This window comes from Cetorhinus maximus, chromosome 11, assembly GCF_964194155.1.
Source record: "Cetorhinus maximus chromosome 11, sCetMax3.hap1.1, whole genome shotgun sequence".
Classification (NCBI taxonomy): domain Eukaryota; kingdom Metazoa; phylum Chordata; class Chondrichthyes; order Lamniformes; family Cetorhinidae; genus Cetorhinus; species Cetorhinus maximus.
In genome coordinates, this window is record NC_135889.1 from 26,476,628 (window position 1) to 26,548,716 (window position 72,089).

The 72,089-nt window shown below is 47.0% G+C and overlaps 1 protein-coding gene across 4 annotated transcripts; it reads left to right on the forward strand.

Moving 5' to 3' along the window:
• Positions 1 to 22,716: 22,716 nt before the first annotated feature.
• Positions 22,717 to 46,343, forward strand: LOC144686446 (atypical chemokine receptor 3-like). 4 transcript variants are annotated; one of them, XR_013577932.1, is made up of 2 exons: positions 22,717 to 22,848; positions 46,264 to 46,343. XR_013577932.1 is itself a non-coding variant. In XM_078551670.1 (2 exons), exon 2 carries the CDS (start codon positions 40,190 to 40,192, stop codon positions 41,285 to 41,287), a length of 1,098 nt encoding a protein of 365 aa, XP_078407796.1. In that variant the 5' UTR covers positions 22,725 to 22,848; positions 40,164 to 40,189; the 3' UTR covers positions 41,288 to 44,411. The 4 variants fall into 4 exon arrangements, 3 of the variants coding, with proteins under 3 accessions (XP_078407796.1, XP_078407799.1, XP_078407798.1); XM_078551670.1 differs by lacking the exon at positions 46,264 to 46,343 and adding an exon at positions 40,164 to 44,411 and having other exon boundaries at positions 22,725 to 22,848; XM_078551673.1 differs by lacking the exons at positions 22,717 to 22,848; positions 46,264 to 46,343 and adding exons at positions 33,821 to 34,888; positions 40,164 to 44,411.
• The last annotated feature ends 25,746 nt before the right edge of the window (positions 46,344 to 72,089 follow it).

The window sequence follows — 72,089 nt, forward strand, 5'->3', positions numbered from 1 at the left end:
CAACTCCTCCAACCTTAGTGTCATCTGCAAACTTACTAATTAGCCCAGTTACATTTTCCTCTAAATCATTTACGTATACTACAAACAGCAAAAGTCTCAGCACTGATCCCTGCGGAACTCCACTAGTCACAGCTCTCCATTCAGAAAAGCACCCTTCCATTGCTACCCTCTGTCTTCTATGACCAAGCCAATTCTGTATCCATCTTGCCAGCTCACCTCTGATCCCATGTGACTTTACCTTCTGTACCAGTCTGCCATGAGGGACCTTGTCAAAGGCCTTACTGAAATCCATGTAGATAACATCCATTGCCCTTGTTGGCCTTGCCAGTGATGCCCACATCCCATGAAAGAATAAATAAAATTAGATGTTGGCAATGAGCGCTGGCCTTGCCAGGAATGAATAAATGAACAAATTAAAACAATGAATTAAATCATCTTATATACTGTCCAACAGCTTTGTTTTGGCCTGCTCCACAGATGGGAAAGCAAAGCTGCCAAGTTTCTTACAATGAATTAGTGTTATTACTGGTACTGTGATTCATTATTTACTACAACAACCCTTTAAAAAAAATGCTATGGATACATTTGCAAAATGTTTTCTACACCCTCGAAGTAACAACAAGAAATGTCAATTCCCTTCAGGTACTAGAGCCATTGTTCAATGTTGCAGCATCTGAATTTCAGTTTGACATGCTGAACTAGCTTCAAGCAAAGGATAAAGAATGGGAAAGAGCCTGGCACATTGCTATATGATTGGATAAAAGCAAAATACTGCAGATGCTGGAAACCTGAAACAAAAACAAAAATACCTGGAAAAACTCAGCAAGTCTGACAGCATCTGCGGAGAGGAATACAGTTAACGTTTCGAGTCTGTATGACTCTTCATCAGAACTGAGAAATATAGAAATGAGGTGGAATATAAGCTGGTTGAAGGGGGATGGGACAGGTAGAGCTGGATAGAGTGCTAGTGATAGGTGGAGGCAAAGAAGAGATTGCCAAAGGTGTCATAGACAAAAGGACAAAGGGGTGTAGATGGTGGTGATATTAGCTGAGGAATGTGCTAATGATGACATTAAGGGTAGAAAGCAGGACGAGCAAGTGACAGATAGCCCTAGTGGGGGTGGGGTGGGGGGAAGGGATCGAAATAGGCTAAAAGGTAGAGATAAAATAATGGATATAGGTGGGAAAAGAAAAATATATATAAAAAAATATATAAAAAATGATAAATTATTGGAAAAAGGGGGATCGGAAAAGGGGTGGGCAGGGAGGAGAGAGTTCATGATCTAAAGTTGCTGAACTCAATGTTAAGTCCAGAAAGCTGTAAAGTGCCTAGTCGGAAGATGAGGTGCTGTTCCTCCAGTTTGCGTTGTGCTTCACTGGAACATTGCAGCAGGCCAAGGACAGACATGTGGGCATGAGAGCAGGGTGGTGTGTTGAAATGGCAAGCGACAGGGAGGTCTGGGTCATGCTTGCGGACAGACTGAAGGTGTTCCGCAAAGCGGTCACCCAGTCTGCATTTGGTCTCTCCAATGTAGAGGAGACTGCATTGGGAGCAGCGAATGCAGTAGACTAAATTGAGGTGCAAGTGAAATGCTGCTTCACTTGAAAGGAGTGTTTGAGCCCTTGGACGGTGAGGACGGGGGAAGTAAAGGGGCAGGTGTTGCACCTTCTGCGGTTGCATGGGAAGGTGCCGTGGGAGGGGGTTGAGGTGTAGGGGGTGATGGAGAAATGGGCCAGGGTGTCCCGGAGGGAACGATCCCTGCAGAATGCCGCCGGGGGGGGTGAAGGGAAGATGTGTTTGGTGGTGGCATCATGCTGGAGTTGGCGGAAATGGCGGAGGATGATCCTTTGAATGCAGAGGCTGGTGGGGTGATAAGTGAGGACAAGGGGGACCCTATCATGGTTCTGGGAGGGAGAGGAAGGTGTGAGGATGGATGGCGGGAGATGGGCCGGACATGGTTGAGGGCCCTGTCAACCGTGGGTGGAAAACCTCGGTTACGGAAGAAGGAAGACATGTCAGAGGAACTGTTTTTGAAAGTGGCATCATCAGAACAGATGCGATGGAGGCAAAAGAACTGAGAGAATGGGATGGAGTCCTTACAGGAAGCAGGGTGTGAGGAGCTGTAGTCGAGGTAGCTGTGTGGGTCGGTAGTCTTGTAATGAATATTGGTGGACAGTCTATCATCAGAAATTGAGACAGAGAGGTCAAGGAAGGGAAGGGAAGTGTCAGAGATGGACCATGTGAAAATGATGGAGGGGTAGAAATTAGAAGCAATCTCTTCTTTAACTCCACCTGTCACTGGCCCTCTATCCAGCTCTACCTGTCCCCCCCACCCCCCCCTTCAACCAGCTTATACTCCACCTCATTTCTATATTTCTTAGTTCTGATGAAGAGTCATATGGACTCGAAACGCTATATGATTGGAGGTCTCAACAGTCCCAGAATTTTTAAGATCACCCTGCATCTCAGACCCATTGGATTTTGTCATAGATTGAAGAAGGTTCCAAAATATTTGTGCATTGCAGTTTGCAGTTGATGGAAATTCTGTCCAGCTGCACACTAAACACAAGTCAATCTATGGAGTGTTTTGGACAACTGGCTTTTTTGGATAGGTTTGGAATGTGTGTGTCAGTTGTGACACAAAGTGCAGATTTTCCAAACTTTAAGGCCAATAGCACAGGAGCAGAACAAACACTGAGGGACTGGAAAATCTGACTTGGAACCATTTAATTGGATCTTCACCACTTTCATGACAAACATGGTTTTCTGGCAGACATTTTAGATTGTTCCAAAGCAGTCTGACTAAGAATGAGTCATTCCCTCATTCAAATACATTAGATGAGGATTGAGCTGGGTCCTAACTTTTACCCATCTGGAATGCACTGAAGAGAAATTATATGACCTAAGGAACTCTTGGAGCCTGAAACTTGTTTGCCCTTTTATTGTTTGCAATTTTGCAGCAGATGTTTAGCACAGGCTTTTATTCATATTCCTTTTCAATTTTTTCTCTTTCTTGTAACATTCCACCTAATATTGTCTGCTGATTTAAGAGAAAGCACAGTAATTTAAATAATTTTTGTGGAAGAGGATTAACTAAAAAATAGAAGTGCTTACACCAACTTTCATAAGCCATCTCAGTCAGAGTCCCATGCTAATCAGCAAATTCAAATTACTGAATAATTAATCTTGAACCATTCTAATAATCGTATTTCATGGTGAAAGTGGTACAAGATTTTTGAAAAAATCATGGAGGAGAATTGGCAGTTACCAGAGATGGGTTGCTTTCTCTCACTGTTATGTAAACATTGGCTGATACTTGACAATAACCTGGGAGAACTGCCTCCAAAAGCTCTTGATCAGCACGAAGCTAGTTGTGAAAGTATTCCATGGGCAGAATTTTCCAGTTAGCAATGGGGGGGGGGGGGGGGGGGGGGGTCCCGCACGCCGCCGTGTAAAATGAAGTGTGGTGATGTCGGGCTTGCGTCCTGACATCGCCGCGCGCCATCGCGATATCCACGGGTGGGATAAGAGGGATGGGTGGGGTCACGAATGTGATCTTTCAGGTATTTAAGTGTGAATGTTATTTATACTTGCCTGTGTGAGCAGGAGTACTTCAAAGCTCATACCAGCTACTTGGGCAGGAGTAAAAGCCTTGGTCATGACTCTACAGTAAAAATCACTTTTGGGGCCTGCAGCCTTCATGAAGCCTTCCCTTATCTTGGGAATGGGAGTTGTGCTATCCACTGGAGGCACCTCTTCTGAGGAGGAAGGGAGGGCTAGAAGGGGGAGGAGGCCAGGAGTCCACATTCAGGCTCCAGGGGAGCCACCTTTGGGAGGAGAGGCACAGGCACAAGGTGTGCAGGGCCAACAGGAAGTGCAAGGCGGAAGGGGCCACAGAAGACGTCACTATCCTGCTGCCAGGGTATACAGGTGGCGAAGCAGCTACCTCAATATGTCTGAGGTCCAGTACCGAAGGAGGCTTTGTCTCCCAAGGGAGACTTCTGTCAGATGATAGGCCCTGAGATCTCCGCAAGCTGTGTGGGTGGACACCCCATGCCAGTGGCTGTAAAGGTCACAGGTGCCCTTAACTCCTATGCCTCTGGCTCTTTCCAGGGGTCGGTGGATGACCTCTGCGGAGTCTGTCCACACTGTGTCAAGCAGGTGACAGATGCTCTATTGAGGCATGCATTGACTTTCATCCACTACTGCTGGGACGAGGCCAGCCAGACAGAGCGAGCCAGAGGCTTCGCGGCCATTGCTGGCTTCCCCCACGTCCAGGGTGCAATAGACTGTACACATGTGGCCATCAAGGCACCAGCAGGTGGGCCCGGTGCCTTCATCAACATGAAGGGCTTCCACTCCATGCATGTGCAGATAGTGTGTGATCACAAGATGCTGATTTTACAAGTCTGTGCAAGGTACCCAGGCAGCTCCCATGATGCCTACATCCTCAGACACTCCCAGCTGCCGGGGCTCTTCAGTGATCCAGCCCGGCTTGATGGATGGCTGCTGGGTGACAAGGGCTATCCATTCAGAAGGTGGCTCATGACACCTCTCCGCCATCCAAGAACAGAAGCTGAGCAGCAGTACAATAGGAGCCATGCCTCCACAAGGGTTGTGGTGGAGAGATCCATTGGTCTTCTCAAGATACGCGTCCGATGCCTGGACCGCTCAGGGAGCGCACTCCAATACCCCCCAGATCGTGTGTTGCTGATAGTAATTGCATGCTGCACTCTCCACAATCTGGCGCTGGAAAGGGGGACACAGTGGACGAGGAAGACGTAGACGCAGTTGCTCCAGATGCACTTGATGAGTCCAGCAGTGAGTCCGAGGATGAGCACGCACAGGAGAACGCTAAGGGGGTAGACGCTGACCCAGGCATACTCCAGGGAGGCAGGGACACCCGAGAGGCTTTGATCCAAAGAACTTTCAGCCAGCCCACCACAGATGGATCTTCAACACACGTCAGGGCTGCAGGCTCTACACTCAATACCTGAGTGCTAAATCAGCCTGGACACTAACATTAACTAAGGCCCTTGTCAATAAAGCTCAATGTCAAACAACTCACTCATAACATCATGGCTTCCCGTCCACTTGCAGAAATAAGAAATCATCCTGAGGCATGGCAACATGTCAAAATTTATTGAGTGAACAAATGTACCTTCATATAGCAAAACAAAAATGGTGTTGGACATCACACCAAGTCTTCCAGAGAGTACAATGGGCCAAAATAAAAGCACCAGTGAGAAACCCGTGGTATGCCTAAGGTGCTTTAAATTTACGCTGACGGGTGCTACATCCAGGCGCTGTCCCCTTGTTGGCACTGGCATCTGAGACAGCCTGCTCACTGTGCTGTCCTGTTGGCCTCGATGACCTTGGAGGACGTCCTCTGGTCCGTGGAGCATTTGATGGCCCTACCTGGGAGGGAGTGGCTTCTCCCCAGTTGCTGCAGCCTCATCGGATGCCATGGTCACTGGCAGAGGGGTGAAGGAGCTGGTGCCCTCATCCGGAGCGCCCTGAGAGGAGCCCGCAGAGACGACAGGCAGCTGCAGTGTCGATGTGAGGTCATCATAGATGGATGGGCACCAAGCTGGGATACTTGGTGACCAAACCATCTCCCACATTGGCACTGAGCAGCTGAGGCCAATGCTGCTGTGAGGGCTTGCAGGTCCGAGCGCAACCTCAGGAGGCCCTGATTAGTCTCTTGAAGGAGCCTCTCCACCAGAGTCGCCACTATCCCCATGGAGGAAACATAGCGCTCAGCCGTGAGGCTCATTGCATCGGTGATGCTCCGCGTGGTCTCCTCAAGCATGGGCACCATGCCACGTATAGCCTCATGTATCTCCGCCAGATCGCCCCACATACCCTGCTGCACTTCCAGCGTTCGCAGCCTCACGGATAACTCCAGAGGCACATCATCAGCCACCAACTAAGCATGTACCTGGTCCCCAGCAGTCTTCCGACTGGCAGCGCCCTGGGCACTCTCTGTCTCTGCCCGCACCTCAAGTGATTGTGAAGTGCTCTCACCGCCGTGCCCCAGGACACTAGCCGATAATCTAATTCTCTCCGAGGTGCTAATATCTGCACTGGTGCCTGCCTGGCTGAGATGGTGTGACGCTGGTGAGTGGATTTGCTCTGGGGCTTCAGTGGTGAGAGATGGACCCTCTGCCTCCTCCTCCCGGCCCTGCTCCGGTAATGCTGAAAGGAAGAAAAAGGACATTTGATTAGTTACAGTGCAGACAATGTCAACTTGCATGCCGCTTCCCCAGATCATTATGCGCTCATCCTTCCATAATCAATGGTAAAGCCATGTTGCTAACTTCAATCACTGAGGATTCAGCAGTGCCATGGCTTCTGTGACACACATGGCGAGCAAACATACCTCCCCGTGGCACCCCAGCCTCACCACCACCGGTAGACCTGGGGGCATGGAGCCTCCCCAGATCCATGGCCTGCTGCTCGTAAGTCGTTAGGATGGCCAGCTGGGCCTGCCCTCCACCAGTCCGCATTTGTTCAGAGGCATTGTGTGCAGTCTTCTCCTGAAAAGGAGAGAAGAGCATTGATTAGTCCAGCCTGCATCCCTGCCAACCCAGCCAGAGTGGGACATTACAGGACTCCAGTTCTTCGTCATCCCGCAGCTGCTGCATGCTCACCCAAACAAGCCAGAGCTGACCCCCGCCACCACCCCCCCTGCATTGCCCAAATGCTGCCTCCTTCACATGTGGCACCACAAGGTGTCACTTTGCTAAGCAAGGAGGCACAAGCACATGGAGCGCAAAGGATGGATTGGTGCCCCGCCAACTGGAAGCTCCCCTCCCATCATGTCACCCTGACTTTGACATGCTTCGCGGTTCCAGCACTCTGCCTAGGTGCAGACCCTTGACTTTCAACCCCATTTTATACTCTGGATGTCAATGTCACACATGCTGCGAATGCAGAACACATCCTAGCTCAAACCTCTCAGGGTGAACTGGGTATGGGTGATATCTGCTGGCACACCCAGCGAGGGATACATGCCATGATGGATTCAATACCTTTACTGTATTCAGATTTGCCAGGGTGGCGAGGGGGGGGGGGGGGGCGGTGGTGGGAGAGGGTTGAGGTAAAGGGTGACAGCTGCATTAAGTGCCTTGAGGCAACATGACACTCACCCTTCCCGAGCGCAGGAAATCATTGAATCTTTTGCGGCACTAGACCCATGTGCGCCGCACCACATCATGGGAGCTAACACTCTTGGCCAGCTCCACCCACGCACTTTTGGTCAGGTGGGGAGGCCTCCACCTCCCGTCCCTCAGAAGAAGGACCTCCCGCCGCGCTGCCACCTCCTCCAGGAGGGCAGCTAGGTACTTGTCGGAAAAACGAGGGGCACACTGCCCTGCTGGCTTACCCTCCGGCCTGGCCTGCCCCGATAGCCTACCCTCCGGACTTGCGTCAGGCACATTGCCCCTCTGATGTGCTCTTTTCCCAGCCATTGTAAGCAGCCTTGCAAAGGTCTTCATTTAAGCAGGCCGCCGGGTTGCCGTTGGACCCGGCATGCCCGCCGCCGCTGGTACACTCCCGCTATCCACGGGAGTCATGAAGTACACTGGGCAGGCCTTAATTGGCCTGCCCGTGTAAAATGGCGGCGCGGACCCACTCCCGCATGGCTCGCCCGACATAGGGAAAATTCTCCCCCATATGTTGCAAGGCCACTTGCAGTCAACCTGAGCCATGGCAATGTCATTAGCAATGACAGTCATGATTACTTACAGGGAGGGTCACAATGCAACTCCGGTTCATACTGATCTTATGCAAAAGCGCTAATACAGGGCCCTATCTCAAAAAGGGGGATCAAATGCTGCGTTGCTCTATCACTTGTCCACAGAGTTCACTCCATGCTTCCACATGTCAGCCACTTTTGTGATTCAAATAAGAAAGGCTAAAATATACAATGGATCCTTTATCTAGGCATTTTTGGCCACTTACAGTTAAGTGCCCACAGCACACCATGTTTTTCAGCAGCTCTTAACTCGTACAATCTCCTGGCTTTTTTTTGACAAGTCCAGCCCAATACAATGATGAAATTCATTGAGGGTTGACCACAGACCACAGAAAATCCTGACCGTAAGGGCTTCTAGCAATCAATATGTCTCTGCTCACTGATTGGTTTCCTCACCTATGACAGTATTTCAGGTCCTAGGGAGAATTGGCTGTTATAAGATGGTTGTTAATCCTCTTTACTTGACTTGGCTTTCACACTATTCTTAATTTCAGGAATAAGATAAGCTATTAAGGCAAATATTCCGAAATCAGGCTCCTGGCACTGAACCTCATCCACTAGTGGTGTAGTTTGGGAAAGTGGTCACACTCTATATGGACTGATCTCTCAGTATGTATTGCTAATTGGAAACGCAGATTGTAATACTTATCCTATTTGTTAATGTTATTAGCCAGCAGAGGGCAATCAAACAACATACTGCAACATTGCAAAGCATTAGGATCATTATTTTCCACCTCCCTTTCAGCTGAATGTCCAAAGCAATGTAATTAGTTATATAGCAGATCACGGTGACAGAAGGTGGGAGAGCACAAGTTTGATGATCACACTAATGTGTAGAAGCACCAAGAAGTGGTCAGGTGCTGCCCCAGGCAAGAAAAAAAAACTGGACGAGTAATCATCTTCCAGGATACACCGGTCAAGCCACTAGAAAAGCTTATCTTTCCATCTTCTCAGTGCCAAGTAGTATGTGGGTCTGGGAGAATTGGTCATTGGAATTGATATTCTGACAACAAAAAAGGCTTTCCATCACCCTATTATAAAAAAAGGAAAACAGGAGTGGATATATAATTTTTGGGAGGAAAGAATCAATGTAAATCCAGGCAAGGATTGAAGAGCGGCATTCCATGAATCAGAGGGTTTATTGTCATATGGGAAATCTAGACACAGCTGAAGAAAGCTCCCAGTATGCATCCTTTTGGTTCATGGCGTTATCCTGTACATATCCTTCTCACTTGTAACATTGTCCAACATGTAGTTTTCTGATTGGTGACAGGGTGACATTGTCCAGAATGTGCCCTTCTGATTCATGGTATTATCCAATACAATTTTTTTTGTTCTTTCACGGAATGTTATACATTTTATTAAAAAATGTATACAGGGTGAGGCCTTAGTACCCTCACAATCCTTACAGCCTCAGGGAAAAAAATGAATTCTATTTCATTTTTTAATATATATGTGGTCTTATGAAGGAAGAATAGGAAGTAAAGAAGTATGTATTCATTCTCTCACTCACACTGCCACAGATGATGCATCTTGGTTAAATCTGGGTTAGTGCATCAGCAAGGACATTGTCCTGTCCTGGGATGTGGAATGTTTAGATACCTGGGAAGATTCAAATCTGTCCTTATGGGGAAGTCTATTTGGGCTAGAGTTTTGAATTTCCTCTGTTGGGAATCAGGCATAAGCAAGTGATTGATTTCAGAACTCTGCTGGTCCAACTCCTGATTAAGTGTGCTCTAAAGGGTCTGGGGGTTTTACAGAGTGGCTAGCACACAGGGGTGAGTAATGGTCAAGCTACTCTGGGCTGTCTGCAGTGGAATGCTGGGCATCTCACTCCGTGAGTGCCAGGCCCTTTGATCATAGGGCTGAGCTGCTCTTGTCCAGCTTAATTCCTCCCTATCCACCTTGGTAACCTGCGGGTTCAGCTGTTCAAACTCAGGGACTGTGGTTAGGCTGATTGTCAGGAGACTGGAAGGTTTTATTGGAACTTTGGCCTCATTAGGGGATTCTGATTCGGTTAAAAGCAAACTCAACTCTGTTTCTCTTGCCACAGATGCTGTCAGACCTGCTGCGTCTTTCCAGCATTTTCTGTTTTTGATTCCGATTCATTGTCTGGCCCGGGCGGTAGCACAACTGGATGGTTCCAGTTTCTGTTGCTAGTTGTTTTAGATTGTCCTGGCAATAGGCGGATAATCTGCTCCTGAACTTGTGCCAGCCTTTCTGGGTCCAGATAATAGGAAGATGGCCTTTTGGAAGTGACCTCTCCCACATCCGTACCAGGTAGGGCTATAGTGCTGTAGCCTGGGCGGGTTGTTATGGATCATTTTAAATGCAATGGGCAACCCTATCAGGTTGCTTCATGATTCTGCATTAAGGTGGGTGAGAATGGGATCCAATCTGGTTGGGATTCCTCTGCTGGTTAGTTGGGTAGTAGGCTCCATGTCTTTTAGAACACAACTGCCCTCTGGTGGGCGTTTAGCTCTTACTGTACCTTCTGGTGGCTTTTCAACTAAGTGAGGCTTCACCCTCAGGCTTTCTGGGCCAGTTTGGGAACTTTCCTGGTCCCCATTTATAATCGCCATAAAACCACTGGCCGGAGTAATCATTGGCTTCTTAGCTGGGGCCTTTGGATTGGTATGAGGTGTTCTCCTAACTTGTTCCATGCCCCCTGGAACACCACTGCCCTCAAGTGGAAGTACAGCTCCAGCTGCAATCCCTTGTGGCTTTTTGACCAGGGAAGACATCTCACTCCCTATCTGCTCATCAGTTTGGGAACTCCCTTTGTCCCTATTTAATGTCGGAAAGAAGATTTCTGCAGCCAGACTTTCAGCAATAACCTTTGTCTTTCCTGTCTTAATACTTTGCCTTCCTTCAGGCTCTTTCACTATGTGGGGCATCTCCCTCACTATCCCTTTCCCTGCTCTAGGACTTCTCTTGTCCCTGTTTAATTCAGGTATACTCAGTGAGGCTGTTTCCTCTTAACTTTACTGTCTGGGCTTCAGCCTGGCTAAATTTGAGCAGCTCAATGTTTTATGGGTGCTATTTCAACTTTTGGGCCTCTGGATCTTGCCCAGCTCTGCAGATTTCTGTTGGCTGACATGGACCTCTTTTCTTTCGCTAGCCAATACCTTGCTGCCAGCTAAATTGTTTCCAAGGAGGAAATCGATTCCTGCTACTGGCAGCTCAGGGACAATTCCTACCGTGACAGGGCCTGAAAAAGTCACATTCTAGGTGGACCCTATGGAGGGGTGCAAACACAGAACCTCCTTCCACTCCACCGATCAGGGCTTTGGCCTTCAGGAGGACTCAGGGGTAGGTTTAGATTTCCCTCCAACCTCAAGGACTGAGTGTTCCCTGTGTCTCAGAGCAGTACAATGGACTTTCTCATGTCCTGGGACGGGTATGGGAACATTGTCCCTGAAAGGGCAAATCTCTGGAAGCACTCTGGGAGTTTGTCCAGCTCAGACACACATAGTGCCATACCTTCCAAAGGGTAAGTTTCAGTAGTGAGAGTCTCTGCCTGGTCTGCTGCACTACCCAGTGGGGTATCCTTCAGGGGACTACTCATCTGGAATCCTATTAGACCTACAAGCTTCCCTCGCAATTTCCAGCACTCAGGCCTAGAATGGCTTATTTTATTGCAATAGGAACAACCTGGTCTCCTGAGGTTCTCCTTTCGGGCTGCAGGAAGGCTTCTCACACCCTCCTTTGTATTTTTTTTTCTAGGTTGGAGGCCTTTTCTATCCAGATCACCCTGCTTATTTTTCCATTGCTCATGGGAATAGTTTGGAAAGGGTCTGCCTGAGTTTACAGGCCTATGGGTGAGATCGTAGCTCTTTGCTATTACTGCTGCATCTTGGGCTGTGAGGATTCTCTGCTTATCCAAGTGCCCACAGGTTGGAGGGTAAGAAATTTTTGAATTCTTCCAATAATACTACCTCATGTTACACCTCCTAGGTGTATGGGATTCCTAGGGATCTTACCTGTCAGTCTATTGAGATTTGCTCCAGCTGTTCAAACTCAATGTAGGTTTGTGAGAGTTTCTTATGAGTGAACTGGAATTGCTGGCAATATGCCTCCAGGACTAACTCGTAGGCACTTAGTGTCATAATTCATAGACACATCAGGATTTAGCATGATATAGACCTCTGTGGCTCTCCCTGACAGGTGCCCTTGAATTAAAAATGTCCAGATATCCGATGGCCATTTTAGCTGTCTGGCTACTTTCTCAGAAGTGACAAAAAATGACTCCACATCACTCTCTTCAAATTTGGGAATGACTCTAGCATACTTGAGGGCCTCAGAGAGTGATTCTTGGTTCAGGAGATAGGGACTGCTACTAGGTATAGAGAGATATTTCCTCGCAGCTTCCAGCTGTCTGGTCTCTCTCTCTCTCTTTCCCTTTGAGCTGAAAGCTCCATTTCCAATTTTTGGAGTTGGAATTCTTCTCTCACCCTTTCTCTCTCCTGTTCCCTAGTTCTCTTTCCCTTCATCTCTCTCTTTCCCTCTCCTGAAATTCTAGCTGCAATCCGAGCTTTTCCAGCCTTAAATTTGGTTCGGGGTGGTGGTGGGAAAGTAGGGATTCAGAATCATAGTTGAGTTCGACATCTGACTGCTCTATCACTTCTCTTCACTTTACTGGGCAATTTTAACTGTACCTCCCTAGCCACAGCTGTCGGCTGCTCTGTGCGAGGACTTCTAAAGTTTCACCATTTAAATTTCCTTTCTTGACCCACATATGGGCATCAAATGTTGCCATTTTCTTAGTATTATAAAAAAGGGATTTGCTGTGGTAAGTTATGTGTGTTTTAAAATTCATCCCAGCCACCAAGGTTTTCCCCTTCTGGTTTCCACTTTAGTCTTTTACATCAGGATTTTTACATCATGTCTTAACTTGGACCCTGATCAAATTCAAATGGGAGATCCCTGATCTGAGATCCTAATTTTTGTTACAAACAAGGCGGGTGGTGGGGGGGGGGGGGGGGGGGGGGGTAGTTAATTTAAACAGCACAAGATTCTCCTCTCACCACCCATCTGTAAACAGAAAGGTGTTTGATTCGCTTCCCCCTTTATAAATGGTAGCCTATTTCCCAAGCCTTCAGTCTTGGTGTGATCAGCAAACATGCGAAACCCATCTTCCGTTGAGTTATATCTCAGAATGTGGAAATGGTCTGAGTTGAAAGAAAACAAACTCTGGGCAAAAGACATGTTTGCTTTTTCCCTCCCAGGAATACACAAGGAAATGGGTTAAAAGGCTAGCTGCAAATCTGATCTGGTGTGCTAGTGTGCGAGTGTGCTAGTGTGTGAGTGTGCTGTGAGAGTGACAGCACAAGAAGATCAACTAGTCACCCTAGCAGTTTGCGGTTAAAGCTTTTCTCTCTCTCTCTCTCTCTCTGTTGCTGGAGGCAAGTTAGCAAAGCCACAATCAAAAAGGAAATAGAACAGCTTCTTCAGCCAATCTGCAGAATCAAATGTCTCCAAACCTACTGCTAAACTGCCAAAGTCAGCTCTACCGGAATCACCCAACTTAACAGCCGCAACATTTCACCATCTACGTTTCATGGACAAGCCAAAAACTGATTCATACATCTTTTTAAGCTTTTATTTGGACTCAACTTCTCATTTCTGATCTGCGTGTATGTGTGTGGCATTTTTATTATTTTTTCTCGGGCTTTTAGTAACTAATAAACTTAATCCTTCTTTAACTGGTTAAATTGGCTCTATCAAAAACATGATTGGGATTGGGAAAAAGTATTCACAAGGGGAAGGGACCCCTTTTAAATTAACCTTGTTGTGACCAATCAAGGGGGTTGAATAAAGAAGGGGAGCCAGCTCATTCCTCCTCACCTGGGAGCATAACAAAATTGGGATCCCATTTGGGAAGTTAACAAATTGGGGGACCTTGCCTGGGGACCGGTCATAACAAATTGGGGGCTCGTTGCCAGAATAGTTCCCACAGATGAAACAAAAGAATTAGAGTGGGGAAAGTAAATTATTCCTTTGAAATCAATTTTTAAAAAGCAATAAAAGATTTTCTTGAGTTTGCCCTACTAAAGTGTAAGAATGTCCACATTTGATGCCAGTGTTTTTACAGACAGATTTAACAGGTTTTTCCGTCGAAGAGTTAAAAGATTTAGCGAGGCCTTTAGGATTAGAATCTCGCCCGAAAGTCAGAAAACCCAAAATTTTAAAAGGGGTGGCCAACAGTCTACAGGTGGAAATTGGGGATGATGAAATGGATAGGGTGGTGGTAGAGAAATTAAAATTGGAGCAGCAAATTAGGATTTCAGGAAAGAGAAAAGGAGAGGGAAAGAGAGAAAAAGGAAAGGGAAAGAGAAAGAAGGGGAAGCTTTTCAAATAGAATGGTAAGAGAGACAGGAAGGAAAGGGAAGAAGCTTTCCAAAGAAGACTACGTGAACTGGAAAGGAAGATAAAGGCAACTGAGGCAGGCTGAAAAGTCAGGAAAAATCACTCAAACTAAAAGAAGCAGAAAAGGCTTGAGGAAGCCAGCCAGGATCTGTAGGAATACAGGGAACCCAAATTCAAATGGGTGATCCCAGATTTGAGATCCTAATTTCTATTACGAACATGGCGGGGGTGGGGTTAATTTAAATGGCACTAGTTTCTCCTCTCACCAACCATCTTTACAGTGGCCTATTTCCCAAGCTCTCAGTCTTGGTGTGATCAGCAAACTTGAGATAGGATTAACTCAAAGGGTTAGTTTATTTGCACACACACAAAACGCAGGAGGAGGGTTACACCTATCACAACAGTGGATTACAGCCCTGAATTACTTAAGGGCATATTGAGGAAGACGTGTGTTTTTTTAAAAAGACGTACAAGCAAAGACACTGAGCCGAAGATGGCTGAGAATGTAAAGTAGCCACTTTCTGGACAATTCCTATGTGGATTATACTTGACCGACTAATCCTGAGAGAACATGGAATGTCGCACCTAAAATGGTGTCAAGATCTATTTCAGACAGAGACACTTGAAAGGAAGAGATGAAATGCAAAAGACTGAACTTTTAATCTCCTGTGGTTGCAGAGACAATGGAGACTGATTGCCACTAAGTGGTTTGGAAGCCTTAAAGGGGGCAAAAGAGCTATAAGGGTTGGAGTAGTGAGGCAAGGGCTACTTGCAATCAAAGAGGTAGGGAACATGCAGCCAAAGTCTGCAGAGAGGCAGAAAACTGGAGAGTGTTCAAGGGCCCAAAAGGAGGCGATAGAACCAGTGAGGGTTGGAGTAGTTAAGAAACAGTTTCTTGAATTTAAAAAGACCAAGGTTAGGTCTGTAGTATCCAAGAAAGACCAATGGAATTTAAAACAGGCAGAGCGGATGACCTAGAAATTGAGTTAGTAGGTATACTTTTAAAGAATTAAACAGGGACCAGGTGAGTTCCAAGACAAGTAAGGAGACAGTGAGAGAGGTGCCACGCCCAGCTGCAGAGCCACTGGAAGTTAAAAGGGCCAAAGAGAGACCTGCAGAAGTGAAAAGAAATAACGTAGAACCTGAGCAAGATAAAAGGATCAAAGCTAGACTAGCAGTAAAAAAAATGGTCCATTAGGGGCCCTTAAAGATTAAAATGGAGGACAGGAATAGGCCAATGATCTGTTTGGCAAACAGCTTCATGGCAGATTTAAACGAGGGCTAGGGGAGTACCCAAACAGAAAGGCAGGTAGTGAGGGAAATGCCTACCTAGTTGAAGAGCCACAAGGAGCCAAGCATTTACTTGGCGGAGTGGTAATGTTCCAGGAGATGTGGAACAGGTTAGGGGAACGCAAGTTCCCAAGATAACGGAGGGTACTATTGAACCAATATGCTGCTTGACTGATAGCTTTGTGGCAAATTTAACTAGGGAACAGGGAAATTCCCAAAAAGGCCACGGAAGAATGAGGGTGATGCCCAAGTTAGCTGAGGAGCCACAGGGCACTGCAGCTGAAACTAGCCCAATCCCTGTGTGTGAAAATATCCCCAAAGATAAAGGACAGAACAGGAACACAAAAAGGTCCCAAACCAGGCAGAATGTTTTAAAAACAAAGAAGACCTGCGGGATGAGTCAGAGGTCTGGCTAGCCCATTCCATTTTTCCAACTTTAGAGGGAAAATAGGGAGTGTCCCAAGTAGACATGCAGAGGATCTTCAGCCTTACCTAGCCGATGAGCTGCAGGGCAGTGCTGCAGGAGCTGAACCTCAACCTGAGGGCAGTGGTGTTCCAGAGCATGTGGGACAGGTTAGGGGAAGAATCCCTCCTAAACCAAAAGAGGAGAATCAACCGTAAAGGTAAACAGAGAGTTAAATCTGACAAGAACAGCTCAGCACAGCAGTCAAACAAATTTGCATAATAACAGCCTGTGTAGAAGATGGCCTGGGGCCAGGGAAAGCACGCTTGGCTGTTGTTAGCAATCTGAGGGCTAAGAGTCAGGTAAAACCTCCAACCCCTAATGATGATACTGAACCCAGCATCACAGCAAGGGATGGACACAAGGTTACTGACCTGAGATAACTATAAGATAAAGCAATTTTAAAACCTTGATACCAAGTTAATCTGTAAATGAATGTAACCTCTGTGGAGAAATTTGAAACACAAGGTTATTCCATCAGAGTTTGTTTCTCCAACTGTATGACCTAAATATCCCCCACATTGCTGGGAAATTAAATGTGATCGCAGATGCTTTGTCCAGAACTTAAAGAGACTCGGTTAGAACTGAAGAGATAATATTAACCAAGGCTAAGGGAATGAATGAGAGCATGTGTGTTTGTTATTTTATACTTTTTTTCCCTTTGAAATGAAATGAGAATGAATCTCATTTCATTCGGTGGGTGAGGGAAGTGTCATGACAGTGGATTACAGCCCCGAATTACTTACGGGCATATTGAACTTTTTAAGGAAGACATGTTTTTTAAAAAGTCGAGCAAAGGCACTGAGCCAAAGATGTGGATTGACTGACTAGTCCCAAGAGAACATGGAATGTTGCACCTAAATTGGCATCAAGACCTACTTCAGACAGAGACACTTGAAAGGAAGAGATGAAATTCAAAAGACTGAACTTTAATCTCCTGTGGTTGCAGAGACAATAGAGACTGGTTGCCACATCTCAGCAGACATCCAAAACCCATCTCCTGTTGGGCTATATCTCAGAATGTGGAAATGGTCTGAGTTGAAGGAAAACAAACTCTGGGTGAAAGACATGTTTGCTTTTTCCCTTCCAAGAATATACAAGGAAATGGGTCAAAAAGCCAACTGCAGGCCTGATCTGGTGTGCTGGTGTGCTCATGTGCTAGTGTGCTATGTGAGTGACAGCACAAGATCAACTAGTTATCCCTGCAGCTTGCAGGCAAAGTCTCTCTCTCTTTCTCTGTTGATGGAGGCAAGTTAGCAAAGCCACAATCAAAAAGAAAATAAGACAGTTTCTTCAGCCAACCTGCAGAATCAAGTATCTCCAAACCAACTGCTAAACTGCCAAAGTCAGCTCTACTGGAATTACCCAACTTAACGGCCGTAATGTTTCAAAATCTACACCTCATGGACAAACCAAAGACTGATTCGTATATTCTTAAAAACTTTTATTTGCATTCAACTTCTCATTTCTGATCTGTGCGTATGTATGTTACATTTTTATTACTTTTTCTTGGTTTTTTAGTCACTAATAAACTTACACTTTCTTTAACTCAAGAAAACCTGCTAATTGGCTCCTTCTAAAACATAAATACACTTGGACTGGGGAAGGATTCCACAGGGGGAAGGGGTCACTTTTAAATTAACCTTGTTGCTATCAACTGAGGGGGTTGAATAAAGAAGGGGAGCCAGCTCATTCCTCCTCACCTGGGAGTATAACAAAATTGGGGTCCCGTTCGGGAAGTTAACAAATTGTGGGACCTCACCCAGGGACAGTTGCAACACAATGTTGCCTCCTTTGCATTCATACAGTGAAAAAGGTATAAAGAAAAGAAAGATTGACATTGCTGATACCACAAAGAGAAGAAATTGTATTTCAAGTGGGTTCCAGAGTTGAGAATCAAAGTCCAATGAGGTATTCCTTCATGGAGGGCGGTGAGCTACCATCTAATTAGCAGCATCACAGACAAGGAGCTCTGGCTGATCTTAGGCACCAAGTCCATTTTCCTGCCTGCTCCCTATATCCTTTAATTCATTGGCAGATGAAAAATCTGCTTATCCCAGCTGTGAGGGGACTCAGGCCTCACCCTGTAAAAAGCAATCATTCTTGCTCACCTCTTGAATTCAACTCTTTTGTCTCTGTTTGCACCAAGGCTGTAATGAGGCCAGTAGCTGAGTGGCACTAGCAGAACCCAAACTGAGCATCAGTGAGCATGTTATTTCTCTATAAATGTCACTAGATACTACTGTCAATGACACCTTGCATCACTTTAAGTATCCATTTGAATGCTGAACGTTGAACATTAATGCTGGACGTTAATGATATCCAGATCAAATTCTTCTGATTGGTAACATGCAAGGTGACATAAAACCATTTCACTGATGACAAAATCAGTATCAGCTCTGCTGATTGGTAACTTAGGGACAAAAAAAATACATGGGTTGGCATATCTCAGCATAAGAATCAAGAGATGTCCCCCACCCTCCACCACAACACTCCCATTGATAAGTCCAGGCTGAGAAAGACAAGCATAATTTGCTATTTGAGGTGTCCCACTACAAGGGTGCTGGTAGGTCTAATGAAGAGTTCCAGGACACTCTAGGGCTCCAACCCTTCCTACATTGGTGGCCATTAATGGGGCAGGTAGAGATGGATGTGCAGGACTCAGCATATCCAGCATATTTATGTTGGGAGTCTGCCAGGACAGCCACAGATTTTTCCAACTTATCTACCTAAAATCTTTTTTGTTCCCAATGCTATCCAGTATAAATCTTTTTGATTGTTGCATAGTTGTCTGGTACAAAACCTCCTGCACTTTGATTTGGGATATGAAGTAGGGCTGATGAGTGTAACATGTACATATGTAGAAGCAACGGGCTAAATTTTATGTGAAGAATTAACTCTTCCTGCCAGAGCCGAAAGCGGGTGGCATGGCTGTACGGGCAGGGGGTGGGGGAGTTTCGCGTGCAATATTCTTAGAGTTGGCTGATACGGGCACCCAGTAAGAAGGTGTGAGTGGGTGTAAGATTCCAAGCGTCAATTGCTGGCGCCATATTTAAAAGCCAGGCTGCTGAATAGGATAATGCAGCACACCCAGATGGAGCAGTGTGACAGCAGGGCAAAGTGAAGACATTGCCAAAGCTTGAACAAGGGTCACCCCAAGATTCAGCAATACCTCCCTGGAGATAGACCTTCAGGCTGTAGAGAGTGGAGAGAAGTCCTGTTCTCCTAGGATAGCAGGAAGAGACCAGCATGGCAGACCAAGCAGGCCTAGAGGTTGCAGAGGAGGTCAGCGGGTGTGGGGTTGTCCCTTATACCTGGCTGCAGTGCCAAAAAAATGTCAATCGCCTGATGTGTTCTGGCAAGGGGAGTACATGCTTGCAACCTTAAATGTGACTGAAGATAAATAAGGTATTGGAGAAAGGGCTGCCCACGTAGTTAGAGGATCATGCCCAGACATCAACAATGTCAGTCTTTCCATGCACGACCTGTCAAGCAGAGGTGACTCCTGAAAAGCCATTTCTGATTGGCCGCAAGCAGGAAGTTTGCCTGTGGCACCACTTTGGACAGTCAGGCTGCCACCAACATAGGAGTTGTGCCTCTCTTTGATGGGTCACTAACAATGGCAAGGTATGTGCTTGCAGAAGAGAGCTCATAATGCTCGGGAAAAGTCAAGAACCAGAGATGGGTGCCCTATATTTCCATCCTCACTCCCATGGAGGCAGAGGAACTGGAGCTGGGGGGAATGGAGGCAGACCAGGCAATCATGGATGGTTGATATGGAGCCCCGAGAGAGTGAGTGGCCTAATGGATGGGCCTAAGAAACCCTCTGCTGAGCATAAAGTATGTGCCCATGTGTGTATCACTGCTCACATAGAGCTCCAGATGATGAGTAGTTTGAAGGACATATTTAAAAACCCTTTCATCAGTCTCATCTCTTTAGTAGATCCTAGACTACAGCATCCAGTCACCCACCCTGAACTTTGTTGAAAGAACAGGAGACCACAGAGAGTGCACTGTTACATCATTCTTCTGTATCCTCTGCCAGTGCAGATACCCACACGTGGGTAGGTAGTCATGTGTGATTACTAATGGGGTCACAATCTGATGATCACAGCACAGACATGCCCAAGCATCTGACGGAGGCAGTGACACTTGAACGACTGTGGGAGGACCTGGTCATGCAGTCTGGAGTGATCAACAAAGTGACAGATGCTGGAGCTACAGCATGAGGTGCAGGAAAATCTGGCAGAACATCCAGAGACCATGTGCAGATGATGGGGGAATCAATCTATTTCATGAGTCCAACTATGATTCCAGCATGTGCACACATGGCTTCCTCCACTGAGAGATTGGCCTCTTATGGAGAGCCATATCCAGCATACCACCCTGTGGATGTCAGACATGTGCGGACCTGCATGCCATCACCACCTCCATGAGCTCTATGGAGTAATGGCTGCCTGAGTTGGGGACGAGATGCCTGGAGCTAGGTCCTTGGACTCCTTGGTTGAGCAGAGAGGGACCAATGTGCTCTGGAACGTTGTCTACAGCATCTTGGGTCTCCTCTCAGGACACTCCTGGTTTGGACAGACACTCAGAACCCACTAACAGTGACGTTGTTACCTCACAAAGCCATGAAGACAGGAGGGCTCCTGCACCTGTAGATGGGGAGGCCCTCAATATGCCAGGACCCTCCAAGTGAGGGATGACCATCAAAAGCCACAGATAAGAAGGGTTAGCAGGCTGTTTCCAACTCAGCTAACAGCACAGGGGAGCACCACATAGGAGCAACTATAAGCGCTTCAAAAAGTCCACTTAGTTGCACTTGAGTTGCATGCGGTTAGATCCTGTTGTCACCTTGATGTGTACTTGTAGAACGACAGAACCATAGAAAAGTTACAGCACAGAAAGAGACAATTCAGCCCATCATGTCTGCGCCGGCTGAAAAATAAAAAAATTTTAAAAACTAGCGGCCCATTTTTATCCCACCTTCCAGCGCCCATAGCTTTGCAGGTTACAGCACTTAATGTGCTGATCCAGATACCTTTTAAATGAGATGAGGGTTTCTTCCTCCACCACCAAACTAGGCAGTGAATTCCAAACACCCATCGCCCTCTGGGTGAAGAAGTTTTTCCTCATGTTCGCTCTAATCCTTCTACCAATCACTTTAAATCTGTGCCACCTCGTAATTGAACTCTCTGTTAGGGGAACAAGGGCACCCCTATCTATTCTATCTAGGCCCATCGTAATCTTGTACACCTCAATCAGGACACCTCTCAGCCTCCTCAGTTCCAAAGGAAACAACACCACACTATCCAATGTTTCCTCACAGTTGCAATTTTCAGGCCCTGGCAGCATTCTTGTTACTTTCCTGTGTACTCACTCCAGAGCAATTATGTCATTCCTGTAATGTGGTGACCAGATCTGTACACAAAATTGCAGCTGTGCCCTAACAAGCGTTTTATACAGTTCCACCATTACATCCCTGCTTTTGTACTCAATACCTTGCCCAATAAAGCAAAGCATTCCATATGCTTTCTTTACCACCTTATCCAACTGTCCTGCCACCTTCAGGGACTTGTGGACAGGCATACCAAGGTCTCTCACTTCCTCTACCCCTCCCAATATCCTCCCATTTATTGTGTATTCCCTTGCTTTGTTTGCCGTCCCCAAATGCATTATGTCACACTTCTCTGGATTGAATTCCAACTGCAACTTTTCCGCCCACTCAACCAAACCATTGATATCATGCTGGAGACAACAGCTGTCCTTCTCACTATTTGTCTGAAATGAATTGTGAAATTGTACCAATTCTTTAGAATCCTTTACTTTGTAAAGACTACTAGACCATTAACAATTTCCTGACTCACACGAAGTGTGTGGTGGGAAGGAGCACATTGAGTGAGGTCACCGCCTTTGCCATGTTGTTGCCTCATGTGATGATGCCTCCAGGGAAATGGTCAGAACAATGGTGGACATGAGAACAGATCTGACGAAGGTGGAAGATATATTCGATTGGCTGAGTCTTAAAGGCTTAGGTGAATGGTGCCTGTATTAACTCCACGAGAGCCTCTCTTGCACATCTAACATTAAGCTTTGCCTGCTGTCACTCGGGGTCTTCATCCATCTGGTCATTCATCATTCCTTCCTTATCCTCATCACTGGTGGAGGTATCAAACTCCCTTCACACCCTTATTGTAAAACTTCTCCTCTTCGTAGCGCAGGCCCATAGCACAGCACGTCACGATATGCAAGACCCTTGGTTGGGATAACCTGAAGGGCTCCAATGGCTCTATCCAGGCATCTGAACCTCACCTGCAGAAGTCCTATGACCTTCTCAATGATGCAACAGCAGTTGGGTATCTCTCCTCTTCATCTGTGTTGGGGTTCCTCACAGGCATCAGTAGCAATCTCTTTCGCCTCATTCCAGCGCAATCTGCTCCCGCCAGCGTTTAATAGCCAGTCGCGACATGAAGACGTTGAACTTCCCTTCCTACAACTTCTGCCTCAATTTTTGCACCCCTCCAGACTCTCAGCCCATCTGCAATCGGCTGGTAAAATCCAGCCCAACCCTTTAATTGTATAATCCCAACAGAATTTCACTTCTGCTTTTATTCAGGTGTTTTACCAGGAAAAGATATTATTTTAATCCGAAGTTTTACAAAAATGGTTTATATTTATCACTGTATTTTACGAAGAAGCAAAATTAGTGGAATTTAATTGTTTGAGCTCATTTTAACCACTTTTTCTGAAAAACAGAAGTGAGTAGATAAGCACATTTTCAGGGATTGTTGTATTGATAACTCTATATACTGCACAAACATAGATCCACAAATTGCTGCAAAAGGAACTGCCCATTAACTAACCCCAGAGCTCCATTTGGAGGCGTCTTCCTTTAACACAGCTGCGACGCAGCTCGAGGAATTTTCAGTAACAAAGCTCCATAAGAACGCGAGCGGCGAATTTCAGGTAATGTGCACAGTTTTTACTTTTTCTGTTTGATAGAAATTACGGCTAACATATTCTATTCTCGATAATAATCACATCCTTCACATTTAAAATCATTGTAAACACTCAGAGACGTGGAACCAGTACACTGTTTACCGAAAGAAAGTTAAGCAGAACCGACTGGGCAGACAGAGTTTATTGACTGCGATTACCAACTCGAGTTGTTGAATTTCCGATTGCTTCCAGCATTCAAGACTATTTGAAGTATGTTTATGTTAAGTCCGTCTCAGAAATGATTATGTTGGAGCTGGAGGTTAACTCGTGCCTGGGTGAAAGCGAAGGTTTATATTATTTCTCCTCTCCTCGGTAACTCATGTCGTTCGGTATCTTACTCAAGTGGCCATGCTTCATGTGCCGAGATCTTGGCAGTCCAGTGTCAGCAAGCAGTTCAAAGGGAGTAGGTCTCTCAGCCGTTAAAAAAACACAGGGGCTACTTTCCGACATGGAATGGTTTCAGGTAAGACTCCCTGCCATCAGTGCACGCTCAGAAAAATATTGCTCGAGGCCTTCACATTATGTTTAAGTAATTGATCAATCAGCTCAAAATCGAACATATTGCAACGAATTAGCTTGTCAAAGTTTATGACTTTAAAATTTGGATTTAAGTGTTAATAAAATTAGTTGTAAAAATGCTAAATCGAAAAAGTACTTGTCTCGAAAATGCTGATATTTTCTAATCGGTTTTCTTCACTCACAGTTAAAACTCTTGAGTTGCATCGTCTTTTTTTTTTAACAACTCTCCTGTTTGCTCTCAGAGAAAAGCTGGGTTGTAAATCTCCGGATAGTGCCTGCCTCTTGGTTTCTCCGTCCATGTACCGTGGGTGGGGTACCACAGCCCAGGAAAAAGTGCAAGCGCACTAACTGTTTTTATTTAAATCTCCCAGTTGCCTGTGTGACGGCATGATGTTCACGTTTTTCAGCCAGAATGATTGAATTTTGATCAGGAGCTGGGATCATGGGTAATTTTTATCCCTCACTCACCCTCGCTTGAAGTATTTCTACTGCTGAAGTCAGCTAAGAGAATCTACAACCTCATCGTCTCAATGACAGTGAATTTACCGGTGTAGCATTAGGCGCATTATTTCAGTCGTATTACTAGTCATTCGGCCCCGCGGGTTCAAGCTGGTGTTTAAGTTCCACATGAGCTTCCTCTCATCCCTCTTCAATTAACCGGAGCAGCACATCCTTCTATTCCTTTCTCCCTCAGGCGCTTATCTAATTTCTTGTTAAATGCATCTATGCTATTCACTTCAACCACTCCTTGTGGTAGGGAGTTCCACATTCTAACCACACTTTGGGTAAAGAAGCTTCTCCTGAATTTCTTCTTGGATTGAAGATTTTATATTTATGCACCCCCTAGTTTTTGGCCCCGATCTTCCGGTCAGTGGTTGGGTGATTTGCTGCCGCAAAGTTTTTTGTGCCCTGCCCATTTTCAGCAAGGACTTAATTCTGATGCTGGCTGAAGCAAAAATGGATCAGTGCAGCTTTTGCAGGGTAAGTCTATTAAGCACCAAAGGGTGGAAGGAGAGGATATGTCTGCTTTTTATGGCACTATCTGTCATATTCAGGAAAGCTTTTAAAGGTATCAAGTCTTTTAATGAATGAGTATGGGTTAGTGAGTGAATGGATGAACTTGAGTTTTCTAATTGGTGAGCTACTCTCCCCCTTACCCCCACACCCCACCACGCGAACATAAAATATGACATAACGGCAGATTGGCGATGCAACATCATCACACTTGTCTCCGAAATTACGAAAGGCAAGCTGGTCAAAAATCATTTTGTCGCTGTCATTTTGAAATCACTAACAAGCTATTGAACTTGTTAATACCCAATCGTCTGCGATTTTTCATTGGCAGTGTCGGGATTTGAAGAAGTTTGGTGTTTTATGGCAGCTATAATAAGGCGGCACAAAGACAGAAGAAAAGGCCTGCCACCTGGACCATGGTAGCAGCAGACTCTATTGGTGAAGATGGCAGCGTCTGCATGTTTTTAAATGCTTTTGAGCTTTTTGAGCCTTCGATTAAAAAAAGAGAAATTCAGAGAGTAGGGGGCCTTTAAACTTGTAGCCGTGACCACGCCATTACCCTTCTGCTGCCTACGCTCCTGATTGGGCTTGGAGCACCCCTTTCCACCTCTAATTGACCTCCGTCTCACCAGACAGCCACTAATTGATCTGGTGCTTAACTGGATGAGCTGAGACGATGGGAGCAAGCAGACCACTCACTTCCCTCACTTTTCCAAGAAACGTAAAATCCAGTGATAAGTGGCTGAGTGGTTGGGGTGTGGTCGGGTGGGGGTATTCAGTCAGCTGGTGGTGGGAGAGAAAGTGGAGTTGGTATGGGTTGGGTGAAGTGGTCAAGTTGGGTTGGGTTGGGTATTCAGGTCAGGTGGTGGTGGGAGAGAGAGTGAAGTTAGGTAGGGCTGGGTGGGGGGGCACGGTGATTGGGGAAGTCGGCTGTGGCGCTCAGTTTAGTTATGCTGACTAGTATCTGAGGTAGACCAGATATTAACCAGTGTAACATTTCAGATAAGTCCTGTGTACCTGGCCCAAATCTGTAACCCGGAGCTCAGTGTCAGAAACTTTTCATGCATTGTCCCAAGCAGCGCAAATTAGCCCATCGGAAGCTGAAACCTCTCGGGCAATGACAGCGCATGGTATGTGTGCCAGGACTTCCGCTGGGTCCTGACATGCAGCACAGACTTAAGTCTAGATTTTGCTGCTCTGGGCATCACAAGATTTGGGCTTTTGTCTTTGTTGAAATAGAGTATGTGCTGAATTTCATAAGCCCTTTGGAGTTCGGCTAGAAATGGAAAGGCTGTCAAAATGGCAAAGGAAGGTGACAGTGGCACGCCCAATGTCTTTACGGCATAATGCTATTTTGCCAGTGGCAGGATAGGTGGCAGAAAGGTCCCCTGTGGGGAGCCAAATTGAGCCACTTCTCCCAATTAAAAGCTCTTCCCACCTCTGCTAAAATATTGCTGGTGGCGAGGGTGGGTGGGGGGGATGGTACTGCTGCTATCTGGGGAGACCATCCAGTGAAGTCTGACAGCCTCCCAGCAGGCTGCAAGGTGGGCTTATCCTTTTTGGGCACACAGAGGGGTTCCACAGTGACAATGGCCATACCTGGAGCAACAAGACTTGTTGCCCTCAATGAACCCACCACCCCCACCTCGATCACCCAGGCCTGCCAGCCTAGCTTCACATTCCCAGCCCCAACGTACCTGTCTTGAAGGGCGTGCAGCCACTGATGCACCTTCATTCTCCAGGTGCAGCCCCAGCACTGCCCACCAATGGCAGTGTCGCTGCTGAGGCTGCTGACCTGCCAACGTCTGATTGGACTGGCAACTCTTGGGGGCAGGCAGCCATCCTTAGTAGGGATGGCAGCCTTGGTGGCAGCCACTTAATTGGCCACCACCAAGAAGATGTCTCTCAGTCATCCAGGTAAAATTCAGCTCTAACTCTTCCTCAGAACACTGATATTTCAGGAATACTGATATCAAGGATACTGTTTACAGCTCAACCACTATGACACCTTTTGCACACTTGTTCGCCACTCTTAATATAAAACTTTGCAAACCAACACTATATGAGGTATTTGGGACCATGCCTAATCCACAGGAAGATGGGTTTCTATCCATTGCTTTTAATGAAAGGAGAATCACACCCCTGCAAATTCTGGCCAGTACCCAAATTTCCAATATGCACGCCAGAAGCACTCAAGCAATTAAAAATGTACCCTCATATGGCAACATCTGTTCATATTGAAGTTCTCAGATATATCAAATGCCACCCCCCCCCCCCCCCCCCCCCCGCCACCCCGGGTCTCTCATTTCAACACTTGCTTGTCTTACTTATTTTGCTTGATAAAATCTCAGATTTAAAAAATGACTCCCAACATTTTTTCTACATTTTTAATCTAATTTTTCACCTTGAGAGATCTGCTCACTCCACCATTCTGTGAGTCTTATAATATCTAGTTTCTTTGTGATTTGTCAATGGTGTTTAGTGTTTGCTGTGATCCGTATATATTTATCTTTTCTCCAAAGTGCAATAAACAAGTAAGTTGCATCTTTATTTACATCTCAGTTGCTTATATGGCAGTCAATTGTCAAAAGGGGGACCAGCAGCTCGACACTGTGGGGCCATGCACCCAGGTGATTCCGGGAGTGTCGGGCTGATCCAAATCCTTGCTGTGACCCCATCAGCTCCAGCTTCACAGGCCGAGGAGGTGCACCTGCCCCACAGCAGGGCACTCAAAGCAGGCTGGGGCCCACCAGGTCTCGGCCCTCCAGAAGACCTTTGCCAAGGTCATCACAGACTACAGGGTATAGCAGTCAGCAGGCTACCTCCACCTCTGCTGTGCATGTTGGGGGAACATCAAGATAGGGTAAGGAAAGTGAAGAAGATGTAGTTGCATAACATTGGCATGGGTGTTAACCGCATGTGTATAATGTTCACGTATGTAAACAGACTCGCAATCATTTCATATCTCCTCTTGTCTATGCCTCCTTACGATGAGCTGTGTTACTGTCAACCACATGTGATACCTTGGTTCCTGCACCCTCATTGCAATTTTCTCTACCCTGGGCCTCTCTTCTGTGCAGTGAGTGGCCCATTTCAACATAATTCTCCATATCAGTAATGCCTGCATCTTTATGTTAAGTGTGCTTGTGGAACGAACCTCGTTCCCATGCCTCGTGGGGTCCGGTATATGCATTCTTCCCTCTGTACGATTGAATTAGGGGTGTGCCCCTATCTTGTCTGCATTGTTGAAAGGTGAAGGTGTGGTGTTTAAGGAGAGATGTTCTCACACATGGAGAAGGCTCATGTACCGTCCCATGTACCCATGTGCCGCTGTCTCTTGGCAGGGTTTTGATGATATGAGCCTACACTCAGAGCTTATGTACGAGGCTATACATACAGATTTCCGACATTCCCAGTGTCAGTCTGCTGAACTCAGCAAAAACTGGGAGCACCTTGCCACATCATAATGACGAAGCAATGGCACATATGCTTGCAGGCGCTAAGACATTCAACCTTAAGTGTTTTTCACTCTGTAGTTGTGACTATTGCGTGAAGAAGGGCCTGGTCACAAAGTTGGTAGACAGCGCTGTGTCCTATTGCCTTGATATTCCAAGAGGTTACTGATGCTACTTCCTAGTGATGATTTCTGGAGGCTAAAACAGCCTTTAGGCATGCTCTGGAATTGTACATCGTTGTTTCAGACAATGTGGAGGGGAGCAAAGGGATAGGAGCGAGTGTGTGATGACGCAGAACAGTGCTCCTCATTCGCAATAGCACAGGCTCTTGAGGGCCTCATGTCCTCTGAACATGTTGGACTTCACTAGGGCCAGGGCTGGCCATGAGGGTGCACTGGTTCTGTGTAAGAGGAAACATCTCAATATCAGGCAGCCAAGAGTCTGACCTCATCATGCTCAGGTGCTCCCCCTCCATAGTAAGGTTAGGAGAAATACAGCTCAGGATCCCTAACAAACTGCCGGATGTCAGTGTCATTCTGGGGAGTGTACCACAGCCGACTGACTCATCTCTAAATGCAGTCACAGCAGCGGTATTTCAACAGCTGCCTTACCCCAAGTGTTATGTTTCTGTGTCACCATCGATGTAACACTTGGTGCGTGGCTGTGTTGGTTCTGATGGATCTTCATGAGGAGCCTTGCTAGATTGAAGGCATGTAGCCACTAACCCACTGAGGATCGTGCAGTGCCCCCCACATCTTGTAGAGTGCTGTTGTGACTGGGATGCTGGATGGAATATGAAGAGGCAGCACTTTCTGATGTCTGATACAGGAATGCCATCCTCCAGGTAGCACCTCATCTCAGCGTGGTTACATGCCCTCTAGGCTTGCTCATCCTTCAAAGCAGCAAGGTAATGTGAGTGTGCTGTGCAACGATGCACTGTCACCTGGAAGTTCATGGGTGAAATTAGAGGAGTAGCTGTGCTGGTGGTCATGCTGGCCCATGATGGAGGAGAGTTGTCCAGGAGGATCCTCAGTGCATCTCATTCTCCTCCTGCTGGAATCTGCTGGCAAGAGGGCCTCATGAGCATTCCTGCCTCATTTGGCCCATGCAGTGGCCTCTTCGCCTGCATCCTCAGCTTCCAAGACCTCATCACCATCACCCCCTTCAAGGTTGTCCTCATCGAAAGAGATGTACAGCTCTTCCATCTCGTCATCTGCCATGTCCTTCCACTTTTGCAGTGCCAGGTTGTGTAGCATGCAGGAGGCCAAGATGATGTGTGAGACCCTCTGTGGAGTGTACTGGAGCCAGATCTGTCCAGGCATTTGAATCGCATTTTCAGGATCCATATGGTGTGTTCCACCAATGTCCAGGTTTTGGAATGAGTCTGTTATACCTTCTCTCAGCAGGAGTCTGAGGCCGCCGCACAGGTGTCATTAGCCATATCCTTTGTGGGTAACCCTTGTCCCTGAGGAAGTAACCCTGCATCCTGTGTGGTCCCTCAAAGATGTCAGGGATTTGAGGCCTACTCAGGCTGTACAAGTCTTGGACACTTCCTGGGTATCTGCATTTTGTGGATGGACAGGTGGGAGGTGCCATAGTGGTCTCCAATGGAGCCCTGGAAGGAGGCACTGACATAGAAGCTGAGTGCGGTGGTTACTTTCACAGCCACTGGCAATGGATGCCCTCCAAGTCCCTGTGGCGAAAAATCCTGCAGAATGTGGGTCACCAGATCCCTTGACATGCAGAGGCGTCTGCAACATTGGTTCTCGCTCATCTGCAGATAACACATGCAACGTCCATGCGTCCTGGGTCTAGCGAGGCGACTATGAATGACGACTGTCTGAGTATCATCCTCTGCATCCGGAAGAGGACCTGCTGCCCCTTGGTCTTGAGGGTCCTGCTCCTCCCTTTGGCAAGCCAGGCACCTCCATCGCATTCTTCTCATCGTTCTCTCCTGCCTTTAAGCAATATACAGGCAGCAATAACACCAGGTTCCATCTTCCTGATGGTCTCCTCACTTCAGTATCAATGAGAAACATGCAAGAGTCAGCATTTGCTTCCAAAGGTCCACCTTCTGTCTGTGACTATGGGCTGAAGGCCTTTTCACGCATGTCGGAGGTGCTGGCCCCTGAAATGATATCCAGTGCAGGGTGCACATGAACGTTCACCACAACCCCTCACCCCCTCAGCCCACATGACCGACTGGCAGCTTTGGCCAGGTGACTAGATGTTCTGCTTTCAGCCCAGATGCTGGGATCATCATTACCTGCACTCCAAGATTGTGCTGTTTGAACTAAACATGAGGGTGGATGTTCAGTGATTGCAAGGAATTGATTTAGGGGATCTGGAAGCTTCTCCTCTGTGACTGGTCCTTGGCCACTTTTCCAAGGGTTTCTCAACCTTGTCCAGTCGCTCAATTGTTCTGTAGTTCGATAATACTCTGGTGAATTTGAAGGCTGAAAATGAGGGGTTAAAACTAGGGGTTAAAACTAGCAATCATTGCCACTTTGAGGGATCCGTGTTGCATGATTGGGCATTCACTTTACTGACTCCCTGCATGTCAGTTGAACAGCTGCTAACCCTGTCTCAGCTATGCCTCTGTCCTCATTTTGAAACTATCATTTCATTTTCGTGGCCCTTTAGTGCCCTCCCCTCCAACCCCAGTCATGTGTCTCAGTGCAACCTTCCCTGCTCATTGGCCCCCAGTGGAGCCCTTGACCTGCAGTCCCTTCCCTTCCCTCAGTCCTGCTTGTCCCCTTCCCCCCAAGGAACTATTGCCCTACAGCACGGTAAAAGCCATTCCTGCCTTAAGCCTGGAGTGGTAGCTGTAGAGACTTGCTTGTGAGACTTCCCCTGAAACCGATGCAGTGCAGCCTACGAAGCCTGGCGTTGACCCTCGCGAATGCTGCACGATGCAAGGTGTTCGAACTAGCCTTGGGATCAGGAGAAGAGTGCAGGTTGCCAGCTGCATGATGATTACACCCTGTTGTGAAACATGTCGTTTAATTGCCTGCTGACGTGGGCTCTCAATCCAACGTGGACGGATGATTCTGGCGCGCAGGCGTCGTAATGAGATGCTGATTTATGCTAATGATGCTCGCGCTGTTCGGCAGCAGGAAACGCGACCCACCGTAGACGGCTGAAGTGCACAATTGCTTCCTCGTTCTACCTTGTTGTAAGACATGCGCCTTCTCACAAAATTTAGCTCTTGTGCCCACCGTGATCAGGAGTGCAAAATCCTGGCCAATGACTTGCAGATATATTGTATCTTTCACAACCACTGCAAGTCTCAAAGCACTTTAAGCCAATAGTCACTGTTCTAATGCAGGAAGCACGTCAGCTATTTATGCCAGCAAACTCCCACAAACAGCAATATAATAGTGACCAGGTTATCTGTTGTTTGAAGGCTAAATATTGGCCGGGACACTGGGAATAACGCCTCTACGCTTCTTCAAACTAGTGGCATGGGATTTTTTACATCCACTCAGACAGGCAGATTGGGGCCTCAGTTTAACATCTCACCCAAAAGACAACACCTTCTCAACATTGCAGCATACCCTGTACTGCACTGGAGTGCCAACCTTGACTTTTGTGCTCAAGTTTTGGAGTGGGACTTGAACCCGGGTTTTATGACCCAGAGATAACAGTGCTACCAGCTAAGCTACAGCTGACACACAATGGATTAAAATACCCTTTATCTTGGCAAGCACAAACAAAACATACTATGAATTAAATTCTACCATTGTGACTATGATATAAAAAGGTTGTTAAAAATTTATTTAAACTAAACCAGCCTTTTAATTAAACCAATTTTGTGTTTTCTATTAGGCAGCAGTAGCACTGTAAGGTGGTGCTTGGTTCTTAGGAATCCAGAGACCTGGATCAATAATTTAGAGAGTGCGGCCTAAATTTCCGTTCTCACTTCAAGTGCGCAAATTCCCGGTTCTGCAAACCCAACATTCATAAAAGCAGCCCTGAGCATCAGATATTTGGTCCGGGATGGAGGGCGGGGGGGAGGCTGCAGGTTGTAATAAGAGTCAGGGACCAAGCAACCCCAAAAGTAGTGTGCTGTTAGCGTGGGTTGGGCGATTCGGGCAGATATAAATGGGCTTTCAGAAAGGTCCATTTGTGAGTTAGGAAGTCCATGGTGAAGCCCCTGTGCCTCAGACGAGACATCAATAGCTTTGTAAAACTATTAAGTTTTGTCAATTGTTAGCTGACCCTGGAGCAGATGGCCCATCGTGGGCTTTCCCTAGGAAAAAATTGTCATTGTTGCTGCCTTTTCACAGTGTACTGTTACTGAAGCGCTGAAAGCTTGGAGTGAATTAACTAGCTACAGCCATGGAGATGGCATCATCTTGGCACCACTACCTGGAAAAGATATTCTACAGTTATGTCTTTAGCTGTTAAGCCTCAGTGGGTGAATGATGAACATAGCCATGATCATTAGTGCATCCACTTTCCTTCTTGCCACCCATCTATCAGGATGCGCCCACACAGTTGACCCTTGACCAGGTCTCTCACATCTGCAAACTGTCATGGTATAACAATGCGACTAAGAGACTTGAGTAGGGCTGTCAGTGGTCGCAGAGCACAGCATGCTACCTTGGAGTGACAGCTGCAATGTACATGGCACCAAGCATTTGCGCAGAGCCATTTCTTCCACCACGTATCAACAGTACTCATTGATGATATGTTGAAAATGGTTAGTGCGTATAAGCGCTATGAGAATGAGAGCATTGTAAGATGCATGGCTCACGACCCTTTTTGCCTTACATTTTTATTTATAGAATGTCACACAGAGGAAACGCTGAGGAAAGGATGGCTCCAGCTGCTCCACACTTCACAAATCAGGATCTGCAAATATTAGTGGAAGAGGTCCAGAAGAGGAAAGCAGTGTTGTGCCCTGCTAGCTTTTGCAATCCTCCAGCTGCCACAAAGAAGGCCTGGATTCAAATTTCTGCTGTGGTGAGTGCAGCAGGAGAGAACCAGGGACCTTGGATTCAGTACCAGAAGAGGCTCAACAACCTGCTATGTTCTGGCAAGGTGAGCAGCTTGGTTCATCCAAACAGAGCTCCAAGTGAAGGGTCACATCTGTGTGCAGCAGCTAAGGTATGAGACCTGGTACATGCTTCTGCTTCAGCATTGAGGCTTGTATGTGTAAGCTGTTCATGTAGCACACAGTAGAGATGTGAATGAGCACTGTGATATACAGACACATTAAAGAGAATTATCCTTGCATGCACTAAACATCAGGCTTACATAAATTCATGTCGTATTTGCAGCAGAGGAAGGTGAAGAACCCCAAGGAGATGGCCTAGACTTGGGGTGGGTCAGCCTGGCTGCGAGCGATTCGACTGGTGAAACAGAAAGTCATGGAAATAACCAGGATGCAGAAGCAGCTGTCTGTTGGTGATGGTGAATCGCCAGTAGCAGGTGAGAAAGGCGGTGGTAAATGTACCTTGGAACATGGTGGTAATGGTGGAGGTAATGATGTCAGTTCACTGAGCACAAGGGGCTGTTGGCACAAGAAGGAATGCAAAGATGAAGTTACGCCATAAGGGCACTGCAGGCATGGTTAAAGGCAATGGCATGCATCAGAGCGTGCTTTCACAATGTGAAGGACTATAACTAAATATCTCATTTTGTGTTTCACACAGGTCCCAGTGCTGCTCGCTCACCTCCCAGGGCCACCTCATCTATTGGGCATCAGGCGGAGGAAGAGATGCCCTATATGTCACATCAGACTAGCCCACATTCCACACAGATACCAGCACATCAGAGGGATGTAGTGCGCATGTAGAATCAGTGGTACCGGGCGTAGGATACTGTACTAGAGTGCAGGAGGAGGTGTCAGAGTCAGAGACATTTCTGCACAGTGGGGGGAGGAAAGTCATGATGATGTTCCAGTGGGCAGGAACATGGAGCTTCAGGAGTGACTTTTGGGACACAGGTTTTGGATAATCAGCAGTAGATATGTGGACGAATGACGGAGTTCCATGAGACAGTGGGAGCTCTTGAACTGTGAATGGAGGAGTCCATCGCCAATATGAGCTCCATATTGTCTCTGGCGCTCTGGTGTGAGCTCTGACCAAGTGAGATTGGCCAGTCTCATGGAGAGACACATGCAGCAGCACTCGGATTGGATGCAGGAGCAGCATCTCAGCCAGGAAAGAGTACAAACCTCACTCAGTAGCCTGGATCAATCCACTCAGAGTATGAGTGCTGACATCTACAGTATACATGAGGAACTGTGTTCTCAGAAAAGGACGGTAGCAGTGTTGGCACAGAGGTTGCTGAACAGATGACTGCTATACACAGCAGCCAGCTCCACCAACCACACCTAAAGGCCAAACCAGGGCTGTGGCGGTTACTGAGGGTGAAGGTACCGAAAGCCTGTCCGCACACTCATCTTCTTCCACCTCCCCAGCCCCTCTACCAGAGATCTCATCAGCTCCACAGATGCCAGTGGCCATGGCTGCCAATGCAGAGGCCACAGTCTGAAGGAGGTCCTCAACAGATGCCTGCAAGACGAGGACACCACGCTCCTCCATGTCTTATAGTGAGCAGCCTGCCTCCACCCCCTCCAAAGCAATATGGGGGCACTTCGTAGGAGTGTGCATTGAGTGCAGGGCGCTGTCTCACTTAGAGCACTAATGGGTTCACTATGGTGACACTTATTAATTTGTAAATATCACAACTAAGCACTTTTTGAATAGATGTACATACACTCATAGATATCTCAGTATGTTTTGTACACTACAAATTTCAATGCTAATGTAATGAATAATGTTCTTACCAGTGACACTGAAGATGGCATGCTGAGTTCATCTGGCACTGATGTCATCAGGAGCAATGGTGTGACCAAATTTGTGGGACAGTGGAAAGCATCATCCTTCTCTGGTCTATCACATGAGGCTGCAGTGTCTCAAGGACCGAGATGCTCTTTGCATCATTCATTGGCCATCCATACTTGACTTTATGGAGGTTCAATAATCAGACTCCAAGAACAAATGGAGGTCAGTAGGTACATCTCAAGCTTGAGTGCTGGGTGAAAGATAGTTATCCACATGTCAACGCTAGGCATTGGCCTAGGTGTCACACAGTGATCTAAATGCAGGCAATGCAGATCAAGGTACCATGTATGCTTCAGGGAAGCCATGTATGCTATCCCTGTTACTTTGGATGCCTTTGTATTCCAGGCGGTAAAGGATGTACTTTGTGGGAGTAGCCAAGGTTTATGGGAGCTATTGGCCAGAAAAGATGCTGCACAAGTTCATTCAGAGAGCTGTTGTTGGATATTTGTGGCCTTATCGTGCACACTATGTTTTATCTGCATGTGTTTTTTTGATAATCGTTCATGGGATGGGGCCATCGTTGGCTAGATGGTGAGCTGTTTTCTTGAACTGCTGCAGTCCATGCTATGTAGGTACACCTACACTGCTGTTAGGGAGGGAATTCCAGGATCTTGACCCAGTGACAGTGAAGGAACCGTGATATATTTCCAAGTCAGGATGTTGTGTGGGTTGGAGGGGAACTTACAGGTGGTGTTCCCATGGATCTGCTTTCTTTGTCCTCCTAGGTGGTAGCGATTGTGGGCTTGGAAGGTGCTGTTCAGGAGGCTGGGTGAGTTCCTGCAGTGCATCTTGTAGATGGTACACACTATTGCTACTGGGTGTTGGTGGTGGGGCGCCAATCAAGCGGGCTGCTTTGTCCTAGATGATGTTGAGCTTCTTGAGTTGCACTCAACCAGGCGAGTGGAGAGTATTCCATCACATTCCTGACATGTGCCTTTTCAATGGTAGACAGGCTTTGGTGGGGGGGTGGGGGTCTGGAGGTGAGCTATTCGCCGCAGGATTCTTACACTCTGACCTGCTCTTGTAGCCATACTATTTATATAGCTAGTCCGGTTCAGCTTCTGGTCAATAGTAGCCCCCAGGATGTTGATAGTGGCGGATTCAGTGATGGTAATGCCATTGAATGTCATGGCATTCTCTCTTGCTGGAGATAGGTCATTGCCTGGCACTTGTGTGGCACGAATGTTACCTGCCACTTGCTAGCCCAATTCTGGATATTGTACAGGTCTTGCTGCATTTGGACATGAACTGCTTCAGTATCTGAGGAGCCATGAATGGTGCTGAGCATTGTGCAATCATCAACGGACATCCCCACTTCTGACCTTATGATGGAAGGAAAGTCATTGATGGAGCAGCTAAAGATGGTTGGGACTAGGACACTACCCTGAGGAACTCTTGCAGTGATGTCCTGGAACTGAGATGATTGACCTCCAACAACCACAACCATCTTCCTTTGTGCTAGATCTGACTCCAACCAGTGGAGAGTTTTCCCCCTGACTCCCATTGACTCCAGTTTTGCAAGGGCTCCTTGATGCCATACTCGGTGAAGTGCTGCCTAGACGTCAAGGACAGTCAGTCTCACTTCACCTCTAGAGTTCAGCTCTTTTGCCCATGTTTGAACCAAGGCTGTAATGAAGTCAGGTCCTGAGTGACCCTGGCGGAACACAAACTGGGCGTCAGTGAGCAGGTTATTGCTAAGCAAGTGCTGCTTGATAGCACTGTTGATGATCCCTTCCATCACTTTACTAATGGTCGAGAGTAGACTGATGGGGCAGTAATTGGCTGGATTGATTTGTCTTGTTTTTTTGTACAGGACATACCTGCGAAATTTTCCACATTTACAGGTAGGTGCCAGTGTTGTAGCTGTACTGGAACAGCTTGGCTAGGAGCGCGGCAGGTTCTGGAGCATGTCTTCAGTACTACTGCCAGAACATTGTTAGGGCGCATAGCCTTTCCAGTATCCAGTGCCTTCAGCCATTTCTTAGTATCACATGGAGTGAATCGAATTGGCTGAAGCCTAGCAACTGTGATGCTGGGGACCTCCGAAGGAGGCCAAGATGGATCACCCACTCGCCATTTCTGGCTGAAGATTGTTCCAAATGCTTCAATCCTATCTTTTGCATTGCTTTGCTGGGCTCCCCCATCATTGAGGGATGGGTATTAGTGGAGCTGCCTCCTCCAATGAGTTGTTTAATTGTCCACCACCATTCACGACTGGATGTGACAAGACTGCAAAGCTTAGATCCAATTCGTTGGTTGTGGGATCACTTAATTCTGTCTATTGCATGCTGCTTCCGCAGTTGGCATGCAAGTAGTTCTGTATTCTAGCTTCACCAGGTGGACACCTCATTTTGAGGTATGCCTGCTGCTGCACCTTGCACATCCTTCTGAAATCTTCATTAAACATGCAATCCTATCAGCATGTATTGGGTGTAAAGTCATATATCATAATGTGGACATGAGTTGCATCTGCAAAGGCTTTGGTGATTAAAGGGACTGGCATTTATTTGAGGGAGCCAGGTTATGGAGGACTTCTTATGATGTGTGTTTACAATATGCTGAGGTCAAGGGTTATGATGGTGAGGGTTTCAGCCATTTTAATGTGACTGAGTCAAACTCATTGATGCTGTTTCTCTCCCTTTTCAGGATGGGCATTTCCCTGAGTAAGCGTTTTTCCATGTTAAAGGTCCTTTAGTTGGAAATTGCTCACTAGGGACTGGTGTGATACTGGAGGATCCTGTGTGAATTTATTTTGCATGAGGATGCATCTGACGATGAGCCCCTCCTTCACAGAATCAATCCTGCCTACGTGGCCATGCTTCCCACTGCACTGCCATTGGCAGCCTCCTCATCTTCCTCCATTTCAGAATCGTTAGAATGGACAGGGCTTCCCTCACCCCCTCCTCATCTTCATCATCCTCCACCTCCTCAGAGGTTGTAACTCTGGCCAATGCATTGTCATCTTCATGTTGCAGGCCCCTCTGCTCTGCGATTTTGTGCAGCATGCAGCACACTGCCACTATTCTGGATATCCTTACTGGGGCATACTGCAGAGTTCCACCTGAGCGATCAAGCAATTAAGTGCATTTTTACAATGCCAATGGTCTGCTCGATTGTACTGCTTGTGATGACATGGCTGCTGTTGTAATTGCGTTCAGCCTCAGTTTGAGGGCTCCTAAAGAGGGTCATTAGCCAAGGTCCTAAGTCCTTGTCTCCTAGAAGCCAACCATAGATCTTTGAAGGTGTATGAAATAAATGAGGGAGTCTGGAACACCTCAATAAGAAAAAGTCATGGCAGCTGTCAGGGAACCTTGCAGCGATATGAAGGAAAACCTTGTTGTGGTCACAAATGACATGGACACTGAGCAGATGGAAGGACTTTGGTTGATGAAGGTGTCCGAATGCTGATTATGGCAGCATGGGTGCAATCAATAACACCCTGCACATTAGTGAAGCCTGTTAATTGGGCAAAAGCTGTGGTTCTCTGTGTCTGAGATGCCAAATCAACAGGGAAATTAATGTGCTCCCCCACAGTGCAAACAGGGCATCTGTTTTGTGCTGCTGATTGGGATATACTGGGCAGGTCTCCTGTTGAGCCCTGAAAAGGCATAAAAATTGAGCGACACAGTTACCTTCACAGCCACTGACAGGGCATGGGTGTAGTTTGAGATGTTGCTGGACCATTCAACATACTTTCATGACCACTTCATGGCTTAATCTCAGGCGCCTTCAGCACTGGCTGTCCATCATATTGAGTTCATATTCAAGTGTACACTCTTCCCACAGGGTAATACCTGGTTGTCTTTTCTCCTTTTTCCCTGGTGTATGTGGCTCTGCCTCTAGCTCCTGCCCTCCCTCTGGACTCTGGCTGCTCACACTGACTTGCTTCTATGTTGCCTATGTGCGAGGGTGCCATGCCCATCTTGTCTTTTCCCTGGCACAAAGCACAATGCGCCCTTCTCAAGCACAATGTTCTTCTCACCAGTGGGTGCCCGAGTCTGTGGGGGCAAAAATAAAAGCCCTGCCAAGTGCAGCAGCTCCATTCTCCTACTCCCTTGGGGTACTTGATATGAATATTTGTCTATTTGTGGCAGTTAATACAACTTTTGAGCAAATTCTAAAGGGATCCCTGCACCTCTCCAAATCAGTATCCCAGCTATCGAAACAAATCCACAAAGTTCAGATCAGCGCCTACCAAGTCTAAACTGTACACATCGTGTTTCATACTCCTACATCATCAAAATCTGACTTACATGGGCAGCTGCCTCCGCAGAACAGGTGTGTGTGAACCCCACCTCCATTCTCCCCTTGTCTAAATTATGGGGGCCATGTTCAGTGGCCGGACTCCCATTTTTTGGCCTTGTCCGCTCCATCATTGTGAAAATTCAGGCCTGAGTTCAAATTCCGCCATGACAGCCTGAGAATTTGAATTCAATTAAAAAACATCTAGAAATATAAAGTTGATAACAATAAAGTGATCATGAAGCTATAATAATAAAAGCAAAAAACTGCGGATGCTGGAGATCCAAAACAAAAACAGAAACAGAAATACCTGGAAAAACTCAGCAGGTCTGGCAGCATCGGCGGAGGAGAGCACAGTTGACGTTTCGAGTCCTCATGACCCTTCAACAGAACTAAGTAAAAATAGGAAAGGGGTGAAATATAAGCTGGTTTAAGGGGGAGGTTGTTGCTGAGTTTTTCCAGGTATTTCTGTTTCTGTTTTTGTTTTTTTGATCATGAAGCTGTTGGATTGTCATAAAAACCCAACCGGTTCACTAATTTCCTTTAAGGAAGGAAACCTGCTGTTAGTTGGTCTAGCCTATATGTGATTACAGTTCCACACCACCATTTAACTGCCTTCCAAAGTGGCCTAGCAATTCACTCAGTTAACACCACGAGTATTGGGGAATAAATACTGAACTTGCCAGTGACACCCATGTCCTGAGATTGAAATTTTTTAAAAAGTGCAGAAGTTTAGAGAATTTATTTTTAATGTAGAAAATTGACCATAATCATTCTGTAAAGAGTTTTAGTCCTGTCAGAGGCAGGGCTTGATGAAAGCCTGTTGTCGGGAATGTTGTGAACCTAATGCTATCTTTATCTTTCAGATTTTAAATCAGGTACTACAAACTGGTTAAACTGTATTTAAATCAGTTCAATATTCATCTAGTTAGTGATATTCCTGGTGAGATAATACTAGTTAACTTGTTCCTTTATTGTATCACACTTTTAAAATATTTTGTGGATGATTTCATCATTATCCATTGGAACACCACCCACTCTCTCAACGCTCCTCCCCCATCCCCACCCGTTAGCTTTCCTCACTGAAGGGATATGAAGTTATATTTGAGGAATGCTAGTAATTCAGCTAAGCAGATAAAAATTATTTCAGTGAATCAAAAAGATGAAATCTTTAGATCTTCCTTTGTTTTTACAGCATTCTCTCTCTGAAATCCGATCACGATGGCAGCTGCTGATTTAATCACCTTCTGGGATTATTGGGATGAGCAGAACATTACCACAATGAATAAGACCTGGGTCACTTGCGTAAATGAGTCTGAATGTTTGACCTGGGAGATTTTTCATTGTCTGCAGAACTTCTCTAAGAAGGCAATCCTGCATACCATATCTTCCTTTTATATCCTGATTTTTGTCATTGGTTTGGTGGCCAACATTGTGGTGGTGTATGTAAACGTGAAGGCGAAGCGATCAAGATATGAAACCCACCTCTACATCCTGAACCTAGCCATTGCAGACTTGTGTGTAGTAGTCACTCTCCCTTTCTGGGTCACATCACTCATTAAGCATGGCACCTGGCCTTTTGGAGAGTTTATGTGCAAATTTACTCACCTCATCTTCAGTGTCAATCTTTTTGGGAGTATCTTCTTCCTAACGTGCATGAGTGTGGACAGATATATATCAATGGTATGGTTCCGAGATTCCATTGACCGTAAGAAAGAATTGACCCGTAAGGTTACCTGCATGCTTGTTTGGATTTTTGCCTTTCTCATATCAGTTCCAGATTTCTTTTTCTTGAAAGTGACTCTCAGTTATCAGGATGAACCCATCTGCCATTTGGCTTATCCTGAGGAAAACTTCAGAGAATGGATGGCTGGGATGGAAATGATCTGCATCATCATAGGCTTTATTATCCCATTTGCCATTATTGCTGTTTTCTATTTTCTACTAGCAACAGCCATCCCAATCACAAGTGACCTAGAGAGAAAAAATAGCCGGAAGATAATATTTGTCTATGTGATTATTTTCCTCATCTGTTGGCTCCCCTATCACTCGATTCTATTTCTTGATTTTTTGTGGTTCCTAAATCTTTTATCTTTTAGTTGTCAGCTAGAAAATTTTATATATGCTTCTTTTCACATCACTCAGTGCCTATCCTTGGTACATTGCTGTGCCAACCCCATACTCTACAGCTTCATCAATAAAAACTATAGATATGACTTCATGAAAGCTTTCATTGTCAAATATTCGGTCAAATCTGGTATCACAAGGCTTAAGGACACGACAGAAACAGAGTGCACCATGTTGGAAGCAGGGTCCTAATGTAATCTCCACTTTTTTTGAACAGAACCATTACCTTCTCAAAAATCTACTTAACTGCAATAACATTCACAGTGCTTGATTCATTTATACAATTGCTATTGTAGCCAAGTGTTGAAATATTCAATAGATTCTATAGGGGACTGTTTGGATGTATTTTATTTCTAATTGGGGGAATTTACACTTCCAAGAATGTAGGGCTTGGTAAGTTGATACAGAAGCAGTTAACCTACCAGTGCACAAATGTGCCCATAATTAGTTATGAAACCATTTTCCGAGAAGCATGGAGTCAGATGTGCTGCGGATGCAGAATATAATTGTGTTAATCGAATCTCACTGGCCAGCTATTCTGTTTTTCAAATTCTGATTGGATGAACTCATAACACTGCAATTAATAAGGATTTTAAAAAGAAATTAGATAGGCAGTTGAGATAAATAAACTTGCAGGGCTCTGGCGATAGAATGGGGAATAGGACTGACTGGATTATTCGGCAGAGAGCTGGCATGGACTCAATAGGCTGAATGACCACCTTCTGTGCTGTTAGGAGTCTATGACTCTATGATTATATGAGAAGGCCATCTTTAAGTCTGTTCCAAAGCAGCTTCCTAAGGTGTCAGATGTGGCTGAGTGGTAGCACCCGCACTTCAGTGTGAGAAGATCATGGATTTGAAACACACTCCAGACCCTTGCGCATAAAATCTGTGTGACACTTCTGTGCAGTATTAGGGAGTGCTGTACTGTTGGAGATGCCAGTATTCAAAGAACAAGAACAAAGAAAAGTACAGCACAAGAACAGGCCCTCCAAGCCTGCGCCGATCATATTACCTGTCAAACGAAAACATTTTGCACTTCCGGGGTCTGTATCCCTCTATTCCCATCCTATTCATGGATTTGTCAAGCTGCCTCTTGAACACCACTATCGTACCTGCTTCCACCACCTCCTCTGGCAGCGGATTCCAGACACTCACTACCCTCTCATAAAAAAACTTGCCCCGCACATCTCCTCTAAAGTTTTCTCCTCTCACCATAAATCTATGTCCCCTAGTAATAAGCTTCTGACTATCTACTCTGTCCATGCCACTCATAATTTTGTAAACTTCTATCAAGTCGCCCCTCAATCTCCATCGCTCTAGTGAGAACAATCCGAGTTTCTCCAACCTCTCCTCATAGCTAATAACCTCCAGACCAGGCAGCATCCTGATAAACCTCCTCTGTATCCTCTCCAATGCCTCCATATCCTTCTGGTAATGTGGCGACCAGAATTGCACGCAATATTCCAAGTGTGGCCTAACCAAGGTTCTATACAGCTGCAGCATGACTTCCCAGCTTTTATACTCAATACCCCTGCCGATGAAGGCAAGCATGCCATACAACTTCCTGACTACCTTATCCACCTGCGTTGCCACTTTCAGTGACCTGTGGACCTGTACACCCAGATCCCTCTGCCCGTCATGCACTTAAGGGTTCTGCCCATTTACTGTATAATTCCTACCTGTATTAGACCTGCCAAAATGCATTACCTCGCATTTGTCTGGAATAAACTCCATCTGCCATTTCTCCACCCAAGTCTCCAACCGATCTATATCCCGTTGTATCCTTTGACAATCCTCTTCACTATCTGCAACTCCTACAACCTTAGTGTCGTCTGCAAACTTAATAATTAGCCCAGTTACATTTTCCTCCAAATCATTTACGTATATACAAACAGCAAAGGTCCCAGCACTGATCCCTGCGGAACACCACTAGTCACAGCTCTCCATTCAGAAAAGCACCCTTCCACTGCTACCCTCTGTCTTCTATGACCAAGCCAATTCTGTATCCATCTTGCCAGCTCACCTCTGATCCTGTGCGACTTTACCTTCTGTACCAGTCTGCCATGAGGGACCTTGTCAGGTGAAGTGTTAAAGTGAGGCTCAGACGGTCTCTCAGGCAGATGTAAATATCCCATGGTGTTATTCAACTAAGAACTGGGGGTTTTCCCTGGTGTTTTGGCCAAAATTTATCTTTCAACCAACATCACTAAAGTAGATTATCTGGTTATTATGCGATTGTTGCATGTGGGGCCTTGTTGTGCACAAATTGGCTGCTCCATTTCTTACATTACAACAATGACTACACTTTAAAAGTACTTCATTGACTGCAAAGAAAGTTCTGAGGTTGTGAAAAGCTCTATGAAAATGCAAGCCTATATATTCTTACAGTTTAATTGATACAGATGAATAGCCTCCATTTGTGCTGTAATCATTCTATAATTCTATACATAGAATCTTGACTTCCAATTTTGATTTATTCCATACTGGGAAAGACCTGGCTTCTGTTTGCTGTAATACCATATACCACGGTTGAGATTAAAAGATAGCTGAGTCTGTTATGCACTTCAAATCATTCTGTAACATTTTTTGAAGTGCACATTGTACGAGAACAGAACTCCCACTTATTATTGCGAAGAGGTTGACTTAGGTTTTCTGTTAGTAACTCCAGCTTTTGTTCCACTAGTTGTCATTATAGCCATCATATTTTTGCAGTGCATAACAAAAAGTTTTTTTGAAAATAGTACACTTTTTGAAATCTGTTGTACCGTTGTATATAGAATGATACATATCTAGGATTGTCTTTCAGTTTGGTGTCTAATCAAAGACTTCAGGTAGCTTAGCTATGGAATACTGGATAAGCCAGAGTGAAGTAAAGGCTGGAATCTCGATGGAGGCTTCAGAAGATTTATCAACCGTATTTAGTACAATGGATTCCTGCGCATGAACAGGTTGGAATCCAGGCAATATTTTAGCTGGGTTAGAAACAGAATGTGAATTGCAAGGAGGAACGTTTAGTTTTGACCCTGTTTTATTGAAGGCAGCCCAGGCGTTGGCAGACAGAGCATTCAATTTGGTAATATGTGATAATATCCATGTAGCAAGTTAGCAATTAATAATCATCTTTTGTTTTTGTGAAACAGTATAGTAGAGATAAACTGATTTTCCTGAAAACATCACTTACAATGTAAAGATGCTAGTTATACTGAGAATGCATCAATATATCTGGCTTGCATAGATGTTAAAATGTATAAAATGTACCAATCTTCCACAATATTACAATGGTCTTTCAATAAATGATATCTACAACATTTAAGTGCTGTATCGTAAATTGTAAAGTTCCACAAAACTATTGCATGCTTATGAATAAAAACCATTGTCTAATACATTCAAAACCATAATGACTAGAATGACGACCCATCCAAAATATGGACCCTACCTTTTCAGGTACAAGTTCTGAGAGAATTTCCTCTATTTATAAGATGAAACAATGGGTCAATCTCTGACTCAGCCCTTCCAGCATTTGCTGCAGATTTCCTGCAATATGCTGCCTGTGAATCTGGCTTCCCACTGACAGCATTGGATTACGAAAATGATTCTTCACAATTTCATCATTGGGAATGGTTTGTCAGTAATGGTAAGACATTATTATCCAACTGCATTTAAAAAAAATTAAAGAGGACCTCTAACATTTTTTGTTTGATGATTCCTCTGAGAAGCATGTTGGGATGTTTTAAGGCACCAAGGCCTCTGCTCACACCAAAAACTTGGAGGAAGATTTCCATTTCTGCCCTTTAGAGAGGGAATTACCAGATGGAAAATGATGGGCCAGGGTTGAACATCACTTAACATTACTTCCAGTAGCTGCTTTGTGGGAGCTGGTGGAGCAAACTAACAATATGGCAAGCAGCAGAGAATGTGCATGTGCATGCCACTCAAAACTGGGTGCCTTGCCTTTTGATTTATGCCTGGAAATGGGTGTGGCATCAACAAATTTCTAGGCCATTATCTTCTTCCTGAGACATTGTTCTACAAGCAGTTGCCCTCTAGTACCATGTCCCAGGGTCCATTCTTCGTTGTGAGTCTGAGCAATGTGCATTAACAGGAAGAAGAAACTCTAAGCTTCATCCAAATTTATACAAATTTACATTTCTAAATTTCTAACAATGGTCAGCGGTGAACATAAATTGAGTTTCCCCTTCCTACCTGAAAAGCACTAAGGTCATTGCAATACCCATGTTAAGATCAGCTAATCTAACACAATTGGACATTAAATCTGGGAGTCATTTGAGGATCTGGCCTAGTTTTAACAGCAGGATTTTAGTATGTGGAAGCTACAGTCACCCTGCTTTCGCCTCAGTCTCTTGCTTTCTTTCATTCGCCAGCAACACAAATTATAATAATTACCAGCATATGCAGGCATGAGATTGCAATCTTGTACAGGGGGAATGGGAGTTTGGCATCTCACACATGAGTCATGCAGACTTATGAAAAATTCCTACATCCAGCAAGAAGTAGTTTAACTGAAAATCTTAGAAGAGGAGTCCCTCTGTCCCTGTCCATCTTAAAAAGGCCTTCTTGCTGCAACTGCCCTGTTTTAATATTTGTTTTGTATTGATTAATTTATGAAGCACCATTTTTATAAAGAACATTCCAAGGCATTTCATAGAAAAACACAAGGATAACAGATGCTGCAATTCATAGAAAGACAAAAGAAGAACAGACATTCTACTTCATAGAGAGACACAAAGGAAACGGGTAGCTGAAAGCTCTTCCACCAATTGAGGGACAACAGGAGTAACATCAGAGTTAAAGGAATAGAGTGGCTGGTGGTATAGGGTGCAGTAATATGCCTTTAAGGGAAAGCAGCATCACTAGAAGGGAAGTGTGTCATGTGATCCAGTCTCAGGACAGAATTTTTCCATCCCGCCCGTGGTGGATTTCGTGGTGGGGGCTTAGCAGATATTCCAGCAACAGGCAAGAAGTTGCAAATCCACCATTGTAAAAACAGGTTGCAATTCTCCTGATGGTGTGTTCATGGCGGGTTGGTTGTCCCGCCGACTAGTGGTGCGAGCGCCATTTGCATTCATTAGCATGTCATGAATGCTCATTAAACAGCTGATCACTGGAATCTTGTCATGCCTTCCAATCTTCCGTCACGCCAGCAGGAAATTACATCGGCCTCAAATCCGTTTGAAAAAGGATAGCGTGGACAAGTCAGATCTCAGTTGGCTGGTAATTCTGTGGTGAGTGAAACATGTCTGCCATAGCGCTGCGTCGGTCTTGTTGCAATGAACACCACTCTATTGGGGCTGTTCCTTCCCTTTCATTTGTTTCCTGAGGAACACCACTGTGCATGCCTCCACTTTCAGAGACTGCCACTTCAACAGGGGGTGGGCTGTAAGGCGAGGATCAGGTTGATGAACACGATGGGGGCAACGGGGAGGGAAGGCTGTGCAATGGCTGTGAGACGAAAGGGCAAAAGCGATGGGGGAAACGGGGAGGGAAGGCTTTGGAATGGCAGTGAAAGGGAAGGGCGAACATGATGGGGGCCATTCTGGGGTCACTCTCTAACTTCTTGGTGCCGCAGGGATGAGCAGGAGTCTGCTTAGAAAGAAAAGAGGAAGACCATCTTCCGATGAAAGCCACTTAAAGCCAATGGCTCCATTAGCGTTGTTAAAGGGCTACTCAGAACTCAGTGGCTACACATCACAGTCACTGCATCTCAAGGGTAACACACAGGACAGAATTTTATGGCTGGCGGGTGGGCGGAGTGGGGGTGGGCGCCCCTGCCCAAGTCTGAGTGTAGTGACTGCATTGAATCATTGACAGCATGTGTCCTTCCCTGGGAGGGCCAGCAGATATTGCCCATGCCTAGTTCACCCTGAGAGGGTAGTGATGAGATGGGTTCTGCACCCGCAGCATGTGGTACACTGAGACCTACATTACTGTTTTGGGGGCAAATACTGGAGGAGCTGCACCTAGGTGCAGTGCTGGATCTTCAGGACATGTCAAAGTCATGCTGGGAGGGGAGCTTCAAGGTGGGGTGGCACCAATCAATCTGCTGTCCTCTGCGCTCCATGTGCTTGCACCTCCTTGCTATGGAAGGTTAGACCATGTGGTGCCAAATGTGATCTAGGCAGCATTTGGCCAAGGGGGGAGGAAGGTGGGAACAGGCCTGGCATCTTTGTGTGAATGTTCGGCAGCAGCCGGGGGAGGAGGCACTGGAGCCCTGCAATGTCTCACTCTGGCTGGGGTGGGCCGGCTGCGAAGAGAATCCAGGTACAAGTAGTGTTAATCAATGCTCTTCTCTCCTTTTCAGGAGAATAATGCACATAATGCAGCCGAGCAGGTGAGCACTGGTGGAGGGCTGGCCCAGGTGGCAATGCTTACCCGAAGCAGGAGGCCCTAGATCTGCAGAGGCGCCATGCACCCAGGTCCACTGGTGTCGGTGAGGCTAGGGTGCCATGGGCAGATATGGTTGCCCAGCAGTGAGGTCACCATTCCCAACAGCCATGGCAGTGCTGAATGTTCAGTGATTGAAGTTTGCAACATGGCTTGACCATTGCTTATGGAAGGATGAGAGTATAATGATCTGGGGGACAGGATACACATTGACATTGTCTCCACATTAACTAATCCAAATGTCCTTGTTCTTCCTTTCAGCATCAGCGGAGCAGGGCCGGGAGGAGGAGCAGCAGTGACCCCCTCTCACACCTGAGGGCCCTGAAGTCACGGACTCACCAGTGTCACACCATCTCTGCCAGGCAGGCACCAGCGCAGATGCTAGCACATCAGTGGGAATTAAATCGTTGGCTAGTGTCCCTGGGCACAGCGGTGAGGACACTTCACAGTCGCTGGAGGAGCTGACGGAGATAGAGAGTGCCCATGGCGCCAGCAGTCGGACAACTGCAGGGGACCAGGCGCATGCTCAGTCGGTGGCTGATGATGTGCCTCTGGAGTCGTCCATGATGCAGCAAATGTGGCAGGGTGTGCGGGAGCATCTGGTGGAGATACATGAGGCTATGCTTGGCTTGGTGTTCGTGGTGGAGGAGTCTGTGCGGACTACCACCGATGCAATGAGCCTCTTGTCCGAGCGCCATGCCTCCTCCATAGAGAGAGTGGCGACTCTTGTCCCAGAGAGGCTCTTCCCGGAGACCAATCAGGGCTTCCTGGGGATGCGCTTGGATCAGCAAGCCCTCACATCAGTATTGACCTCAATTGGTCAGTGCCAATGTGGAAGATGGCCTGGGCACCAAGTTTCCCAGCTCGGTGCCCATCCATCTTCGGTGAGCAGGGAGGTCTCTGCGGGTTCTTTTCAGGGCACTCCGGATGAGGACAGCAGCTCCTCCGCCCCTCTGCCAGTGACTGTTGCATCCAATGAGGCTGCAACAACTGGGGAGATTCCAGCTGTGGAACTAGCCGTTCCCTCCCAGGTGGGCCAGAGGACGGCTGCCAAGATCATCAAGGCCAACAGGATAGCAGAGTGAGCAGGCTGTCTCAGATGCCAGTCCCAGCGAGGGGGCAGTGCCAAGACGTAGCACCCGAAAGTGTAGACATAGGCACCTTAGGCACACCACGGGTTTATCACTGGTGCTTTTGTGTTGGCCGGCAATGAGGTATTTATGAGTTGGTGTGATGTTGAACACCTTTGTCATTTTGTTTTCTTAAGTTCCTTTTGTTAAACCATTAAATTCAGACATGTCACCATGGCTGAGGGTGCCTCTTCTGCAGGTGAATGGTTACCAATAATGTTATGAGTGATTTGTGTGAAATTCAGTTTTATTGACAAGGCCCTTAGTTAATGTTCCTATCCAGGCATATTTTGCACTCAGGTATCGAGTGTGGAGCCTGCAGCCCAGGCTTGTCCTGGAGGTCCATCTGTGGTCTGCTGGCTGAAGGTTCATTGGATTAAATTCTCCCGGGTGGCCCTGCCTTCCTGGAGTATGACCGGGTCAGCATCTACGCCCACAGCATTTCCATGTGCATGCTCATCCTCGGACTCATCATCTGCAGCCGCAGCCACTGCATCTACATCTTCTTCATCCACGGCGTCCCCCCTTTCCAGCGCAAACTAGTGGAGAGCACAACTATCAGCGACACACGATCTGGGGGGTACTGGAGTGCTCCCCCTGAACGGTCCAGGTAATCGGAAGCGCATTTTGAGAAGACCGATGGCTCTCTCCACCACAGCCCTTGTGGAGGCATGGCTCCTATTATATCACTACTCAGCTTCTGTTCTTGGATGGCGGAGAGGCTTCAGGAGCCACCTTCTGAGGGGCTAGCCCTTGTCACCCAGCGGCCCTGGCATCTGGGAGTGTCTGAGTATGTAAGCGTCATGCGAGCTGCCTGAGTACTTTGCACAGACTTGTAAAATCAGCATCTTGTGATCACACACTATCTGCACGTTCATGGAGTGGAAGCCCTTCCTTTTGATGAAGGCACCGGGCTCACCTGCTGGCGCCTTGATGGCCACATGTGTACAGTTGATGGCACCCTGGATGCGGGGGAAGACAGCAATGGCCACGAAGCCTCTGGTTCGCTCTGTCTGGCTGGCCTTGTCCCAGCGGTAGTGGATGAAAGTCAATGCATGCCTGAACAGAGCGTCTGTAACCTGCTTGACACAAGTGTGGACAGCTGATTGGGAGACACCGCAAAGATCACCCACTGACCTCTGGAAAGAGTCAGAGGCATAGAAGTTGAGGGCAGCTGTGACCTTTAGAGCCACTGGCATGGGGTGTCCAACCACACAGTTAGCGGAGATCTCAGGCCCGATCATCTGACAGATATAATTGACTGTCTCCCTTGAAGGACAGAGCCTCCTTCGGCACTGCACCTCAGACATATTCAGGTAGCTGCTTCGCCGCCTGTATACCCTGTCAGCAGAATAGTGGCCCCTTCCGCCTTGGACTACCTCTTGGCCCTGCACCCCTTGTGCCTGTGCCTGTCCTCCCAAAGGTGGCTCCCTTGGAGACTGAATGTGCACTTCTAGCCCTCCCTTCCTCCTCAGAGGAGGTGCCTCCAGTGGAGAGTTCAGCTCCCATTCCCAGGCTTCCGGAAACCTGCAGATCCAAAAAAGGTTCTTCACTGCAGAGTGCTGACCTGAAGGTTGTGAGTCCAGTCCAAGCAGCTGGTATGTGTTCTGAAGTATTGCAGATCACACAGGCAAGTATCAGTAACTTTAAAAAATCAATATTTGATAGAACACACTTGCGACCCCACTGAGCCCTCTTATCCCGCCTGTGGATGAGGCTTACACAAATGTGTCCTACCCGCCTGCCTGTGCGATGATCCGAAGATTGCACGGGCTGCATGACTCATATCTAATTTAGTGTAAGTTCCCCTCCATCGCTTGGATGGCTGTCCCTCTTGCTGCAGCATAAAATTGGGCATCCTGATGTCATAATACCTGATTGCAATAAGAAGGAAGATGAGTAGAGCATAAAGTTGAAAGCTCTCCTGCTTTCCGATACAGCCAATTAAAGAGTATTTGAGTTGATTACCTATCCAACTGACCATGATTTTTCACTGCTTGTGCAATTTTATGCTGGTCGCACACGCTCCTTGCTGCGGGGGACGGGGGGCGTGCAGCGGGAGCCGGGAAGGAATCATGTCAGGGTCGACTCAGCAGCGCAAAGGCAAGATATATGGGCTGATGAGAAAAGGACAGTGTAGAGTTGGAAGCTGCAGTTAAAACTGCATGAGTGGTGAGGAAATTGGTCTGAGCCCTTCTTAACTGGAGCCACTGAAAGGTTCATCTTGAAGGAAGTGAGGAGGTGTCAGCTGTGGCTCAGTTCACAGCACCCTCGCCTTTGAATCAGAGGGTTGTGGGTTCGTGTCCCACTCCCAGAAACCAAGGACTGTGATTGTACTCGATAGAGTTGCAATCTGTGACTGTTGATAACTCAAAAGAATTTTTGAAGGAAGTGATATGGAAGAAGGGCTGCAGCCACATAGGCACCCCTACAGGGAAGGCTGACTGGAAGTAGTCACAGGGAGGGACCAGGTGTCATGGGGGAGGCTCCTCAAGTGAGGTTGAAAGAGGGAGAGGAGGGAGGGCTGCCAAGGACAGCAGCAAACTGCTGGCCAACCATTTAGATGGCAGGGTGACACTGAAGGGCTATGAATGCAGAGGGCCATGAGTAGCTCTGCCCAAGGAGAACAGCTTTCCCTGAAGGAAGGGTACGCCGACAGTGCTCAAATTACCTCCACATGTCTGTGCGGCAGTGTCTTAAGTGGCTGCGGCTCTCCAGCAAGGCAGTCACATCAATTTTTGACATGCGTGTAGGAGAAATAAGTTCCAATGTAGGTGGTCATCCATTATCTGTAGCACTGAATGTGACAGTTGCATTGAATTTCTATACCTCAGGATCTTTTCAAGGATCAGTCAGAGATTTCTTCAGTATATCACAATTAGCAGCCTATCATTGCATCAGGCTTGTAACTGCTATATTGTTTGGGAGAGTGGACAACTTTATCCAGCTCACCACTGATGAGGATAACCAGGCTAAGAGAGCAAAAGATTTTGGGACCATTACATGATTCCCTAAAGTGCAAGGGGCAATCCATTGTATGTATGTGCCCATCAAGGCAACTGTAGGACAACCAGGGTGTTTATCAACCTGAACATATTTCATTCCCTTAATACGCAGATCATTTGTGACCGCCTGCAGACTACCTGAGGGATCCTGTGGTGTATGCACGGTCAGCATCGGAGTAGCCATGATGCTTATATCCTCAGGAACTTCCAGGTGCCACAGCTCTTTGTGTCACCCACACAACTGGATGATTGGCTGCTTGGAGACAAGAGCTCTTTGTTAAATAGGTGGTCGATCAGGCATCCGCACTTTGAGGATAGAGGAATGATAAAATGTGAGCCATGCTTTTACCATGGTGACTACTGAGAAGATCATGGTCTCTAAAAATGAGATTCTGATGCCTGGACTGATTGGCTGGTGCCCTGCAGTAGCGCTGGCTTAAATCTCTTTGATCATTGTTTGCTGTAAAGCTTGGCACTGCAGAGGGGAGAAGAACTGGTGGATGGGGACATCTTTCATCATAAAGCCCCCTCAAATGATGAATCAGATGAGGAGCATCGGATGAACAGTAGCGTGCGATGCCACGTGAAGGGGAGCAGAGAGCGGGTGCCGGAGAGATATAGCGTCCCTGATAAAGACACATTTCACTGAGACATCTGGAGACTTATTGCCACACGTGGTAATGAGATGCCATTTTTTATCCACCATCCCAGGTTGACAGGACATTTATAACAACCCCAAGGTGAATCATCATGCCGCTCTTCGAGGAAGTCTCTGAGGTCCATTGGAAGCCATTGTGTATTTTATATCTTGGATCTATACAGAGATGACACTAGTTTTATGTATGTGGGAACTTTGTTTACAAGAGTTTTATACAATGTTTTAAAATGTCTCTATGTTTACATTCTTTCTACATTTTGTTTACTTTTCTCTGAGTCCACACCCAGGCTTAACCAATCAAGAACAGTGGGCATCATTAATAAACAGATTCTCTTAATCAAACACTTAACAATTGAACACCACTAAAGAAATTATGGGCATGCTGCCCTTATCACTATCATTTAGGTGAGAAAGCTATCTCAAATATGGCACCATCTTCATGATCTTTTAAAAAAGCGGATCACAACAACTTAACACACTGGCAAACACAATGAATGAACACCTTCGATAGCTTATATGTGTCCATAGTGACTTCTTCATTTGTGCAAGCCATGGTGCTCCCCTTCGCTGTCAGCCATGCTGGCAGCAGGCTGATGACCTTGATGCCTTTATTGGCCTTTATTGCATGCAGAGCATTGGTGAGACTACACTTAGAGCACTGTGTACAATTTTCTCCTTACTTAAGGAGGGTGTAGTATAAGGGTCTGGCACATATAGAGTTAATGTGGGATTGAGAACAGTACCACCCACACAGTGATGTAAGAGATGTATGACCTGCACACAGGGTCAGTCTAGTGTTAGACAGAGCCATGTGTACCAGCAAAAATTGAGACAGCTCCTAGCCTGTACACTTTACTATATATTTGTAAATAGTTCTAAGAGTCAATAAAGACTTGGGCCAGGATTTTCAGCTTGGCGTTAAATAGCGTGTGAGGATGTCAGGCGTGCGTCCCCACGTCATCGTGCACTCGCACGATATTTTGCTTGGCGGGGGCGCGCAAGTGTCGGCAGCATGCCCGCTGACAATTAAGAGGCCTATTAAGGCCATTAATCAATTAATTAACCTATATTTTTCCCTGCATATCACAGTTGGTGGGCGGGCAAATTGGCCAGATGGCCTTTCGATTTTTGAGGAAACCTTATCCACGGGTGGGATGAGGTTTCCGTAATTAAATGTAAGAAAATGTTTGGGCAGGAATTTTATGATCTCCATGTAAAGGTGACTGCTGTATGGACATTTTTTCCAGAATTTTAAAATCTTTATTTTTGTTTTTTAAATTTGTCAGGTCCTTGAGGCAGCTCTCTGCCTTCAGAGAGCTTTCATTGCGTGCTCCCCTGCGCGTGCGCAGACTTCAGTGCTCGCTCTCCTCCCGTCCCCACCCCGACAGTGCTGAGCCTTTCAGTGTGCCTTTCATGCTGGCTAGCTGATTAATTGGCCAGCCAGCATGAAATTGTGGTCAGGGCCGATAGCCGTCGGCAGGTCGTTTCCCCGCTGCTCCTGGCCCCGCCTGCCGCACCCGCCCGGCGACCCAAAAATCCTGCCCTTATAGTTAACCTACATATGACTACAAAGACTTCTTCAGACCTACCAAATTATAACCAACTGCTTCCAACAGAGGGATATACTTGCATTGGAAGCAGTTCAGAGAAGGTTCACTAGGTTTGGGATGATGGGCTTGTATTATGAGGAAAGATTGAGCAGGTTGGGCATTTGGAAGAATGAGAGGTGGGAGGTGAAATATATAAGATTCTGAGGGGTCTTGGCAGGGTAGATGCTGACAGGTTAGGACTTTATTCCTTGGAGCGTAGAAGAATGAGGGAAGATTTGATAGAAGTTTACAAAATTATGAGGGGTATAGACAGAGTAAATGCGAGTAGGCTCTTTCCACTTAGATTAGGAGAGATAAACATGAGAGGACATGGCTTTAGGGTGAAAGGGAAAAGGTTTAGGGGGAACATTAGGGGGAACTTCTTCACCCAGAGAGTGGTGAGAGTGTGGAACGAGCTGCCATCTGACGTGGTAAATGTGGGCTCACTCTTAAGTTTTAAGAATAAATTGGATAGATACATGGATGGGAGAGGTCTGGAGGGTTATGGACTGGGTGCAGGTCAATGGGATTAGCGGAATAATATTTCGGCACAGACTAGAAGGGCCGAATGGCCTGTTTTTCTGTGCTGTAGTGTTCTATGGTTCTATGGCCGATGTTTCCTCGCATGCCCAATGCTGCCTCTGGTCTCTCCTTGTTCAACTGATCTGCCCCCTTGAGTGGCCAGATCCATGATTTCTACCTCTATCTTTGTTAGGACAGCCAGATTTGGCACTCCTCCACCTGTCCTTATCCTCTCCTGCATATTGTGTCTCCTGCAAATACCATGGGACAATGCTGAGTTCAGTAAATGGAGGGATCAAACTCTTGGGTTGGTTCCCACAAGCTCTGGTGCTTTCCCACTCCATGTCACACGTCCCATTTTGTTTATTCTCTCAATTCCCATGTTCCAGCGCCCCAAAGCCTTGCAGGGTGCCAAGGATACTTGAGATATCATTGTGGGCATGCGGGATGCACTCATCACTCTCCTGGCTGACTCCTCCTGCATACATATTCTCTCATAAGTGTGTGCTCATTTCGACATTGAGGATGCTCCCTTACTCTTGGGGCACAGAGAAAGTTGTTCAGTCATTTGTGACGCTGTAGCAGGTCCTACAGATTAACCCATGGCTACTGATCTCCTCTGCCACCTCCATCCAGGGTAGCTCGGTCAGGCCCCTGGGATGAGATCTCCTGCCATTTAGTCACAGCCTGGAGAAGGGTATGCAGGGAGTTGTCATTGAACCATGGGATTGCCTGTGCCTCTGCCATTGCTCCAGAAAGGCTGTCACATGACCTTTTCATTAGTTGTACTGGTGGTTGAGGATGTGGAAACAGTCAACAGTCATGGTTAGCACTTCAGGAGAACTTGGTCTGTCCAGGATGGTGGTGAGGTGGCAGGTGTTGTGATATCACGTTAAAGGAATATGCAAATGAGAAAGTAACCAGGATTTAAAGCAGTTACTGACCAGCAGGTAGTAGTGTCTCTAGGGATTGTAGCTGGGCTGTCCCTGTAACTAATGTTTGGTGGATTCCTAAAGTCGATCTACCTGCTGAGGACCAGTGCATCCTCAAATTAACTGAACCTGCATGTAATTTACCAGTCCTGGTATGAAATTGGTGAATTTCTGTAAAACCGACATGGGCCAGAATTTTACGTGGCCCAATCAGGCACACAGCTGACTTGTGTGAGAAAACGTTGGCCGTGCGCCCTGACGCCTTTGCGCCATATTACCATAGGCAGGCGTGTGCAGGAGTCAGAAATGTGCCCACCAACAATTAAAAGGGTAATTAAGACCATTAAAAAGCCAATTGTGTAGAAATTTATGTGGTCCGTATGATTTTATGTTCGGCACACCGACCACACGGGCAGGCAGCCATCTCGTTTTCATTGCAAACTCAATTTAGGACAGGATAAAAGGTGACCAGAGCCATGGTTCTGTGAGTAGGTAGGAGTTTAGGTAAGAGTTGGTTGTTGGTGTTTTTCTAACAGTTCATTGCATTTTCTGTGTTTTCTGGAGGACTCTTTGACTTATAAATTTTCTTAGAGGCTTTCTGCCAAGTGCCACCTTTAGTGTACTATCCCGTGCCATCTGTATTCCAGCAAACGGGGGTTGTCTACTCCACTGGAGGGACCTCCTCCTCTGAGGAGGGGAAGGCCAGAAGGGAGAGGAGGGCTGGTGTCTGCAGGCAGCATCCCAGGGAGCGACCTGTGGAAAGAGAGGCACAGCCACATGGGGTGCAGGGCCAGCAGAAAGTCCAAGGCGGAAGAGTCTGCAGAAAATGCCATTATCCTGCAGGTAGAGTCTACAGGCAGTGTTCCAGCTACCTGGACATGTTGGAGGTCCAGTGCCAAAGGAGGCTACTCCTCTCTAGGGAGACTGTGACCTTTAAATGCCATATGATTGGCCCTGAGATTGCCTCAATCTGTGTTGGTGGCTACCTGATGCCAGTGGCTCTGAAGGTAATAGTGGTCCTGAACTTTATCGTCTCCGGTTCCCTCCAAGAGTCAGCAGGTAATCCATGTGGTGTTTCCCAATCTGCTGCTCACAGCTACATCAAGCTGGTCACTAACACTCTGTTCAAGCGGGTGATGAGCGTCATTCATTTCAGGACTGGCGAAGCCAGCTAGGCTGAGCGAGCCTGAGGCTTTGCTGCAATTGCTGTGTTCCCCACATCCAGGGAGCCATAGATTGCATTCATCGGGCCATAAAGGCACCAGTGGGTGAGCCGGGTGCCTTTGTCAACAGCAAATGGGGATTGTCTACTCCACTGGAGGGACCTCCTTTGAGGAGGGGAGGGCCAGAAGGGAGAGGAGGGCTGGTGTCCACAGGCAGCATCCCACAGAGCTTCCAGATTGTTTGCGACCACAGGACACAGCTTTTGCAGGTCTGCGCCAGGTACCCTGGCAGCTGCCATGATGTTTAGGGGGAGGTGATAGCAGAGTGGTATTGTCACTGGGCTAGTAATCTGGAGGCCCAGGGTAATGCCTTGGGGACTTGGGTTCAAATCTTGCCACAGCAGATGGTGGAATTTGAATTCAATAAAAAAAATCTGGAATAAAAGTGTAAAGATGGCCACAAAACCATTGCCAATTGTCGTAAAAACCCATCTAGTTCACTAATGTCCTTTAGGGAAGGAAATCTTACTTGGTCTGGCCTACATGTGACTTCAGACCCACAACAATATGGTTGACTCTTAAATGCCCTCTGAACTAGGGCAATTGGGGATGGGCAATAAATGCTGGTCTGGCCAGCGACGCCCACATCCCGTGAATGAATTTTAAAAACCAAAAATCCTGAGACACTCCCTCCCAGATGCCAAGGCTTTTCATTGCTCAAGCTCAGTTGGATGGTTGGCTCCTGGGTGACAAAGGCTGAAAGGTGATGCCACCCCGATACCCAAGGACAGAGGTGGAGGAGAAGTACAATACAAGTCATCCCTCTACAAGGAGTGCCATTGGCCTGCTGAAGATGAGGTTCCGCTGCCTGGACCGATCAGGAGGATCCTGCAATATCCTCCCAAGTGTGTCTCGCTTATTGCTATGCACTGAACAATCGGCCTCTGTCAAGTGGAGGCCCATTGGAGGATGAAGACAGCAAGGCAGCTCCCCTGCCATAGTAGGACGACTCAAGTGATGGGTCTGATGAGGAGCCAGAGGAGACCCAGGGTAAGGACGTGGCTGCAGAAGTGAGGAACCTTGTGGGAGCAGGAAGGCCTTGATTCTCTGTTTATTCAGCTAGGCATCCAAGGCATGGCTTGAAATGAAAGTGAGGGCAAGGGTGACGCCTCCTTGCTAAACATTCCTGGTGAGGCCATGCTGTGAGCCTTATGCTGAAATTCACACTTCTGAAATAAAGTTTGTAGCCCTTCCCGTCTGTCACAAGCCACTCCCATGTCCAACATCTCTGAAAAACATAAAGCATTCACACCATGAAACATAATAACATCTTTAACTGGTGGTCATGTTTGCAAATTTGAGCATAGAACACATTTCAATTGAAGTTATATCACTCATGACAACCCTTCTTGTCTTTATAGTGCCTTAAATTTCCGCTTGTGAGTGTTACATCTGGGTGCACCCCCCTCACAGGCAGCAGCATTAGAGTCAGCCTGCTGAATGTTATGTCCTGTTGACCCTGATGATCTTGGTGATGTCCTGTGCAGGCCCAGCCTGGGAGGGAGTATCCAGTGCCTTATTAGATGCCTTGGGCACTGGCAGAAGGGTGGAGGAGCTGCCACCTTTGTCTAGAGCACCCTGAGAGGAGCGTGCAGATGTGACATGCAGCTTGTCCGCTAGCGTGAGGTTGGTTTCAACCTCCCTGCTCACCATTGATGGATGGGCACCTAGCAGAGTCACTAGGTACGTCATCTATTTCTCACACCAGCAGTGACCCACTGAGGTCAACCCCAGGGACCGTTGATTCTGTTCCTGGAGCTGCACTCTCTCAACAGAGGAGGCTGTGCACTCGGTGCTCAGGGTCAACACAGTGCTCGCACTCTACATGGGCTCCTCCATGACAGAGATCATGGCATGCAGACCCTCAGGAATCTCTGCCAGATCTTCACGTGCATCCTGCTGGACAACGAGCATCTTCCACCTGATGGACGACTCCAGAGGCTCGTCATCTGCCTCGGACTCAGCATGGTCCTGGTCTTCAGCAGTGCTCTGACAGCCGGCACTCTGGGCACTCTCTGCCTCCGCCAGCTCCTCATGCAAGCGTGATGTGCCCTCACCACTGTGCATGACTGTCTGAACTGATGTGCCATTGCCCACCGATGTGTTTGTGTCTGTGCTGGTGCTTGGTGTAGAGAGCGGATGTGATGCGGGTGCATCGGTCAGTAATTCCTCCTAGGGTGTCAAGGCGGGTCCTCGGGGTCAGCGGCGCGGTGGGAGGAACAGAATATGTCAGTTAGGAACATCATAACAAAGTGCCTGTGCAAGCACGATGGTTGCATGCCAGAACAGACAACTCCCTCATTGAAGCACTGTAATTGGACAAGCAGTGGGTACTCTGTATTTGAACTTCTCATTGGAGATGCCATGACCCTACCTTTATAGCTCACTCCCCAATCTCCTGTCTGCCCACTGGATGGTTACTGTCCTCTGAGACCCCTGTCTCTCCAAGACCTGTGGACCTTGCTCCTTGCTCGCATTCCATGTCTAGGGCTTCAATTTCAAACCTGGAGTGGATCAGGACGTTGGGCACCCCACTACCTTTTCATGCATGCTCCAGCGCTTTATGGCTTCTCTTCTCCTGTACGTTCATTAGTCTATCCTCTACCTGCAACACCATTCCAGCCTCACGACCCCGGGAGAGCCAGCCTGAGGTGCCCGCATTAGCACTCCTCACCCTTCTATACACACAAGGTATGCGGGCACATCTCACACCCCTGAGCGTCACGAATAACAGCCACTCTCCAAGACATTCAGTTCCATGCCAAATTGGTACTCACCCTTGTGAAGCACAGAAGATAACTGAAGCATTTCCGACACTGGATCCATGTTTGGCACACAACATCATGCCCACTCACCTGGGCAGCCACCTCCGTCCAGGCCTTCTTCGTCTGGTGGGATGGCCTCCTCTTGCCATCCTGCGGCAGGGGCATGTCATGCCGGGCACTCGCTGCCTCCACTAGACCAGGCAGGCACTCGGCTGAGAATCGTGAGGCAGAGTGCCCACCGGCATTGCCCTCCTGCCTGCTGAACCACCAGGTGCTGAGGCCATCACTGCTGCCAAATATTTGAGTTTCTCGTGGACAACTCCCTGAGGCTCCTCCTCAACTCCTGGCAACCTTCAGGAAGCTGCCTGGGCTCTTTTCATATCTCCCTCCAGGCCCCCGCCCGTAACGCTGCACCAATGTCCGGGTGCGTTTCACATTGACCGGCCCTCAATTGGTTAGCCAGTGTGAAATCACGTGTCAAATGCTATTGACACCAGAAGTGGATATTGTGTCCGCTTTCGCCCACACATGATGTGTGTGAAATTCAGGCCATAGAAACACAACATGATTTTTTTTTATTCATTCATGGGATGTGGGCTTCACTGGCTGCACCAGCATTTATTGCTTGTTGCCCTTAAGAAGGTGGTGGTGAGCTGCCTTCTTGAACCGTTGCAGTCCATCTGGTGTAGGAACATCCACAGTGTTGTTAGGAAGGGAGTTCCAGGATTTTGCCCCAGCAACAGTGAAGGAACGGCGATATATTTCCAAGTCAGGATGGTGAGTGGCTTGGAGGGGAACTTCCAGGTGGTGGTGTTCCCATGTGTCTGCTGCCCTTGTCTTTCCAGATGGTAGTGGTCGTGGGTTTGGAGGGTGCTGTTCGAAGGAGCCTTGGTGAATTCCTGCAGCGCTTCTTGTAGATGGTACATACTGCTGCTACTGTGTGTCGGTGGTGGAGGGAGTGAATATTTGTGGTTGTGGTGACAGTCAAACGGGCTGCTTTGTCCAGGGCGGTGTCAAGCTTCTTGAGTGTTGTGGGAGCTGCACTCATCCAGGTAAGTGCGGAGTATTCCATCACACTCCTCCTGACTTGTGCCTTGTAGATGGTGGATAGGCTTTGGGGAGTCAAGAGGTGAGTTACTTGTCGCTGGATTCTTAACCTCTGACCTGCTCCTGTAGCCACAGTATTTATATGGATAGTCAGGCTCAGTTTCTGGTCAATGGTAACCCCCAGGTTGTTGTAGTGGGGGATTCAGTGGTGGTAGTGCCATTGAACATCAAGGGGTGATAGTTGGATTCTCTCTTGTTGGAGATGGTCATTGCTTGACACTTGTATGACGCAAGTGTTACTTGCCACTTGTCAGCCCAAGCCTGGATATTGTCCAGGCCTTGCTACATTTGGACATGGACTGCTTCAGTATCTGAGGAGTCGCGAAAGGTGCTGAACATTGTGCAATCATCAGCGAACATCTCCACTTCTGACCTTATGATGGAAGGAAGGTCATTGATGAAGTAGCTGAAGGTGGTTGGGCCGAGGAACTCCTGCAGTGAAGTCCTGGAGCTGAGATGACTGACCTCCAACAACAACAACCATCTTCCTTTGTGCTAGGTATGACTCCAATCAGTGGAGAGTTTTCCCCCTGATTCCCATTGACTCCAGTTTTGCTAGGGCTCCTTGATGCCACCCTCAGTCAAATGCGGCCTTGATATCAAGGGCAGTCATTCTCGTCTCACCTTGGGTGTTCAGCTCTTGATGGCAGTGCTGAGAGTTTGAAGACCACAGGAGGAGTCACAGACAAGGTTTGGTGCAATACAGAGGCTATATGTACATAGAAATCCTGTGAGGTGGAATCCCTTTACAGACAGTGCTTTACTGAACCTTGAATATCTAATCTAATGGGAGCAACAAGTCAGTTCAGAGTTATGCTTTGCTGTCAGTTTAGAATTGGGCAGTAGACGCTGCAGGGCTATTACAATGTCCTCAGGCACTCTTCCCACACAAGAAACAAAAGCACGCAAAATGGAAAAAAATTGAACTCAATCACGTAAAAGAAAAAACAGGGAAGAGAATTAAAAAAAGAAAAACACAGCAGCTGCTTTGGTGAATTTCTCCACAGAGCAGGAGTATCCGTAAAAGACATGGAATATCAGGAAGATGACCACCAAATTCCCCAGCATGAATTGGAAAGTCACAGATGTGCGATATGAATTTATGCTTTTCAAACAAAGGATGGAGCTATGCCTTTTAGATTTATCCATCACAGAACTGGATAAACAAGCAATGAAAATAAAAATAGCCATTGGAAATGAGGGGTTGCACAGAATCAACACTTTGGGCTGTCTAAGGAAGATCAGAAGGGCCTAGTTAAGCTATGTGACATGTTGGAGGATCAGATTTGTGTCAAAGTGATTTTCAGAATATACTGATGACCTAAATTGATCAGCTCGTCAGAAGGTGTTCTGATCGGGGAAAGGAGTGCTATTTTTGGAAGCTGAGCGGATAATGGAGCTGGTTATAACTTTGATGCTGATTATAGCCTTCCAAAAAGACCTTTAGGACAATAAGAAAGGTCACGATATTGACACACATAAGAACATGGGAGCAGGAGTCGGTCATTCAGCCCTTAGAGTCCACTCCACCATTCAATGAGATCATGGCTGATCTTCTACTTCAACACCATTTTCCTGCACTATACCTGTATCCCTTGATGTTTTTAATATGTAGAAATCTCTCAGTCTTGACTGTCCCTCCACAGCCCTCTGGTGCAGAGAATTCCAAAGATTCACCACCCTCTGAGTGAAAAAATTCCTCCTCATCTCAGTCTTAAATGGCCTATCCCTTATTCTGAGACTGTGTCTCCTTGTTCTAGATCCCCCCAGCCAGGGAAAACATTCTTCCTGTCGAGTCCTGTAAAAATTTTGTATGTTTGAATGAGATCACCTCTCATTCTTCTAAACTCCAGAGGATAAAGGCCCAGTCTATTTAATCTTTCCTCATAGGACAATCCTTCCATCCAAGGAATTAGTTTGGTGAACCTTTGTTGCACTCCCTCAATGGAGGTTAGGTTAAGCAAGGATAGGTAAGGAGACTAAAACTGCACACAATGCTCCAGGTGCAGTCTCACCAAGGGTCTATATAATTTCAGGAAGACATCTTTACTCCTGTACTCAAATCCTCTTATAATAAAGACCAACGTATCATTTGCCTTCTTAATTGCTTGCTGTACCTGCATGTTAGTTTTCAGTGACTCATCAACAAGGGTACCTAAGTCCCTTTGAAGTTCAACATTTCCCAGCCTCTCACTATTTAAGAAATACACTGTATTTCTGTTTTCCCTGCCAACGTGGATAACCTCACATTTCTCCATATTGTACTACATCTGCCAATTTTTGCCTACTCACTTAGCCTGTCCAAATCTCCTTGAAGCATCTTTGCATCTTACTCACAACCCATACTTCCACCTAGTTTTGTGTCATCTGCAAACTTGGAAATGTTAAATTTAATCCCCACATCCAAATCATTGATGTAGATTGTAAATAGCTGTGGCCTAAGCACTGATCCTTGCAGTACACTATTAGTCACAGCCTGCCAACCTGAAAATGACCCATTTATTCCTACTCTCTATTTTCTGTCCATTAACCAGGTCTCAATCTGTATATATTCCCCCCAATGCTCTATTTTTACTAACCTCTTGTGTGGGACCTTATAAAAGCTTTCTGAAAATCTAAATATACATCCCCTTATCTATCCGGCTAGTTACATCCTCAAAAAATCCAAGTGGTTTGTTAAACATTATTTCCCTTTTCCAAATCCATGTTGACTCTGCCCATTATTTTCTAAGTGTCCTGTTATCACAACCTCTATCATTATAGATCCTAGCGCCTTTGAGTTGAGGCTGTCCCGCCATCTCTTCGGCTTCTATGACTGATGACACTGTGCTCCTGAAGGGGTCAGGTGCTGACGGCTGACAAAGAATCAGGTGTATTTATTCTCTGCGTCTCCATGATATGACCCTGATCAGAGTGCAAGTGAGCAGCCCTCAGCCAGACAGGAGTCAGACATTCAGAGAGGCAATGTGAAGATCTGTGGAGTGTCCTCACTGTATGTCATCATCATCCTCCTGGAATCTAGCGATAATTAGGGCGTCTGCTGCATCTCTATGACATGAGCCTGAGCACTGAGGGTATGCGCGCTGCCATCAGCCACACGGGAGTCAAACTTTCACAGGATGTCAGGACTGTCCTCACTGCATCTAGTTATCATCCCCCACGAACCTTGTGGCTAAGAGGGCTTCCCGAGCACACCTGCCAGTGTATTGGCTTCATTGCCAGTATCCTCGCCTTTGAGGACCTCATCATCATCATCCCTATTGATGTCCTCTTCATCAGAGGATACATGCAGCTACTCCTCAACCAGGTCCTCCCCCATTGCAGCACCAGGTTTGGAGCGCACAGCAAGCGACGATGATGCCCGACACCCTCTGGGGACTGTATTGCAGTGCTTCACTGGACCTGTTGAGGCACCGGAACCTCATTTTCAAGATGCCTATCATTTGCTCCATCAAAATCCGGGTTATGGCATGAGCCTCATTATACCATCACTCTGCTGCAGTCTTGAGGCTGCCGCACAGGTGTCATCAGCCACGTCCTCTGTGGGTAGCCCTTGTCCTCAAGGAGCCAGCCCTGAGGCTTCTCTGGATCCTGGAGGATGTCAGGGACCTGAGACCTGCTAACGATGTGGAGTCGTGGATGCTCCCTGGGAATCGTGCGTAGACCTGGAAGATATATTTGTAGTTGTCGCACACCAGCTGAATATTCAGTAAATGGAAGCCCTTGCCATTGATGTAGTTGACTGCTTGCTGCCACGGAGATTTGAGCACCATCTGAATGCAGTCCATGGCACCCTGTACCTGTGGAAAACCAGAGATCTGTGCAAATTCCAGCGCTCTTGCTTCCTGGCTTTTCTGATCCAGGGCAAAATGCCTAATTTCTGTGCCTTCAGGAAGATGGTGTCCGTGACTTCCTGGATACACTTGTGTGTGAAGGCTTGCAAGATCCTGCACAGGTCACCTGTGGCGCACTGGAAGGAGCCACTGACGTAAAAACTGAACGCCATGGTCACTTTCACATGCCCTCCATATCCTTGTGGTGCCAAATCCTGGAGCAGGTGGCATATGTGGCCCACCAGTTCCCTAGACACATGCAGTCTTCGGTGACATTGGTTCTCAGTCATCTGCAGGAATGATAGATGGCGTCTATTGACCCTGGGTCTAGAAAGGCCCCTACAAGCTGCATGCACAGCAGGCCCTGCAAACCCTTCCTCATGAGTGAGATGCTCCTCCCTTTGCTGAGCCAGATGTTCTTCTTCTTCTTCTCTGGTCTCTGTAAGCCATTAGGTATACCATTACAACATCAGGCTCCATGATCCTGATGTTCTCCTCCTGCAGTATAAAAGAGAGAGATGTGTGGGTTAGCCTATGTATACTAAGAACCTCTCTTGGTTAAGTCTGAAGGCACTTCACACATGCAGAGGAGTGCTGGCCACCACCTTGATGTCCTACAGGCGATGTTCACAAGTGCTGCGCAAGGTTGTGTGTACTCACTTCTGAGTTCCCCTTGAAGCTCAGGTTGCCAGGTGCATGCCTTTTAAAGGCAGTCGTGAAGCACATTGTTCTGAAGTCATGCCAACATGGGCGGTAACTTGGACTGGGAGAGATGATTTCGGTGAGCAGGGCTTATAATTTGATGCAAATGTATTAAAATGATGTTCCCAACATGCGGTGGCTGGAGACGCAGCCCGCCATTGACAGGTGGAGTGGGTGATCACAAATTGGTTTTACGAAGCCATAAAACTGATTTTTGGCCTTCTCACCATATTGTCGTCCACCCCACACACCTCTCCCCCCCACCCCCCCCCCACCCCCCCGCCCCAACACCCTAGCCTACCATGACGCCCAAGGGAGGAGAATCAGCAGGTGTCTGGGTCTATCCATCCAGGTGACTCCGAGAGTGTCCGGCCCATCCGACTCCCCTCTTCCTGTGACCTCAGCAGTTCCAACTCCAGCGGCCGAGGAGGGTGCCATTGCCACGCTGCATGACCCTGAAAGCAGGCCAGGGCCTTCCAAGTCTCGGCCCTCCAGAGGACGCCTGCCAAAATCATCACAGACAGGGCGTCGCAGTCAGCAGGCTGCCTCTGTCTCCGCTGTGGATGTCCGGGGAGACGTGGTAACAAGGTTAGGAAAGTTAAGAAGAATTAGTTGCACAGCCTGGGCATGGGTGTTAATCACTTGTGCACACTGTTCACTGGTGTCAGTGAACTCCCAAGAAAGTCTCCTTGCCTATGGCTCCTTGTTCTGATGAGCAAAGTTCTTGTCACTCAGATGTGAAACCTTTCTGCACAAGATAAAGGCAGGTGTCTCAGTCCAGTGCCTCGTCCCTGTGCTCTGTGCAGCCTTCAGACCAAAGTGATGGTCCGGCCTCACACTCACTGGAGACATTACTGATGCCTGCACCTTGACAATGCTTGTCATTGCTGCCAGAATGAAGTGGGCGGGTGCCACAGAGTTCTCTCATTCTCTCGGTATGCTCTCGGTACCTTTAAGGCCCCCATCTGTTCAGCATCTGTAACCACTGATGCTGTGCTCCTGAAGGGCTCAAGTGCTGAAGGCGGACAAATCATCAGATGCTGCTAAGGTTTCATGGCTGCATCGCTATGATATGACCCTAATCACAGAGCGCAAGCAAGCTGGCCTCGGCCAGACAGGAGTCTGTCATTCTCAGAAGCTATGTGAAGATGTATGGAGTGTCCTCACTGCACGCTGCCATCATCCTCCTGCAAGTGAGCGACTATCAGGGCCTCCACTGCATCTCCATGCATACAGGAACATTCTCATAGAGGGTATTCATGCTGCCATAAGCCAAGACTGGAGTCAAATGTTCACAAATGCAATGTGAGGATCTGTGGGGTCACCTCACTGCATACCATCATCTTCCTCCAAAAATCTAGCAGCTATGAAGGCCTCCCGAGCACGCCTGCCTTGTCTAGCCAGTGCAAGGACCTCCTCACCCTCATCCCCATCGGCGTCCTCCTCATCGGAGGAGACGTGCAGATCCTCCATCTCCTCCTCAGCCATCTCGTTGGAACGCCAGATTGTAAAGGGCGCGGCAGACGCCAACAATGCATGACACCCTCTGCGAACTGTATTGCAGGACTCCACCAGTCCAGTCCAGGCTCCACCAAGTTGCGAGCTGCAGCATGGGCCTCATTATACAGTCACTCTGCTGCAGTCTGAGGCCGCCGCATGGGTGTCATCAGCCATGGTCTTTGCGAGCAACCCTTGTCCCTGAGGAGCTGCAACTTCTATGGACCCTGGAAGACACCAGGGATCTGTGATCGATTGAGGATGTAAGCAACATGCACACTCCCTGGAAATGGTGCGCACACCTGCAGGATGCGTTTCTGGTGGTCGCATGCCAGTTCAGTGAGTGGAATCCCTTGCGGTTGATGTAGTCCAGCATGTGTAGTGACGGAGACCTGAGCGCCACATGGCTGCAGTCAATTGCACCCTACACCTGTGAGAAGTCTGAAATCTGGGAGAATCCAATGGCCCTTCCATCCTGGTTGTCCTGGTCCTGGGCAAAATGAACAAAGTTGTGTGCCCTCAAGAAGATGGCATCCGTAACCTCATGGATGCATTTGTGGGTGCCGGCTTGTGCTTAGCACCTTTCCTGGCCCTGTGTAACATCCCCTTAACGCTTCCCAGAGAGTGTTGGCCACCCCTCGGATAGCCACTGATGTGTGCACTGCATGGCTGCCCTGTCAGCCACTGTTATTCACAATGTATATTAATGATTTAGATGAGGGAATTAAATGCTGATGACACAAAACTGGGTGGGAGGGTGAGCTGTGAGGAGGATACAGAGATGCTTCTGTGTGATTTGGACAAGCTGAGTGAGTGGGCAAATGCATGGCAGATGCAGTATAATGTGGATAAATGTGAGGTTATCCATTTTGGTAGCAAAAACAGAAAGGCAGATTATTATCTGAATGGCTATAAATTGTCAGAGGGGAATGTGCAATGAGACCTGGGTGCCCTTGTACACCAGTCGCTGAAGATAAGCATGCAGGTGTGGCAGGCAGTAAAGAAGGCAACTGGTATGGTGGCCTTCATAGCCAGCGGATTCGAGTACAGGAACAGGGATGTAAATTGCTGTCATGAAAAATACAGCCTGGGTCTGCATAGAACTGACCCAGTTCAATTTTTACACATGTTGGAGATTAATATATACTGAGTCAGTATGGGCTGGTGCAATTTGCTGTGAATGCTATTTTCACAGATTAGGTCATATTGCACGTACTGTGAAATTTGTTACTTGGGCGCGACAGTGGAATCAACACTGTTCTTCGCCTCTGGGCCTTACTTAAACCCACTCCAACTGATAAGTTTGCACTGATTGAGCGTAGTTCCTACCAGATGTGACTCTAGGACATAAAACCACCCCAAATTTGCAAATGCTGCAATTGTACAGGGCCTTGGTGAGACCACACCTGGAATATTGTGTGCAGTTTTGGTCTCCTTATCTGAGGAAGGATGTACTTGCTATAGAGGGAGTGCAGTGAAGGTTTACCCGACTGATTCCTGGGAAGGCAGGACTGACATATGAGGAGAGATTGAGTCAGTTAGGATTATATTCGCTGGAGTCCAGAAGAATGAGGGGGAATCTCATAGAAACCTATAAAATTCTAACAGGACTAGACAGGGTAGATGCAGGAAGGATGTTCCCGATGGTGGGGGAGTCCAGAACCAGGGGTCACAGTCTGAGGATATGGGGTAGATCATTTAGGACTGAGATGAGGAGCAATTTCTTCATCCAGAGAGTGATGAGCCTGTGGAATTTGTTACCACAGAAAGTAGTTGAGACCAAAACATTGTATGTTTTCAAGAAGGAGTTAGATATAGCTCTTGGGGCGAAAGGGATCAAAGGATATGGGGAGAAAGCGGGAGCAGGCTATTGAGTTGGATGATCAGCCATGATCATAATGAATGGCAAGAGCAGGCTCGAAGGGCCGAATGGTCTACTCCTGCTCCTAGTTTCTATGCTTCTATGACATTGGGGATTCTGCTCCTAACAGGGATGCTGAGATTGCAAGGGGCTGTGAGCACCTCTAGTACTGACTGCTACATGGCCACAGATTGTATAACTTGTGCAGTCCAACTGCTCCGTGGTCCAGTAAAGTGGTTGCAGACTCGCTGTCTGTGTGTGGCGGGGGGGGTGGGGGTGTGGTGGTAAGGTCTGGAGTGCTTGGTGGCGCTTTGGTGCTTCCGCGTTGCTTGCATGGATGGACAGTCTAGGAGCCCGACCCCAGTCATATCACAGTGGCTGTGCCTGAACTGTCTCAGTTGCAGTGGAACGGTCAGTTTATACAGGTGTCCCTACTGGGTGGCCACTTCCCTTGCCTACCCTGCCCTCCATCTCAAATTCTTGTGCGCAGGATCCAAATCCAGAGCAGCAGTTCCCCTTGACAACAGTCGCCTCCAAGGCTGGGCAGCAGCTGCCCCCGGACACGCCCCCCCCAACCCCCGACAACAGTCGCCTTCAAGGCTAGGCAGCAATTGCTCCCGGACACCCCCCGGACAACAGTTGCCTCTGAGGCTGGGCAACAGTTGCCCTCGGACATCCCCCCGACAACAGTCACCTCCGAGGCTGGGCAGCAGTTGTCCCTGGATGCTCCCTTGACAACAGTCGCTTCTGAGGCTAGGCAGCAGTTGCCCCGGGATACCGCCCCGACAACAGTTGCCTCTGAGGTTGGGCAGCAGTTGCCCCCGGATAACCCCCCGACAACAGTCGCTTCCAAGGCTGAGCAGGGGTTGCCCCCGGACACCCCCCCGACAATGGTCACTTCCGAGGCTGAGCAGCAGTTACCCCCGGACACCCCCCTGACAACAGTTGCATCTGTAGCAGGACGGCATTTCACTCTGGTCACCCAGTGCCCCTGAAGCTTGCAAAGCAACAGGCGACCCTGGTGAGCTCTGCAGAATGATGCTGCTCACTCACCTGCCGTTCCCCCACAGTGAAAGCCGCCAAGTGCACGTTGCCTATGTGCTGTTGTGAAATATGTCGATGTGCTTTCCTGCCGGTGTGGACGGATGATCCGGCGGGGCTCCAAGATTTTTAATGATATGCTGATGTATTAAAATAAGCTCCCCGACGACCGTTGTCGGGAAACATGGCTAGCCATCGGGCTGTGTGGATGATTGCAACCTGTCTTCCGGCCATCATGAAACAGATCACGCTATGTTGTCCGCGCACACCACCGATCTCGCCCACCACCAGCAGGCACAGAAAATTCCACCCTTAGGGTCTTAAAAGAAGAGGCTGCATAGGTTGTTGTAGAGTAAAGGGTTAACATCAGGAGCACTTGATACTAACGTAAGTACTGATTTAACTATGATTCAAGGTCACATGATTAACTAACTGCAATCTGGAGAGAACAAACAAACATACAAATTAGAAGCATGAGTAGGTCACTCAGTCCCTCGAGCCTGCTCCACCATTCAATAAAATCATGGCTGATCTGATTGTAACCTCCCGCCAACCCCTGGTTACTTTTCAGTCCCTTGCTTATCAAGAATCTAGCTACCTCTGCCTTAAAAATATTCAAAGACTCTGCTTCCATTGCCTTTTGAGGAAGTGAGTTCCAAAGACTCATAGCCCTCTGAGAGAAAAAATTTCTCCTCATTTCTATCTTAAATGAGTGACCTCTTATTTTTAAATAGTGACCCCTAGCTCTAGGTTCTCCCACAAGAGGCAACATCCTCTCCACATCCACCCTGTCAAGACCCGTCAGGATCTTAAAGGTTTCAGTCAAGTCACCTCTTACTCTTCTAGACTCCAGTGGATACAAACGTAGCCTGCTCAACCTTTCCGCATAAGACAACCCGCCCATTCCTGGTGTTAGTCTAATAAACCTTCTCTGAACTGCTTCTAACACATTTACACTCTTCCTTAAATAAGAAGAACAATACTGTATACAGTACTCCAGATGTGATCCCACCAGTGCCCTGTACAACTGAAGCATAACCTCCCTACATTTGTATTCAATTCCCCTCGCAATAAGTGATAACATTCTATTAGCTTTCCTAAGTACTTGCTGTGCCTGCATTCTAATCTTTTGTGATTCATGCATTAGGACACCCAGATCCATCTGAATCTCAGAGCTCTGCAATCTCTCACCATTTACATAATATGCTTATTTTTTATTCTTCCTGCCAAAATGGACAATTTCACATTTGCCAACATGATACTCCATTTGCCAGATTTTTGAGCACTCACTTAACCTACCAATGTCCCTTTGTAGCCTCCTTATGCCCTCTTCACAGCTTACTTTCCAACTTATCTTTGTGTCATCAGCAAATTTAGCAACCATATCTTTGGCCCCTTCATCCAAATCACTTGTATAAATTGTAAAAAGTTGAGGCCCCAGCACTGATCCCAATGGCACACCACTCATTACATCCTGCCAACCAGAAAAAGCACATTTATGCCTACTCTCTGTTTCCTGTTAGCTAGCTAATCTTCTATCCATGCCAATATGTTACCCACTACACCATGAGCTTTTATTTTTCGCAATAACCTTTAATGTGGTACCTTATGAAATGCCTCCTGGAAATCTAAGTACAGTACATCCACCCTTTATCCAAAGCACATGCAACTCCTTCAAAGAACTGCAATAAATTGGTTGAACATGATTTCCCTTTCACAAAGCAATGTTGACTCTGCCTGGTTGCCTTGAATTTTTCTAAGTGATCCACCTTTAATAATAGCTTCTAACATTTTCCCTATGACAGATGTTAAACTAACTAGCCTGTAGTTTTCTGCTTTCTGCCTCCCTCCCTTTTTGAATAAAGAAGTTACATTTGCTATTTTCCAATCTAATGGAACCTTCCCCGAATCTAGGTAAGTTTAGAAAATTAAAACCAACACATCAACTATCTCACTAGCTATTTCTATTAAGACCCTTGGATGAAGCCCATCAAAACCTGGAGATTTGTCAGCCCGCAGCTCCAACAATTTGCTCAATACCACTTCTATGGTGGTTGTAGCAGAAGTACAACCTTGTGTAGAGTTACAGAGATGTATATAGATCTGTAAATAAACAGGAATGGTTTTTATGAATTACAGGCTAAATTAGCTTTTTTGGGGAAACAGATAAACCCTAAAGAAACCCCACCTAGGTGTCAAACTCAAGATAAAACATGGTGGCAGCGGACAGAGCATAAAAAGCTCAGAAGAAAAAGTGAAAATTACAGACCTGAAAGACCGAGAAATCCTTGGGTAGAGGCCAAGAAGAAAAAAACTGAACACTCAGCTGAGAATGAAGCATCGTCTAGACAGCAGTGAGTACAGATCACAATCAGTAGCAACAATAGATCCAGAGTTTAGGACAAGCAAGGAGTATACATTGCCACTCCCAGAATCATTCTGAGGTGCTGAAGGCTTTCAGTAGACTCAACACTGAGACAATTGGAGGAAGAGATTCTCCAGATACAGAACAACTTTAGCTATGCATAAGAAGGAATGAAAGGATCAGGTCAGTACTTTACTCAATGCAGTAGGAGCTACTGCAGATGACATAATAGTGAGACAGGGATTCAATGAGGCTTCAAACTCATATAAAGAAGTCCTCCAGCAAATTGATCATATTTAGCATTCAAAAAAAAATGTCATCATTGAGCAAGTGAAATTTAATAAGAGGAAACAAAAACC

Coding starts and splice junctions, on each gene's coding strand:
- LOC144686446 (XM_078551670.1), top strand. CDS start 40,190: ATGGCAGCTGCTGATTTAATCACCTTCTGGGATTATTGGGATGAGCAG.